Source organism: Scyliorhinus torazame, chromosome 5 (genome assembly GCF_047496885.1).
Source record: "Scyliorhinus torazame isolate Kashiwa2021f chromosome 5, sScyTor2.1, whole genome shotgun sequence".
NCBI classification, from domain to species: Eukaryota; Metazoa; Chordata; class Chondrichthyes; order Carcharhiniformes; family Scyliorhinidae; genus Scyliorhinus; species Scyliorhinus torazame.
Window position 1 is genome coordinate 90,113,975 of NC_092711.1, and position 56,076 is coordinate 90,170,050.

Below are 56,076 nucleotides of genomic sequence, written 5' to 3' on the forward strand. Positions count from 1 at the left end.
GTGTGAATGGGTTGCCAGGTCAGATGGGTAATTGAACGCATTGCCACAGTCCCCACATTTCCATGGTTTCTCCCTGCTGTGACTGCGCATGTGTTTTGACAGGCCAGATGATCGGCTGAAGCTTCGTCCACACACACAACACGTGTACGGTTTCTCCCCACTGTGAACTGTGCTTTTTCCTTCCATGTTCAAAATCTGATGATATTTAGGTTACGATCAGTTACACGACTGTCAGATTTTGATGTGTTTGGTTGGAGTTCCCTAATTGCACATCCTTCCCTGCTGATACCCTGTGAAATTGTGTTAAAACAAACAAAACGGAGTGAGAGAGATCCCACCAAAGCACAAAGGCAGGTTGTGAAATTGAGCTGAATGAATCTGGTAACTTGTGGGGCTGGCACTGGGAAAAAGTGACCACGAAAACTGTTGAAGCTTTTGTGAAAAGTGAACTAGTTTGTTAATGTCCTTCAGGGAAGGGAACTTGCCGCCCGGCCTGAGCCCACACAAGGCTCGGGCCTCGGCACAAACACAAGAAATAGGAGCAGAAGTAGACCATTCGGTCCTTCGAACCTGCTCTGCCATTGAACACATTTGTGGCTGATCTCAGTCTTCAATTCCACTTTCCCGTTAGCTCTCCATGTCCTTTGACTTCCTGAGAGACCAAACATCTCACCATCTCAGCCGTATATATATTCACTGATGGTCACAGTAACGTCATTGCAGTGTTAATGTAAGCATACTTGTGACAATAATGATTATTATTAACATCCACAACCCTCTGGGCTAGAGAATTTAATATGAGAAACAGAGTGAGAGAGAAAGAGAGTGAGTAGTGGGGGAGAGAGAGAATCAAAAAGATTGATGGAAAGGGAGAGAGAGTGAGAACGGAGTGAGGGTAACAGCAAGCAATGGACCAACAACTGAATCACAATTTGACAGAATCTCCTGAACCCTTAACCTCCACCACCTGGATGGAGCAGGACAGCAGATGTATGTGGACATCACCACCTGCAAGTTCCTTTCCAAGACACACACTGTTGAACTTGTCTGACATCCAGGGCTCGATGAGCAGAACTTTCCTCCATTTAAATATTGACAAGACTGAACCCATTCCCTTTCATCCCCGCTACAAACTCCAGTCCCTTGCCACCAATTCCATCCCCGTCCAATGTCTGAGGCTGAAGCGGACTGTTCACAACCATGGTGAAATATTTCACCCCTCGATGAGCTCTTGACCACAGATCCACACTGTCACCAAGATTGCCGATTTTCACCTCAGGAACACAGCTCGACTCCACCTTTGTCTCTGTTCATCTGCTGCAGAAACCATCATCCATTCTTCTGTTACCACTTAACCAAATTATTCCAACGCACTCGCAGCCGGACTGCAACATTAAACAACCCCCTCCATCCCATCCCAAACTCTGCTACCCATGTGCATACTCACACCAGCCCCTGTGCCCACTGATCTACAAATGCTTCCTTTTAAAAGGCACAAAGAAGTTTAAATTTTTCATTCTTTTCCTCCATGATAATGATCATCCGGATCACTGTAATCTCCTCCACACACACCCCTTTGAAATCGCTGCACTCATTTAATTCCAGCCACTTGAGAATTCCTGATTTTAATCTCTCCACCATTACTGAGTTGCCAAGGCCTCAATTTCAGGAATTTCCTCCTTAAAACTCGCCGACTCAATTTCCTCCATTAAGATTCTCCTTAAAATCTAATATCTCATGTGGCTCAGTGTCAATTGTTATTTTGTAACGTTTCTCTGAAAGTCTTAAAAGTTATATTCTGTTCAAGTCACAATATAAATTCGAATTATTGTCACTGCCCTCGGCATATATTCTGCCCCATAAATAAGAATTTGTAACTCAGAGTGAAAGTCTGTCATGAAGACACATTTCAAAAATGTTGCCCCCAACAATGATGGCGACTGAGCCTGCGCTCTGCTGCTCGTGCCCCAATAAATATGGTGAGTGCGCACGCGCACTACTGCCAGTGAGCCAAATCACGAGGGCGCATGCGCACCGCTGCCAGTACCAAATAAAGATGGCGGGTGCACAGGCTCGTCTGTAACAAGGCTGCAGCCTCCGCTCAGATCCCCAGGTACCGGTGGTTTATTTTGTCAGATGTTCAGTTTATATAACATGTTTACGAAGCGTGCCTAACAACCCGCATGATCCAGCTCTCCCTCCGTCCCGCCATTCCCACCTTCACGGATTCTGGATCCGAGAAAGAACTTTTTTCTGCGTCGCCATTAATCACACTGCGCATGCTTCACTCGGCCCAGTCCCGCCCCTGATTCACTCCGATTGGCTGGAGGACCAGCCACTTCCGCCCCCTCCCGGACCCGTCCACTCTTCTCCTATTGGTCGCGTGATGCCGTCAATCATTGTCCGGGAATTATGAGGTGTAAGTGAGAGGTCAGTGTTGGGGGCGGGGTTTACAAATCCCGAGTGCGGCCCCAGAGCTGAACAATGAACATTCTCCACTCTCACTGTCCGCCACTTCCGGCTTCTCTCCATAAACAACCTCACAGAGACCAGGGGGGAGACACTGACCCAGTGACCATGTCACTGCATTAGTCACCCAGAGAGACAGGAGAATGTTCTGGGGACATTAAATTAATAAAATCTGGAATTTAAAGTTCGTTTCAGTGATGGTGACTGAGGGTCACTGAGAAAATTTCCAATGTCACTGGATTAGGTAAAAAAGGCAGAAAGTAGGAAACTAGTTAGTTTAAAGCCTGTTGTTGGGAAACTGTTAGAATCTATTATTGAGGAAGCAGTATCTGGACATTTGGAAAGTCAAACTGCAATCCATCAGAGTCAGCGTGGTTTTGTGAAGGGTATATCGTGTTTGACTCATTTCTTGCAGTTCTTGGAAGATGTCCCAGAATACATTTGATAAGGTGTCACACAAAAGGTAATAAGATAAAATCCCACGGGGTTGAGAGATAATATATTAGCTTGGATAGAGGATTGGCTAACCAACAGACAACAGAGAGTGGGGTTAGATGTATTGACACATGTACTGAAGAAAAATGTTTTTACGCAGAGGGTGGTGAGGGTCTGGAATGCACTGCCTAGGAGGGTGGTAGAGACGGTTGTCTCACATCCTCTAAAAAAGTACCTGGGTGAAGACTGGCACGTCATAACATTGAAGGCTATGAAGGGAATAGATAGGATAGATGCGGGCAGGTTGTTTCCACTGGTCGGGGAAAGCAAAACTAGGGGACATAGCCTCAAAATAAGGGGAGGTAGATTTAGGACGGAGTGTAGGAGGAACTTCTTCACCCAAAGGGTTGTGAATCTCTGGAATTCCTTGCCCAGTGAAGCAGTTGAGGCTCCTTCTTTAAACGTTTTTAAGAAAAAGATAGATGCCTTTCTAAAGAATAAAGTGATTCGGGGATATGGTGTACGGGCCGGAGAGTGGAGCTGAGTCCACAAAGATCAGCCATGATCTCATTAAATAGCGGAGCAGGCTCGAGGGGCCAGATGGCCTACTCCTGCTCCTAGTTCTTATGTTCTTATGTAGTTGGCATCCGGTCCAGGCTGGCAGCGCATGTGCCTGCGGCACCGTGTCCTCTGTAAAGATGGCGGCCGGTAACCCGGGCCTGTCACCGCTCAGCTCTCACTCTGTTTGGTGCTGTTTAAGCTGGGACCATTAACATTTTCCTCGGGAGTTGAAGCCTCCACGGGTTATTTATGAAGCCTCCCGTCTCACTCCGCAGCTTCTATTGCTCCCTGGCCACCCACCGGCTCCAATCCTGAAAGTCGCTCAATTGTTTCTTTCCCGCTCCTCGCACCGTCAGCGCATGCACCAGTCACAGCCGGGCTCTGTGCATGTGCGAGGTCCATCTGTAATGTGGATAGAGCACATTCTCAGCTGCTATGCATGATGAGTAATACCCCAGCCATTGAAATCGATATTGCAGATAGAAACTATGCTTTGCCAACCGATTATGATTGGTACCATTTGGCCAAGGTAAGAAATTTATTACATAAATTAATAAAGCAACTAAATAGTACAGGCCGTCCACCACAGGTCTGTCCTGGGTGTGATTGACAACAGACCAAACATGAACAGGGAGTTGTTAACGTGTTGGGGTCTGAGCAGGTTCAGGTGAACAGTGATTTTTGTTTCCCTGGACAGAATAGTTAAACTGCCCCTCGTCAATAACAATGTGCTGAAATCGGATCAAATGGTTTGGGACTTTTAAAGTTGGAGTGTTAGCCAGTGGGAAAACTGAGGAAATCCCTTTGCACACGTGAAAAGTATGAGTGATCTCCGTCTGAACTGCTCCTGAACTGCACATTCGATTAACTAATGACTAACTCATATTTATTCTTATCCAGTGGAAACATCTTCCAATTGTCGATCATATCAAACCTGTTCATAATCTTACAGGATCAGGTCATCCTTCATTCCCTTTTCCAGTCCAAAAGGTTTTTTTGTAATTTTCTTGAAAATCGCTTATTTGTCACGAGTAGGCTTCAATGAAGTTACTGTGAAAAGCCCCTAGTCGCCACTTCCGGCGCCTGTTCGGGGAGGCTGGTATGGGAATTGAACCGTGCTGCTGGCCTGCCTTGGTCTGCTTTAAAAGCCAGCGATTTAGCCCAGTGAGCTAAACCAGCCCCTTTGAACATTTCTCTTCAGCGGATATAAAAATATTGAAAATGGGATAAAGGTTGTTTGGCTGACGGTCAATCACTGTCCTGCTAGCTCTCTGGAGCAATCCAGTCAGTCCCATTCTCCTGCTCTATCCCTGTATCCTTGTAGGTTTATTTCCCTCAGACGTCTATCCAATTTCCTTTTGAAATCAAATCATTCATTGTATCTATTTTCAAACTCCCTCATAGGCAGCAAGTTTCAGGTCATTCCACACGCTTTGTAAAACCATACATCTCATATCACCTCATCTCCTGTACCTTTTACATACAAACTAGGAACAGGCCACTCGGCCCCTCGAGCCTGCTCCGCATTCAATAAGGTTGCGGCTGATCTCATTCTAACCTCAACTCCACGTTCCTGCCTACCCCTGATGACCTTTCACCTCCTTGCTCATCAAGAATCTATCCCGCTCTGCTTAAAAATATTCAAGGACTCTGCTTCTACTGCCTTTTAAGGGCGTGAGTTCCAAAGTCTTACAACCCTCAAGAGAATAAAAAATCCTCATCTCCATCTGAAATGAGTGATCCCTCACTTTGGAACAGTGATGCCTGCGTTCTCGATTCTCCCATAAGAAGAAACATCCTCTCCACATCCACCTGTCAAGACCCCTCAGGATCTTATATAGTTCAATCCAGGTTTTACCCCAAACTTTAAATCTGTGTCCCTAGTGCTTGTACGATCGGTGAACGGAAGCAGAGTTTCTTTGTCCACCTGATGGAAATCTGGCATAATGTTGTGGCCCTCGATCAAATCTCCCCTCAACCTCCTTTGCAGGAACCATTCTGGTAAATCTCCTCTGCACCTTCTCCAAGAACCTTCACATTCTTCCTGAAGAGTGGTGACCAGAGCTTTATAAAGATTCATAGAATAGAATTAGAACCATAGAGTTCCAACAGTGCAGAAGGAGGCCATTCGCCCCATCAAGTCTGCAACGATTCGCTGAAAGGGCACCTTGCCTAGGCCCACACCCCTACCCTATCCCTGTAGCCCCATAGCCCCACCTAACCTGCCCATCCCGGGACACTAAGCTGCAATTTATCAAGGCCAATCCACCTAACTTGCCTGTCTTTGGACTGTGGGAGGAAACCCATGCAGACACTGGGAGAAAGTGCAAACTCCACACAGCCAGTCACCAAGGCCGGAATTGAACCCAGGTCCCTGGAGTTGTGAGGCAGCAGTGCTAATCCATGTGCCACCAGAAGCATAGTTTCAGTATCAATATTACTCTTGATGATGCTCAGATCGAATTTGCTTTGCCAACTGCTCTCTTAATATGTCTTGTAGATATACAAAATCCCTCTTCACCTCTTTCTCTCTCCTCCCAAAGAGGCCAGTTGGGTTTTATAACAATTCAACCATTTTCATGGTCACTTTTTCCAAGTGTCGGCCCCACAATAACCAGATTCATTCAGCTCAATTTCACAACCTGCCTTTATGTTTTTGTGGGTTCTCTCTCACTCCCTATTTTCTGTTTTTAAATCCGTTTTATAGGGTGTTCGAAGCGGAGGCTTCAAAGTCTGGAAACTCAAACCAAGCACCAGACTCCTCAGTTTATCGTATCCTGAATATCATCGTACTTTGAACATGGAAGGAAAAAGCATCGTTCACAGTGGGGAGAAACCGTACTCGTGTTGTGTGTGTGGACAAGGATTTGCTCGATCATCAGGCCTCACGAGACACAAATGCAGTCACACTGAGGAGAAACTGTGGAAATGTGGGGACTGTGGGAAAGGATTCACTTACCCATCCCAGCTGGAAACTCATCGACGCAGTCACACTGGGGAGAGACCATTCACCTGCTCCAAGTGTGGGAAGGGATTTATTCAGTTAGCGGCCCTGCGGAGTCACCAGCGAGTTCACACTGGGGAGAGACCGTTCACCTGCTCCAAGTGTGGGAAGGGATTTATTCAGTTAGCGGCCCTGCGGAGTCACCAGCGAGTTCACACTGGGGAGAGTCCGTTCACCTGCTCCAAGTGTGGGAAGGGATTTATTCAGTTAGCGGCCCTGCGGAGACACCAGCGGGTTCACACTGGGGAGAGACCATTCACCTGCTCTCAGTGTGGGAAGGGATTCACTCAGTTATCCCACCTGCTGAGACACCAGCGAGTTCACACTGAGGAGAGACCGTTTCAGTGTCCAGACTGCGGGAAGTGCTACAAAAGTTCTGGGAATCTGATGTACCATCAACGTATTCACACTGACGAGAAACCGTTCAGGTGCTCTGATTGCGGGACTGGGTTCAGACACTCATCTCACCTCACTGTACATCAGCGAATTCACACTGGGGAGAGGCCATTCGCCTGCGCCAAGTGTGGGAAGGCATTCACTGAGTCATCCAACCTGCAGAAGCACCAGCGAGTTCACACTGATGAGAGACCGTTTCAATGTCCAGACTGCGGGAAGTGCTATAAAAGTTCTTGGGAACTGATGTACCATCAACGTGTTCACACTGACGAGAGACCGTTCAGGTGCTCTCACTGCGGGACTGGGTTCAGACGATCATCTGACCTCACTGTACATCAGCGAACTCACACTGGGGAGAGACCATTCACCTGCTCCGAGTGTGGGAAGGGATTCACTCAGTCATCTGCTCTGTCCACACACCAGCGAGTTCACACTGGGGAGAGACCGTTCACCTGCTCCGAGTGTGGGAAGGGATTCACTACTTCACCCAACCTGCTGACACACCAACGAGGCCACAAGTAACCACAGTGATTGGATTTTGCTGTTTCTCACATTCAGGACTGAACCGTGTTCATTTGGGTCTCTTTCTGCTGATAACAAACTCCAGCCCATTTACAGGGGCTAATATTCTGGCTAAAAGTCAAATAGATTAGTGTTAAATATGCAGTGTGTTAATGGTAAAAGGTGCGATTTATGAGCATGGGGAGAAGGCCAGTAGAATGCTTGCGCAGCAACTGAGGAAGAGGGAAGCGGCCATGGAAGTAGGGAGGGTTGTGGATGGGGAAGGTAATCTAGTGGGTGACCCGGCAGGGCTGAACAAGGTCTTTAGGGACTTTTATAGGAAGCTGTACACTTCGGAACCACCCGGGGGACCGGGGGGGATGAGGCGATTCCTGGACGGACTGACCTTCCCAAGAGTGGGGAGGGGGTTGGTGGATGGACTGGGGGCCCTGGTCAGGATCGAAGAGGTATTGGGGGGGCCTGAGGGTCATGCAGCCGGGTAAAGCCCCGGTGCTGGACGGGTATCCGGTGGAGTTTTACAAAAGATTTGCCGGGATAGTGGGGCCGGTGCTGGTCAGGGTCTTCAACGAGACAAGAGACAGAGGGAGTTTACCCCCGACGATGTCGCAGGCCACCATCTCGCTCATTCTGAAACGGGATAAGGACCCGGAGGCTTGTGGGTCACACAGGCCGACCTCTCTGATCAACGTAGACGCCAAGTTACTGGCCAAGAGCTTGGCGACCAGAATTGAGGACTGTGTCCCGGATGTAATTCTGGAGACCAAACCGGGTTTGTAAAGGGGAGGCAGCTGGTGGCCAACCTAAGAAAGCTGCTCAACATGATTATGATGCCCCCGGAGACTAGGGAGGTAGAGATAGTGGTAGCCATGAATGCTGAAAAGGCTTTTGACCGGGTCGAGTGGGAGTGGGAGGTACTAGGCACGGTTCGGGTTCGGGGTGGGGTTCATCGACTGGGTTAGGCTATTGTATCAGGCCCCGGAGGCGAGTGTAAGGATGAACAGGACGACATCGGATTACTTTAGGCTGCAACGTGGGACAAGACGGGGCTGCCCTCTCTCCCCACTGCTGTTTGCGCTGGCCATAGAGCCCCTGGCCATTGCACTGAGAGCTTCTAGGGGCTGGAAAGGGCTGGTCCGGGGGAGAGTGGAACCAGATTCTCGTTATACATGGATGATCTGCTGTTATATGTATCGGACCCAATGGTGGGATGAACGGTATTATGGCAACCGTTCAGGGTGGTGTGGGAGAGTTTCCGATATTTGGGGATTCAGTTGGCACGGGACTGGGGTTGGTTGCATAAGCTCAACCTGTCCTGACTGGTTAAACGAGTGAGGGAGGAGGTCCAGAGGTGGGAAGCGCTTCCGCTGTCATTGGCGGGAAGGGTGCAGACTGTTAAAATGACGATTCTCCCATGGTTCTTGTTTGTTTTTCAGTGTCTCCCCATCTTTATCCCGCGGTTCTTCTTTAAGAAGCTGAATAAAATTATTCTGGGATTTGTATGGGCAGGGATGTCCCTGCGGGTGAAGAGGGTGATGCTTGAAAGGAGCAGAGGAGAAGGGGGCTGGCATTGCCGAACTTCAACTATTACTGGGCGGCCAACATAGTGATGATAAGGAAATGGATGGTGGGTGCGGGGCCGGTTTGGGAGCAGATGGAGGCTGCTTCGTGCAGGGGCACTAGCTTAGCAGCCCTGGCCACAGCCCCTCTGCCACTTCCGCCGGCACGGTACTCCACCAGCCTGATAGTGGTGGTGGCTCTTCAGATCTGGGGCCAGTGGAGGAGGCATGTATGGGAGGTAAGAGCATCGGTGTGGACCCCAATCTGCGGCAACCACCGATTTGCCCCAGAGAACATGAACGGGGGGATATCGACTGTGAAGGAGGGCGGGGATTGTGAGGATGGGGATGTGTTCCTGGAAGGGAGCTTTCCGAGCATGAGGGCGCTTGAGGAGAAGTTTGGCCTGGCGAGAGGAAACAACTTTAGATACTTGCAGGTGAGGGATTTTGTACGCAGCCTGGTGCCGTCCTTCCCATGTCTCCCGCCAAACGGAAGGCAGGACAGGGTAGTTTCTAGGGGAGAGGTGGGAGAGGGTGTTGATTTCCAAATTTCTTTCTCCGTCAGTCTGGCCTCAATAAAAGTCGAGATGGATTTGCAAGTAAAAAGAAGTTATTTTATTCAGCTTGCAAGCTACCTAGTCCACAGTGATACAGACAACATGTTGCTGTCTGCAGTCCCGGGAACTAAGTGAAGGTCCCAGACAAAGAGATCAGTACTCATACATTCAAATGGCATCAAGTTTCACATACTCGACACCCATAGGTCATCCTATGTCCCTCCTGACTTGTTTGATCTATTCTGATTGGCTCACTTCCAATCCCTTTCTCCGGCCCCTATCAATGCAGCATCACTCTCATAGACACACCTCTTCCTGCTTTTTCCATGCGGTCTCAAATCCCTCTGTCTCTACCTGCCAGAATCAAAGTGGCTTATTTCTACATTACATTAACTAATATCTCTAAAGTAACTATTTTATATCACATTCGTCATTCCCTCCTTTTATCATTCCATGATAACCGAACTATCCAATCCATAGCTACGGTTCCTCATCTAAAAAGATCAGTCGCTGCATTTCCAATTCCTGTCTTAGCCCCCCTTCATCTGCCTCACCCTCATGGATTTTAACAGTTAAATTTTTTTTTTTGCAGTGATTGGGGCGGTGATCTGATCCAGTGCACCCCGCATTCTACCCATCATACATTTAAGGATGGCCAGGCCCACAAAGGTGCAGCCGATAGCTACCACTAGATACATGGCCATATTTATCAACCAGTCCTTCCATCCTCCAAATCCCCAGTTACCCCAAGAGCCAGGATCCTGCATCCCGTCCAAGTGATCCCGTATGCGATCCATAAATTTACTGATGTTAGCGGTCAAGTCCTGAACTCCCATGATACACTTGCCCTGTACTATGGCGCATACCCCACCCTCACAGGCCATAAGATAGTCAAGAGCATACCGGTTCTGCATTGCAAACAACCGTAGCTGAGACAACTCCTTGGTTATTGCCCCGAGGGCTCCCAAGGTTTCATTTCCCAAGATGGTAAGGCCGCAAATAAAATAATTCCGATCACTGACAGCCAAGGAACCCCCCACACCTCCCAGTGTCAATACGCTCAGAATGCCCCACCCGGCTGAGTGGCCCCGGTTGGGTGCGAGAACCTGAGGTTTTTTCCAGTTCTCGCAAAATTCAGCCGAGACTGCCCGGCGTGCTAACTGATTATGCAGGTTCCACGCCGAAGGGCAGGGGACTGTGGTTGGGACTAGAGTCCCTATAGCAATTCGGCGGGGAAATGGGGGTGACAAAATGTTGGTCGCTGTGCCATTAAATAAAAAGTAGTATCCTTGCTCCGTGTGCAGGCTAGCATCACAATCAGCATATCGGTTGCGTAAGGACCCCCCAGTAGCCCAGTTTATCCAACTTTGAAATGCCCATTCGGGCCGCCCAGCAATGCGGAAAGCCCTAGTCCCAACAGTGATATGCGAGACATTCGCCCAGCCACAGAGGCGCTGGAGGCCGGCATTCAATGGAACGCAAGTGGTGTTGTAACAAACGCATTGGACAGACGCCTGGGTGATATGGCACCTCCTGTCCGTACAGGTGGGAAACAGACATGTTATATTTGTGTCCACCTCTACCAGCAAACGGCCATATCCTTCACTGCTGAAGCAATTCTCGTACGACCGGGAATCCCTATTGGGAGTGAAGTGGCTAGGTATGTACGCCCTCCACCGTCGCAGCCTATCGTACTGTGAATGGGAATTATCCCGAGGAAGGGGAAGGCAAATAGCCGGTGGTGCTGAACCCGGATCGTAAGGAAGAGTGACCTGATCAGGCAGTGGTTCGGAATGCTGACAATGAACCACCGTTTGGGGAGTGCCCCAAAGCGGTGAAACAGAAAATAACCTAGACACCGCTGCGGGGTTTGGGTAGCAGACAACCCGTCCCTGGCCATACAAGCGGTGGTAAATCTGGTAGAAGAGATTCCTACTACCCGGGTTTTCCTCAGTTTGGCCTTTAATTAACTTAAGTGTATCTCCCGGTAACCTACGTTCTAGCTGTACTTCCCTTCTCATACGCCCCGTCCTCTCTCTAGTCCCTTTCTCTTTCTCATAGCCTCTTCCTACACTCTTCTGACAGCCTGATTTTACCTTTATTGTACCACTCTTAACACATCCAAAATCGAATTTACATGTATTCCGAAAACAAGGCAATGTCCATATAATGTTCCCTTCCCATCGCCGGGACCGGTGCAACTGCTTCATGACTCCTGCATTCTCCTTAACTTTGATGACCTTCCATGAGTCGATACCATGTCCTTGTATATGGGGGCACGAAGAACATCACCTTTGCAGAGGTGATGTAACCTTGTAGATTGGTTGGGGCTACACAGATACATAATATTCCCCTTTTCCATGTCCATCGCCAATAACACGCCAAGCGAAGTGAGGCCAAATATCAGACAGACGATGCGTCGCCACTCCATCATGCTCCACACCTGTAAAATAGCACTGGAGAAGTGAGGCAGGTTAGTATCCGACCTTTTACAGTAGTGGAGATGGACTCAATTTACAGTGATGTAGGTGGACCCAAGCACTTCGCCCCTCCACTTTAACTGCTGTGGGGGTGGTAAGGAGAACTTGGAAGGGCCCGTACCATCGCGGCTCCGACCCCTTCCTAGTCCAATTTTTGACCATGACATAACTACCGGGCTGGACTGAAAGTGAGCTAGGTACTGGGGGCAATGGCTGGTGAGCCACGCGGACCTGGCCATGGAGTTCCTTGAGCACTTGCGTGAGGGCTAGAACATAGGTGGTCATTTCTTCAGTCATCTGATGAAACTGAACCAGTCTGGGAACCTGCAGGCTCCAGGGAGTTCTAAGAGGCCTGCCATAAAGAATCTCGGCGGGAGAGAGCCGGGCCGGTCCCGCAGGTGTAACCCGCAGCTGGAAGAGGGCAACGGGGAGCAACTTAAGCCATGTCAGTCCCGTGTCTGCTCTTAATTTAGCCAATTTAGTTTTGAGGGTCTGATTGTGTCTCTCAACCAACCCGGCCGCCTGCGGTCTGTAAGCACAGTGTAACTGCTGGCGTATGCCCAACTGGGAGCAAAACTCCTTGTTAATTTGTCCAATAAAATGAGGCCCATTATCAGAACTTAACTGAGCTGGTATACCGTACCGGGGAATGATTTCCCTCATCAAGACTTTAACCACAGTAGCAGCTTTATTATCGATAGTCGGATACGCCTCAACCCATCTGCTGAACACATCCACAATGACCAAAACATATTTATAACATTGACACCTTTCCAACTCAATGTAATCCATTTGGAGCGTCTCAAAGGGACCACTGGGCAACGGGGTTTGCCCCTTCCCACAAGGGATACCTTTTCCGGTGTTATATTGCTGACAAATCAAACACCGATTACTGATACTTTGGGCCAACCCCTGCATTTTAGGGTGCCACCAAGTGTCCAGCAACAAATCACTAGTCCCTCGAGCCCCACAATGAGTTGCAAAGTGTACACATTCAATGACCCATAAAGCCAGTACATCAGACATACAAGTCTGATGTGCAGGCGTGGTCCATAAAGAGGAAACAGAATCATATGTACAACCTAACTGTTTCCACATTTGTTTATCACTCTCAGGAGCGTCCTCCTGTAACCTTATGACGTCTTGGATGGTTGGCATTGACTTGTCAGAAGCAGACATATTTATAGTAGATCGTTTAGTCTGACTTAACATCTTAGGCACCATCACTTGCTGAATTTGCGCGGCTGTTCGCGCTGCACAATCTGCTCGTTCATTACCAACGTCAACTGGGGTTGTACCATTCGTGTGGGCAGCGCATTTAATAACGGAAATCTGCGCGGGCATAAGGAGGGCCTGCAGTAGGTCATTAACTAAACCCCGGTGGGATATTTGACCACACATAATCATGTCAGGTTGTTCTGACGAAATGTCACTCAAATCGCCCCTTATTGTGGTAGTTTCCTGAATCAAGGCTAAACAGTCGTGGCCAGGTGCGTCTTCATGGACAGGGGGACCACTAAGAAAACAGGCTGGATTGATAGTGGTGCAGTGTTTAAATGTCAGACGTGGATTGTTCAAAAGGTATATCGCATACCTATTCTGACGAGCTGCGGTAAGATGCTGAGTCTGCAGTTGCCTCAGTAGTGCGATGACCGAGTGGGAGCTATACACCGTAATATCCTGTTGGAGGGTGAGAGCATGTAACGGCTATGCAATGGCATTGATTGAACGTAAATCCTGTACTAATCGGTACTGGTCTGATTTGGCTGGTTTAGGCACAGCAAGTATGGGGGTGTTACATTCTGATTGGCAAGGGACCAAAATACCCTGTTTCAACAGCTCTTGAATTAATTTATCTATTGATGGAGCAGCTTGAGATTTCAGGGGATATTGTCGAATGGAAGGTAGCTTTACATGATCCTTAATCATCACCTTAATAGGTGATGACAATACATTTGTCTTTCCCACTTGTGATGGGTATTCCGCCCAGACCTGTGGATTGACATATTCCAACACATCATGTCCCCTGTGATGCTGCAGTCGAGTGTTAATCGTTTCAGGGACCTCAAAATATTTTATGGTAGTGCCGTCCGGCATGACTTGAAGTGCGTAGTCTGTTGGATCCGAATGATCCACTGCCCTCCTGACCATTCGCCCCATATCCCTGGCATGGTACTGGTCATGGACCTGACGTGTAATATGAGGGCTTACCGAAGCTGACTGTGGCCATAAATGTGGTGATATTGTAACAAAATCGGCTGTACCTTCTTTTCCCGTGACTGTGGCTGTAACCTTGACTGGCCATTCGGACTCAAGTAATGGCCGGTATTTGTCCTCCAACTCCCTGTTTCGTCCAGTTCTGTCATAGGCCAGGGTAACGTGATGCAGTGACTGTTCAACGTCTAACGTCCACCACTGGGGGGGTGATAGAAATATAGCACTGTTGTCTCATCCTCCATGATGTAACCGTTACCCCCTCATCTCCGCATTCTAGCTGTAGCTGGAAGATACACAGTAAATCTCGGGCCAACAAGTTACAGTCCAATCCAGTAGTCACTACAAACTGATGATCTGCAGACTTATTCTCGTAAGTGACTGTCACAGGTTCAGAAATAGGATACTCACACACCTGTCCTTGGAACCCTGACAATTGCTGCGTGTGGTCGGATAATGGTACTTTAAGTGCTGATTGCACAGAAGACATGGCTGCCCCGTCCTCTTCTTCCAGTAGACCAATGGCCCCTCAGAGGGGGCTGCGGTTGTAGAGCTATTGATTCGTTCGGTGGGCCATAAAAAGGGGGTGAGGGTCCCTTTGGGTGGGTTTGGTATCCTCCTCTTCGCTGATCCACCCACCCAAAGTCACTATATTGGGGCTCCTGCTGGCAAACTACCATTTCTGCCGCTTGTTGGGGTCGCAGATCATCCTTTTTCATTACATACTCAGTCTTAACCTTTGTAACTGAGCCTCCTTCTTGGCCTACACCCTCCTTCCAGTAAAATCTGACTGCCCTTGCCATCTGGGAAGGGTCGTTCTCTGTCCACTTCATGTTATTACATTTCACAGCAGTAACCACAGAAGGTGGTAGGCAATGCATTAACATAGCACAGTATTGAGGGGAATTCTGACCATTTTGATACAGCAAATCGCCTGACTGTCCCCGGTAGATTTCATTAAAACGCTCCAGAAATTCCTCTGGCTCTTCAGTCTTCTTAGGTTTTAGGTCTAAGATAGCAGAAAGATTTATGGGCCTTTGAAATGTGCTATTCAACGCATTCAAGATCTGTGTCCTTCTATCGTCGTCTAACGCATAGGCCTGCTGGAGTGCGGCATGACTAGCATAATTCAGGTGGTTAAGATAATTGCGGTACTCTGCTGGGGTTAAAATCTGCTGGACTAGGGCCCAGAGGTCCCTTGAATCAGCTTGATAAATTGAGATGGCAGTTCTCAAGGAATCCATGAAGGCAGCAGGAGATTTTTTTCTATCTGGGATTGTAGACATAATAGCCATCATCTCACTGGGTGTCCATGGGAAGTAAACGTCTATCGTGGGGTTCGCTCCCGCAGTCACTGGGTCGGGGTTTCGCATCTTCCTAATCGGTAACTGTCTCCGAATGTCACCAGGGGGCACTCTAGCTATTTCCCCTGGTTGTTCCAAGACTTCAACGTCTCTCCCTGTCACTAGGGGGAGTTCTTTCTCTTCAAAAGAAGTTGTTTCAGCTTCCTTTGTTCCCGAACCTTGTGGTTTCTGCTTAGTTTGGAGAGACTTAGGTGATATGCTTACTTTTCCAAATTATTGAATTTTTCTTTTTCTGTCAATTCAAGGCCAGCCATTGAACTACGTAGCTCCTCTCTTGTTTGACCCGCGCCTTTCCTCTACTTGCGCTTTTTTTTTAAACTTAAAAATGTTTGAAAATTCAAATTGAATTACTGCAACTTGCAAGCTTAGCTCTGATCTCAACTCAGAACTAAATTTACAATTTGCTTAACACAAACTTGTATAACATTTACAACTTAATTATTTCTTTATCTTAACAATTTTTCTTTTATCAAGTTTTTTTTTTACATACACATAAGTATTAGCAAAATCAACTATCATCTCCAGATTGACACTTTTTAAAATGGTGTCCATGATCTCCTTTAAGTTTCTATTAATCTCCAGATAAAATGAGATAAACCTTATTTCAAGTAAGTAAAACTTAAGATTCTGGCAATTTCAATCAATTGCTTTCGAAAATAATAACTTTTATCAAAGAGGTGGAGAAACCCACTGGTTTCCTTTAATTAATTCAAAACGTAACTTTGCTGGTGTTCACTGACTCAAAGGAAAGGTATCCGATTACACTACAGACTGGTGCTGTTATCTCAAGGCCTGAGTGAGAAGCACTGTCTGTCTTTAACTTTGCCTGCTGCTGTTAACCCTTTGAGAGACTTCTGCTTCAACCAATATGCAGCAGTCCCCACAATCTCAACTAGTCCTCGGAACTGCGTTTTTCGCCAATACAGTCCAAGGAGACAATTTTAGCTTAATCAACTATATATTTAAAACACTCACACATAGAGTTGAACCATCTTCAGATTTAAAAACAGTTATACTGGACTGAACCTTCAGTACTGAAGTCCCATCAGCCCCTGAACCCATATAATAGACTGAACCTTCATTACTGACGTCCCATCAGCCCCTGAACCCATATAATAGACTGAACCTTCATTACTGAAGTCCGATCAGCCCCTGAACCCATATAATAGACTGAACCTTCATTACTGAAGTCCCATCAGCCTCTGAACCCTTATACTTGGAATTCAATCATCATTTGAGATGTCACATCAACCCAAAACCCTAACCCAAGCCGAAACAACAATATGAAATCCCATCAATTAAATTGCTAATCCCCAGACTGACCTGTGATTTCGTCGAGGTGGTCTTTCTGTGCCAACCGCGAGTGACCAGACTAATCAGACGATAAGAAGAGGGGAACAATCAATGCGCGGTCGTTTTCCAGTTCTACATTGAGGGCCCTTTGTTCCCCATCCTCCTGTTCATAATCAGTCTAATTCTGATTTCGCAGTTGGATCAGGATCGCCCTGAGAAATCCCGGGTTTCGGCACCAAATGTTGATTTCCAAATTTCTTTCTCCGTCAGTCTGGCCTCAATAAAAGTCGAGATGGATTTGCAAGTAAAAAGAAGTTATTTTATTCAGCTTGCAAGCTACCTAGTCCACAGTGATACAGACAACATGTTGCTGTCTGCAGTCCCGGGAACTAAGTGAAGGTCCCAGACAAAGAGATCAGTACTCATACATTCAAATGGCATCAAGTTTCACATACTCGACACCCATAGGTCATCCTATGTCCCCCCTGACTTGTTTGATCTATTCTGATTGGCTCACTTCCAATCCCTTTCTCCGGCCCCTATCAATGCAGCATCACTCTCATAGACACACCTCTTCCTGCTTTTTCCATGCGGTCTCAAATCCCTTTGTCTCTACCTGCCAGAATCAAAGTGGCTTATTTCTACATTACATTAACTAATATCTCTAAAGTAACTATTTTATATCACATTCGTCAAGGGTAGAGTTTCAGACGTCTGCAAGGAACTAATGGGAGCTGAGGATACGCAGACCGAGGACCTGAAACTTAAGTGGGAGGAGGAGCTCGGGGAGGGAGCTGGAGGACGGTATTTGGGCAGATGCCCTGAGCAGAGTAAACACGACCGCAACATGCGCCATGCTCAGCCTGATCCGGTTTAAGGTCGTGCACCGGGCCCACATGATGGTGGCCCGGATGAGCAGATTCTTTGGGCTGGAGGACAAGTGTGCTAGATGCGCCGGAGGGCCGGCTAACCATGTACACATGTTCTGGTCGTGCCCTAAACTCAGGGGGTATTGGCAGGGATTCGCAGATGTCATGTCCCAGGTATTGAAAACTGGGGTGGTAATGAGCCCTGAGGTGGCAATCTTTGGGGTTTCGGAGGACCCGGGAGTCCAGGAAGAGAGGGAGGCCGACATTCTGGCCTTTGCTTCCCTGGTAGCCCGGCGACGAATACTGTTAGCATGGAGGGACTCAAGGCCCCCGAGGACTGAGGTATGGTTATCGGACATGAATAGCTTTCTTCGCCGAGAGAAAGTCAAGTTCGCCTTGAGAGGTTCGCTATTAGGGTTCGCCCGAAGGTGGCAGCCATTTATTGACTTCTTTGCAGAGGAGTAAGCGTCAGCAGGAGAGGGTGGCGGGGGGTGGCTAGGGTAGAGTAGAGTAGAGTAGGGGGATATTGAGGCAGGCCCGTGCGTGAACAGAGCCGTGGTTTGCACTATGTTTAATTTGTAATTTGTGACTTGACTTTTTTTTTGTACTGTACAATGTCACTTTTTCTATATGCCTAAAATACCTTAATAAAAATTGTTTGTTTAAAAAAAAATAAGCAGTGTGTTGAAACATTGTTTTTAACGAACAATTTTAATGAGGTATTTTTCGGCCTTGCAAACAGAGGAATTCCAGCACGAGAAAACAAAAGGGCTGTACAGTAAACAAAGTACATAGTGCAATTGCTGTAGCCCACCCCACCCAGAGCTGCCGAAATGACCCCCTATACCACATTCCCCTAACCCCAACTCCGCCCCTGCTGATGATTAATTCTCCGCAAAGAAATCAATGAATGGTTGCCACCTCCGGGCGAACCCTAACAACGACCCTCTCAAGGCGAACTTGATTTTCTCCAAGCCCAGGAAACTCGCCATGTCTGACAGCCAGGCTTCCGACTTCAGGGGCTTCGAGTTCCTCCAAGCTAGAAGTATCCGTCTCCGGGCGACCAGGGAAGCAAAGGCCAAGACGTCAGCCTCTTTCTCCCCCTGGACTTCCTGGGCCACTGAAACCCCAAAAATCACCACCTCTGGACTAATTGCCACCCTCGTGTTCAATACTCTAGACATGACGTCCTCGAACCCCTGATATTATCTCCTAAGTTTTGGACACGCCCAAAGCATGTGGACATTGTCTGCCGGTCCTCTCAGACACTTTACACACCTGTCCTCCACGCCGAAGAATCTGCTCATCCGGGACACTGTCATGTGGGCCCGGTGGACGACCTGAAATTGAATGAGGCCAAGCCTGGCACATGTTGCAGTCCCATTAACCCTGCTCAGCGCGTCCACCACAGGCCTTCCTCAATCTCCCCTCCCAACTCCTCCTCCCATTTATGCCTCAGCTCCTCGGTCTGCGTCTCCTCTGCTCCCATGAGCTCCTTGTAAATTATCCGAGACACTTCCCTCCCCCATTAGACACTACCCTATCTTGGATCCCGCTTAGTGGCAAGAGTGGAAAAGATGGATCTGGCTGTGACAATATTGAATTCTTTACCCGTCAGTCTGGCCTCAATAAAACTCGAGATGGATTTGTAGGCATAGTATTATTTATTTTTAACCAACTTGCAAGTCTGACTCGCTTCATAATGAGCCTCAGAACACAAGGTTTCTTCTGAAACCCTAGGAGCCGAGTGCTATCCGAGACAAAGGAATCTCTACAAATACATTCAAATGGCATCAAGTTTCACATACAAGATTCCTATAGGCCATCCTATACACCTCCTGACCTGGCCATATATTCTGATTGGCTCACTTCTCATTCCTTAACCCTGGGCTCTTGTTACCCAGCATCCTTTTCCCATCCTCCACCAGACACTCCTCCCTCCTTCCTTGCCATGCTTTCTGAAATCCTTTGTCTGTGAACTCAGTACTATTAGACTGATCACATCCACATTACTGTAACTAATATTTGAACTATCTATTTTATATCCCATTCGTTTGTTCAATTCCTCAATTCCTCCTTGTATCATTTCATGATGACCTATCTGTCCAACCCGTAGCTATGGCCCCTCATCTAAGAAGATTCGTCGCTGCATTTCCAATTCCTGTTGCAGCACTCCGTCATCCGCTGCACCCTCGTGGATCCTAACAGCCAAGACTCTAGGGGTGTTTGTCCGTTCCAGTGCACCCTGCATTTTACCCATCACGCATTTAAGGATGGCCAGGCCCACAAAGATGCAGCCGAGTGCCACTGCTAAATACATGGCCATATTTATCAACCAGTCCTTCCAACCTCCGAATCCCCAGTTACCCCAAGAGCCAGGGTCCTGCATTCCGTCCAGGCGATCCCGTATGCGATCCATAAACTTAGTGATGTTAGCGGTTAGGTCTTGAACTCCCATGATACACTTGCCCTGCACTTATGGCGCATACCCCACCCTCACGGGCCAGAAGATAGTCAAGTGCATACCGGTTCTCTTTTGGGAAGTCTCATTCCAGGTGTGATTCTGGTGTACCCCATCCATACCTTTATCCAGGACTTGACATTTACTTTTTCAGCTTGCTTTGCCAACTGCTCGGCCCAAGATCGCAAGAAAGTGCAAAGTATGATGAACTCAGCTCAACGCATTACACAAGCTTGCCACATGCATATTGATTTTGTATACAACTCCCGCTGCCTCAGGAAGGCAGACAGCATTATCAGAGACTCCTCCCACCCAGGCAGTGCCTTCTTCCAGATCCTTCCATCAGGCAGAAGGTACAGAAGTCTGAAGACCCGAACATCCAGACATATGAACAGCTTCTTCCCCACAGCTACTAGACTCCTCAACGACTCCCTCTCGGACTGATCTGTTCCCTGTAAGAACACTATTCACGATGTCCTGTGCTGCTCTTGCTCATGTATTTGCTTTGTTTGGCCCCATGTTCCACACTGTAACCAATCACTGTTTGTCAATATACCATTTGTCAATGTTCTCTGTCGATTATTCACTTTGTCTACTCTGTACGGACTGTGTACGTTCCCTCGGCCGCAGAAAAATACTTTTCACTGTACTTCAGAACATGTGACAAGAAATCAAATCAATCAATTATTGTTTTCCTGATGTATAACCGCTGACGTATTAACATCGTTTTCCAGGATAAATGTCAAGAAAAAACAAGATTGCGTTTGTCACCTTCAATTTAGGTTTCTGGGAGAGAATATTTAACATTGGTGTTTCGATGTGTATTTCAATAAACCCACTCAGTAGTTCTAAATTGGAGTGAACAGAATCCGTCAGCAGGGGGCGGCAAGCAGCAGTTTGCTAATTAGAAAGTCACGTGAGATCAATGCCACAGCCAATAGGGATGGTATCCTGAGTGATGTCACAATGGGCCTGGCCCCTGCAGTGTGTGGGTGGAACAATGAGCGGAACAGAGCCCGGGTTCCCCCTCTCCTCTCAATCTCTGCCTCATTCCATTCACATTCACTGAGAGATTCAGTCAGACATGTCTCTGTTAATACTGGCGACGCTGTGGGACAGTAAGTATACGATTAGGTTCATCATGACAGTTTAGCATATTGATTGCAAAGTGTTTGCACTAAACTTTAATATCGTTAACGATAAGATATATACATATTATGTGCAGCTTGGCAAAATTTACACACTCAGGTCTCGATAGACACACGTTTCGCTTTATTCTCTTTAATCTTGTGCTCTTTTGTTCATCTACTTTCACAGGCGGATTATGTGCATTGACTCAGTCTCCAGTGACATTAACTGTATTAGAAGGGCGTTCAGCGCAGTTAATTTGCGAGTTTACAGATCAGGTTATAAGCACTATGCAATGGTATCGGCAGAAACAGGCACAGCCTCCAATTTGCATAATTTACAAAGTAGCAGGACTGAAGAAAGATGAAATCTTAGGACGATATCTGGCGACTGATGATGAGTCGACAAAGTCTGGTTACCTGAATATAAGCGCCCTGAATGTGGAGGGCGGAGAGGTTTATTACTATACAGGGAGGCACAGTGTCAGATAAAAGACAAAAACTCGTACAACAACCTCCGCGACTATTTTTTTCTCGGCTGAGTGTTTTTGATGCCTCTCACTGTGAAATGAGTTCGTTACCGTGCTCTCAGTGAACAAAACTAACAGGTTTATATAAGACACATTTGAATTCTGTCTTTATCCTTGGCCACATGAACAGAAAGCCGGTATAGGACACGCTGAGAATTATCTCCATGATCCGAGTTATATCACCTCGGTAATTATTTCGGAGCTTACCTTGAATATTGATGTTCCAACAGAGGCGATCCAGGAGTAGTGAGTCTATTACTTGTTGCGGCAACAGAACACAGGCTGTGTCAAAGTCTGGGATGGATTCTAACACATGGAAAGACAATGTCCCTTTGAACATAGACTTACCATTATCAGAAACGGCCGTGGAGAGAACACGGTGTCTAATGTAGACTTAAGTAGAAAAAGAACCCTTGTTAATAAACGGAGATCAGAAACAGATTTCACTTCGGGCGACTGAGGGACGTTTTCCAGCGACAGTGTTACAAAAAGGTCCGTCTCAGCAGCTTTTTGCAGAGCTAACCGTTGTTCCACCGCAGCCCAATGGTGTTTTAGCATCTGAACCTGGGGAACTGGCTGTCAGTGAATCTAAACAACCCGAACAGAGATCTAGTCAGTATCCTGATAAGAATACAGGTTTCATTGTTAGGCACGGGGTAGGAATGGCCCCGGTCATCTGGTTATTGTCAGGGGGAAGAATTGGACTGTGAATTGTGTCAGAAAACATTCAACCAGAAGGTAAATAAACATTGAGGTAATTCTGAGCTCCCGGCTTGTTACCAGCAAAATACTCTAGCCAAATAGACACCATGTGTCGGCTGTGGTCTGAGAGACCTAGAAACTGAGAGTGTAAATGGAGAAAGGATTTCATCTTGCTTTCGAAAGACATGACAAGATCACAAAACGGCAAAACGTGAGTGAAAGCACCATAAATTGATTTGTGAAATTGATTTACGGTATAGCTGCAAGTTAAAAAAAACTAACAAATAACATTCCTCAGCTGCTGCTCACCTGTTATTGTTGGGTGTTGTGTTTTTGGATTGGATTGGATTTGTTTCTTGTCACGTGTACCGAGGTACAGTGAAAAGTATTTTTCTGCAAGCAGCTCAACAGATCATTGTGGTGGTATGTATTAGGGGTCATGTGGGACCTGTGAAGCCGAGATGCTATTGGCTGACAGATCCCGGGTCCTGGTTGGATCTGCCGACTTCTGGCTCCGCCCTGAAGGCGGAGTATAAGAACCCGAGCTTCTCCCCGCAGCTTCATTCTGTTGCTGAGCTGCTGGGAACAAGCATCGCTTAATAAAGCCTGGATCGACTTCATCACTTCTCGTCTCTCGTAAGTCATTGTGCGCTACAATTTATTAAGCGAGCTTAAAACACTATGGAGCTCCGGATCGCCCCGGAATGCCTGCGGATCAGCCCCCACGCAGCGAACTCGGCAGCAGTATTCAAACACTGGCAAGCATGCTTTGAAGGCTACCTCCGAACGGACCCCGGCCGGATCACAGAAGACCAGAAAATGCAGGTCCTGCATTCGAGGGTAAGCCTGGAAATTTACCCTCTCATAGAAGACGCAGAGGATTTCCCGACGGCGCTCGCATTGTTGAAGGGCATCTACTTTCGGCCCGTTAACCAGGTCTACGCGCGCCACCAACTCGCGACGAGACGGCAAAGTCCCGGAGAATCGCTAGAGGAATTCTACGCCGCGCTGCTAATTTTGGGACGAGGCTGCAGCTGCCCGCCGGTGAACGCGATGGAACACACGGACCTGCTAATTCGTGATGCATTTGTGGCAGGTATGAACTCTCCCCAAATCCACCAAAGACTTTTGGAAAGAGAGTTGCTAGGACTCTCAGAGGCACGGGCCCATGCAGCCTCCCTTGATGTGGCCTCGCAAAACGCCCGCGCCTACGGCCCCGACCGCGCGGCAGCCCCTTGGGCTCCGTGGACCCCCGTCACGACAAACCCCCCCCCCTCATAAGCTTGCGCGGTTAAAGTGCCAGACCATCCCGGGGGGGCCCGCTGCTATTTCTGTGGACAAGCGAAACACCCCCGGCAGCGCTGCCCGGCCCGCGCAGCTATTTGTAAAAGCTGCGGCAAAAAGGGCCATTACGCGGCAGTGTGCCGGTCCCGGGGGGTCGCCGCAATCCCCGGCGAAGAACGAGCCCAGCACATCCCAAACACCCCCCAACCCCCCCCCAGCGCCCCATGTGCGACCCGCGGGCACCGCCATTTTGGGTCCCGGGCACCACGAGGGGAGGATGGGCGCCGCCATCTTGTGACCCCCCCAGCCACGTGCGATCCATGGGGGCGACCATTTTGTCCGCCCCCGGCCGCGTGCGATTCATGGACACCACCATCTTGGTTGACATAAAAGGACCCCAGCATCGACGGTTCCACGGGGTCCGAAGAAGACGCCGCGACACTACTACCACGACTGGCTTCGGTGACACTGGATCAATCGCGGCCCCGGACGCTCCAGACGACGACAACAACGGTGTTGGTCAACGGATACGAGACGCCATGCCTGATCGACTCCGGGAGCACTGAAAGTTTTATTCACCCAGACACGGTAAGACGCTGTTTTCTGACCATCCATCCAAGCACGCAAAAGATTTCCCTAGCTGCAGGATCCCACTCCGTAGAGATCAAAGGGCTCTGCATCGCAAACCTAACGGTGCAAGGGAGGGAGTTTAAGAACTATAGGCTCTACATCCTTCCCCAAATCTGCGCGCCCACATTACTGGGATTAGATTTCCAGTGTAACCTGCAGAGCCTAACATTCCAATTTGGCGGGCCTATACCCCCACTCACTATCTGCGGCCTCGCAACCCTCAAGGTTGAAACGCCGTCCTTGTTTGCAAACCTCACCCCGGATTGCAAACCCGTCGCCACTAGGAGAAGACGGTACAGCGCCCAGGACCGGATGTTTATTCGGTCTGAAGTCCAGCGGTTGCTGAAGGAAGGCATAATCCAGGCCAGCAATAGTCCCTGGAGAGCCCAGGTGGTAGTAGTAAAGACCGGGGAGAAGCAAAGGATGGTCGTAGACTATAGGCAGACCATCAACAGGTACACGCAGCTAGATGCGTGCCCTCTCCTCCGCATATCCGACATGGTCAATCGGATTGCCCAGTATAAGGTCTTTTCCACCGTGGACCTCAAGTCCGCCTACCACCAGCTCCCCATCCACCCAGGTGACCGCAGGTACACCGCCTTCGAGGCAGACGGGCGTCTATACCACTTCCTAAGGGTCCCATTTGGCGTCACGAACGGGGTCTCGGTCTTCCAACGGGAGATGGACCGAATGGTTCACCAGCACGGGTTGCAGGCCACGTTCCCATATCTCAACAACGTAACCATCTGCGGCCACGATCAGCAGGACCATGACGCCAACCTACAAATGTTCCTCCAGACCGCTAACGCCCTGAACCTCACATATAACGAGGAAAAATGAGTCTTTAGCACAAACCGGTTGGCCATCCTGGGATACGTAGTGCGCAATGGGATAATAGGACCCGACCCCGTACGCATGCGCCCCCTCATGGAATTCCCCCTCCCCCCACTGCTCCAAAGCCCTGAAACGTTGCCTGGGTTTCTTTTCATATTACTCCCAGTGGGTCCCCCAGTACGCAGACAAAGCCCGCCCGCTAATACAGTCCACTACCTTCCCCCTGTCGACAGAGGCTCGCCAGGCCTTCCGCCGCATCAAAGCGGATATCGCAAAGGCCACGATGCACGCCATCGACGAGTCCCTCCCCTTCCAGGTCGAGAGCGACGCATCCGACGTAGCTCTGGTGGCCTCCCTTAGCCAAGTGGGTAGACCCGTGGCCTTTTTCTCCCGGACCCTCCAAGCCTCAGAAATCCGCCACTCCTCAGTGGAAAAGGAAGCCCAAGCCATAGTGGAAGCTGTGCGACATTGGAGGCATTACCTGGCCGGCAGGAGATTCACTCTCCTCACCGACCAACGGTCGGTAGCCTTCATGTTCGATAATGCACAGCGGGGCAAAATTAAGAATTACAAGATCCTAAGGTGGAGGATCGAGCTCTCCACCTTAAACTATGAGATCTTGTATCATCCCGGAAAGCTGAACGAGCCGTCCGATGCCCTATCCCTCGGCACGTGCCAACGCACAAATAGACCGCCTCCAAGCCCTCCACGAGGACCTCTGCCGCCCGGGGGTCACTCGATTCTACCATTTCGTAAAGTCCTGCAACCTCCCCTACTCTGTGGAGGAGGTCCGTACAGTCACCAGGAACTGCCACATCTGCGCAGAGTGCAAACCGCACTTTTTCAGGCCGGATAGAGCTCACCTGATCAAGGCTTCCCGCCCCTTTGAACGCCTCAGTTTGGATTTCCCCTCCCCTCCACCGACCGCAACGCCTACTTCCTGAACGTGGTGGACGAGTACTCTCGTTTCCCCTTCGCCATCCCCTGCCCCGACATGACAGCGGCCACAGTCATTAAAGCCCTTGGCACCATATTCACACTGTTCGGTTGCCCCACGTATATCCATAGCGACAGGGGGTCCTCCTTCATGAGTGACGAGCTGCGCCAGTTCCTGCTCAGCAAGGGCATAGCCTCGAGCAGGACGACCAGCTACAACCCCCGGGGCAACGGGCAAGTAGAGAGGGAGAACGGCACGGTCTGGAAAACCGTCCTACTGGCCCTACGGTCCAGGGATCTCCCAGTTTCCCAGTGGCAGGAGGTCCTCCCGGACGCTCTCCACTCCATCCGGTCGCTGCTGTGTACCACCACTAACCAAACGCCTCATGAGCGCCTCCTTGTCTTCCCCAGGAAGTCCTCCTCCGGAACGTCGCTGCCGACCTGGCTGGCGGCCCAAGGACCCATCTTGCTTGGAAACATGTGCGGGTGCACAAATCGGACCCGTTGGTCGAGAGAGGTTCAGCTTCTCCACGCGGGTCCTGGTTGGATCTGCCAACTTCTGGCTCCGCCCTGAAGGCGGAGTATAAGAAGCCGAGCTTCTCCCCGCAGCTTCATTCTGTTGCTGAGCTGCTGGGGACAAGCATCGCTTAATAAAGCCTGGATCGACTTCATCACTTCTCGTCTCTCGTAAGTCATTGTGCGCTACAATCATTATTTTAAAATATATATTTTATTAAAGTTTTTCGATCAAAAAGAATTTTCCATTTTTACAACTTTGTAACAAATGTACATTGACCGTTATTTAAACAATATATCAAACTAACAACAAGTGCAGAAAAAGAACAAGAAAAGAGAAATAATAATACTGAAAAAATAAATATAAACAAGTAGCATGGAAAGAAAGAAAAGAACAAAAAACCCAAACACTGAATACTCTCTCCCCCCCCCCGCCCCCACCCCCCCCCCCCCACCCTCCCTGGGTTGCTGCTGCTGTCTTTCCTGTTTTCCCTTATCGCTCTGCGAGATAGTCAAGGAACGGTTGCCACCGCCTGGTGAACCCTTGAGCCGAACCTCTTAGTGCGTATTTTATTCGCTCCAATTTTATAAACCCTGCCATGTCGTTTATCCAGGCCTCCACGCCCGGGGGTCTGGCTTCTTTCCACATAAGTAGAATCCTTCGCCGGGCTACTAGGGACGCAAAGGCCAAAACATCGGCCTCTCTCGCCTCCTGCACTCCCGGCTCTTCTGCAACCCCAAATATAGCTAACCCCCAGCTCGGTTCGACCCGGACCCCCACCACCTTTGAGATCACTCTTGCCACACCCACCCAGAACCCATGCAATACCGGACATGACCAAAACATGTGTGTGTGGTTCGCCACCACTACTGGGTTTGTGGTGTATTTTTTCGGGAGGAACGGTAACGGCGCCGTCGCCAGTGCTTTTAAACTTGTTCCCTTACAGGACGCCATCTCCAGCCTTTTCCACGCCGCCCCTTTTTCTTCCCTCATCCACTTACATATCTTAGACACATTGGCGGCCCAATAATAGTCACTCAGACTCGGCAGTGCCAGTCCCCCTCTGTCCCTACTGCGCTGCAGGAACCCCCTCTTTACCCTCGGGGTCTTTCCAGCCCACACAAAGCTCATAATACTCCTGTCCACTTTCTTGAAAAAGGCCTTTGTAATCAGTGTGGGGAGGCACTGAAACACGAAAAGAAACCTTGGGAGGACCAACATTTTAACCGCCTGTCCTCTGCCCGCCAGTGACAGGGGCACCATGTCCCACCTCTTAAAGTCCTCCTCCATCTGCTCTACCAGTCGCGTCAAGTTAAGTTTATGCAAGGTTCCCCAGTTCCTGGCCACCTGGATCCCTAGATATCGAAAATCCCTTGCTGCTCTCCTCAGCGGCAGATCGTATATCCCCCTGCCCTGTTCCCCGGGGTGCATCACAAAAAGTTCACTCTTTCCCATATTCAATTTATATCCCGAGAACTCTCCAAACTCCCTGAGTGTCTGCATTATCTCTGGCATCCCCTCCACTGGGTCCGCCACATATAGCAGCAAGTCATCCGCATATAATGACACCTGATGTTCCTCTCCTCCTCTGAGCACCCCCCCTCCACTTCTTAGAGCCCCTCAGTGCTATGGCCAATGGCTCGATTGCCAACGCGAACAGTAACGGGGACAAGGGACACCCCTGTCTTGTGCCCCTATGTAATCGGAAATAGTCGGATCGTTGCCTGTTTGTAACCACGCTTGCCACCGGGGCCCCGTACAGGAGCTGAACCCATCTGATGAACCCCTCTCCAAATCCAAATCTCTTCAGTACCTCCCACAGGTAGTTCCACTCCACTCTATCAAATGCCTTCTCTGCATCCATCGCCACCACTATCTCCACCTCCCCCTCCGGTGGGGGCATCAGCATCATCCCCAGTAACCTTCGCATATTGGTATTCAATTGCCTCCCTTTAACAAACCCTGTCTGGTCGTCATGTACCACCCCTGGGACACAGTCCTCTATCCTTGTCGCCATCACTTTGGCCAGTAACTTGGCATCTACATTTAGGAGGGAGATGGGCCTGTATGACCCGCACTGCAGCGGGTCTTTGTCTCATTTCAGGATCAACGATATCGTCGCCTCCGACATTGTCGGGGGTAGTGTCCCCCTCATTGAAGGTTCTCGTCAGGAGTGGGGCCAGTAGGTCCACATATTTCCTGTAAAATTCCACCGGGAACCCATCTGGTCCCAGGGCCTTTCCTGCCTGCATGTTCCCAATTCCTTTAATCACCTCCTCCACATCAATCTGCGCTCCCAAACCTGCCACCTCCTCCTCCTCAACCCTCGGGAACTCCAGCTGTTTCAGGAAGTGTATCATTCCCTCTTTCCCCTCCGGGGGTTGGGACTTATACAGCCTCTCATAAAATGACTTAAACACCCCGTTCACCCTCCCCGCTCTCTGCTCCATCCTTCCCTCCCCGTCCCTAACTCCTCCGATCTCTCTCGCCGCCCCCCTCTTCCTAAGTTGTTGGGCCAGCAGTCGGCTCGCCTTTTCCCCATATTCGTATTGTATTCCCTGTGCCTTCCTCCACTGCGTCTCTGCCTTACCCGTGGTCAGCAGGCCAAACTCCGTCTGTAGTCTCCGTCTTTCCCTGTATAGCCCTTCATCCGGGGCCTCCGCATATTGCCTATCCACCCTCAGAGTCTCCCCAATCAGTCTCTCCCTTTCTTTACCCTCTTGTTTCCCCCTGTGGGCTCTTATGGAAATCAACTCCCCCCTAACCACCGCCTTCAGCGCCTCCCATACTACTCCCACATGGACCGCTCCATCATCATTGACCTCTAGGTATCTTTCAATACATCCCCTCACCCTTCCACATAACTCCTCGTCCGCCAACAGTCCCATGTCTAATCTCCAAAGTGGGCGCTGCTCCTTCTCCTCTCCTAGATCCAGATCCACCCAATGTGGGGCATGATCTGAAATGGCTGTAGCGCACAAAGACTTACGAGAGACGAATAGAGATGAAGTTGATGAGGCTTTATTAAGCGTGACTTGTTCTCCGCAGTTCAGCAACAGACTGGAGCTGCGGGGAGAACTCCTGGTTCTCCAGCCAGGACCCGGGATCTGTCAGCCAATGACATCACGGCTTCACAGTCCCACATGACCCCTAATGCATACTACCACATTCACCCCTTGTTAAAAATGAACCCGGCGGGGTGGTGCTTCGCATGGTGGTAGGGGTTTACAAGGCTGGTCCTGGGAGGAGAAAAAATTTTTTTTGCATGTCGTTACAGTGCCCTACACTGGGCTATGTACAAGGTTTGTGAACTATTTATAATATTCGTAAGAGGAACAGAACATTCTCGTTATAGTCCCACAACATTCTTGTGTTATACCGATGCCAGGAGTCGAGCGGGCGGTCTGGTCTTCCTTGTCGATCGCCTCAGCCCCGGTGGTGGTGCAGGTGCTTGTTCCAGCGTTGTCGTCTCTGGGAGCTTTTCGGTGTCTGCTTCTGTTTCACTCCTGGTTGGACATGGGAGGAGGACCGATCCTCCCGGGAAGGGGGCGGTCGCGGGGTGCGCCGGTGGCAGGGAGGGGATGATCGGTGTCGGGGGGGTGTGCGTGTTGCCGGCGGGCGCCAGGTCTCGCAGGGAGACCGTGTCCTGTCGGCCGTCGGGGTACGCCACGTAGGCATACTGCGGGTTTGCGTGGAGGAGGTGAACCCTCTCGACCAACGGGTCCGACTTGTGCGCCCGCACATGTTTCCGGAGCAAGATGGGTCCTGGGGCCGCCAGCCAGGTCGGCAGCGACGTTCCGGAGGAGGACTTCCTGGGGAAGACAAGGAGGCGCTCATGAGGCGTTTGGTTAGTGGTGGTACACAGCAGCGACCGGATGGAGTGGAGAGCGTCCAGGAGGACCTCCTGCCACCGTGAAACTGGGAGATCCCTGGACCGTAGGGCCAGTAGGACGGTCTTCCCGACCGTGCCATTCTCCCTCTCTACTTGCCCGTTGCCCCGGGGGTTGTAGCTGGTCGTCCTGCTCGAGGCTATACCCTTGCTGAGCAGGAACTGGCGCAGCTCGTCACTCATGAAGGAGGACCCCCTGTCGCTATGGATATATGCGGGGCAACCGAACAGTGTGAATATGGTGCTAAGGGCTTTAATAACTGTGGCCGCTGTCATGTCGGGGCAGGGGATGGCGAAAGGGAAACGAGAGTACTCGTCCACCACGTTCAGGAAGTATGTGTTGCGGTCGGTGGAGTGGAGGGGCCCTTTGAAATCCAGACTGAGGCGTTCAAAGGGGCGGGAAGCCTTGATCAGGTGCGCTCTATCCGGCCTGAAAAAGTGCGGTTTGCACTCTGCGCAGATGTGGCAGTTCCTGGTGACTGTACGGACCTCCTCCATGGAGTAAGGGAGGTTGCGGGACTTTATAAAATGGTAGAACCGAGTGACCCCCGGGTGGCAGAGGTCCTCGTGGAGGGTTTGGAGACGGTCTATTTGTGCATTGGCACATGTGCCGCGGGATAGGGCATCGGACGGCTCGTTCAGCTTTCCGGGACGGTACAAGATCTCGTAGTTGAAGGTGGAGAGCTCGATCCTCCACCTTAAGATCTTGTCATTTTTAATGTTGCCCCGCTGTGCATTATCGAACATGAAAGCTACCGACCGTTGGTCAGTGAGGAGAGTGAATCTCCTGCCGGCCAGGTAATGCCTCCAATGTCGCACAGCTTCCACTATGGCTTGGGCTTCCTTTTCCACTGAGGAGTGGCGGATTTCTGAGGCGTGGTGGGTTCGGGAGAAAAAGGCCACGGGTCTGCCCGCTTGGTAAGGGTGGTCGCCAGAGCTACGTCGGAGGCGTCGCTCTCGACCTGGAAGGGGAGGGGCTCGTCGATGGCGCGCATCGTGGCCTTTGCGATATCCGCTTTGATGCGGCTGAAGGCCTGGCGAGCCTCTGTCGACAAGGGGAAGGCAGTGGTCTGTATTAGGGGGCGGGCCTTGTCTGTGTACTGGGGGACCCACTGGGCGTAATATGAAAAGAACCCCAGGCGGCGTTTCAGGGCTTTGGAGCAGTGGGGGAGGGGGAATTCCATGAGGGGGCGCATGCGTTCGGGGTCGGGGCCTATTATCCCATTGCGCACTACATACCCCAAGATGGCTAGCCGGTTTGTGCTAAACACGCTCTTGTCCTCGTTGTATGTGAGGTTCAAGGCTTTAGCGGTCTGGAGGAATTTTTGGAGGTTGGCGTCGTGGTCCTGCTGATCGTGGCCGCAGATGGTTACGTTGTCAAGATACGGGAACGTGGCCTGCAACCTGTGTTGATCAACCATTCGGTCCATCTCCCGTTGGAAGACCGAGACCCCGTTTGTGACGCCAAATGGGACCCTTAGGAAGTGGTATAGTCGCCCGTCTGCCTCGAAGGCTGTGTACTTGCGGTCACTTGGGCGGATGGGGAGCTGGTGGTAGGCGGACTTGAGGTCCACGGTGGAGAAGACATTATATTGGGCAATCCGATTGACCATGTCGGATATGCGTGGGAGAGGGTACGCATCTAGCTGTGTGTACCTGTTGATGGTCTGGCTATAGTCTATGACCATCCTTTGCTTCTCCCCTGTCTTTACTACTACCACCTGTGCTCTCCAGGGACTATTGCTGGCCTGGATTATGCCTTCCTTCAGCAACCGCTGGACCTCGGACCGAATAAATGTCCGGTCCTGGGCGCTGTACCGTCTGCTCCTAGTGGCGACGGGTTTGCAATCCGGGGTGAGGTTTGCAAACAAGGATGGGGGTTCAACTTTGAGGGTTGCGAGGCCGCAGATAGTGAGTGGGGGTATTGGGCCGCCGAATTGGAATGTTAGGCTCTGCAGGTTGTACTGGAAGTCTAATCCCAGTAATGTGGGCGCGCAGAGTTGGGGAAGGACGTAGAGCCTGTAGTTTTTAAACTCCCTCCCTTGCACCGTTAGGGTCACTATGCAGAACCCTTTGATCTGTACGGAGTGGGATCCTGCAGCTAGGGAAATCTTTTCCATACTTGGGCGGATGGTCAAGAAACAGCGTCTTACCGTGTCGGGGTGGATGAAACTTTCGGTGCTCCCGGAGTCGATCAGGCATGGTGTCTCGTGTCCGTTGATCAGCACCGTTGTTGTCGTCGTCTGGAGCGTCCGGGGCCATGCTTGGTCCAGCGTCACCGAGGCCAGATGTGGTCGCAGTGTCTCAGCGTCTTCTTCGAACCCCGTGGACCCGTCGATGCTGGGGTCCTTTGTTGTCGTCCAAGATGGCGGCAGGGGTGGACAAAATGGCCGCCCCCATGCATCGCACATGGTTGGGGGTCCCAGGATGGCGGCGGGGGTGGACAAAATGGCCGCCCCCATGCATTGCACATGGTTGGGGGGTCACATGATGGTGGCGCCCCTCCTCCCCTCGTGGTGGCCGGGACCCAAAATGGCGGCGCCTGCGGGTCGCACATGGGGCGCTGGGGGGGGAGGGGTTGGGGCGCGTTTGGGATGCGCTGGACTCTTTCTTCTCCGGGGACAGCGGCGACCCCCCGGGACCGGCACACAGCCGCGAAATGGCCCTTTTTCCCGCAGCTCTTGCAAGTTGCTGCGCGGGCCGGGCAGCGCTGCCGGGGGTGTTTCGCCTGCCCGCAGAAATAGCAGCGGGCCCCCCCGGGATGACCTGGTGTCTGAACCGTGCAAGCCTGTGAGGGGGGGGGGGTTTGTCGCGTCAAGGGTCCACGGAGCCCAAGGGGCTGCCGCGCGGACGGGGCCGTACGCGCGGGCGTTTTGCGCGGCCACATCTAGGGAAACTGCAAGGGCCCGTGCCTCTGAGAGTCCTAGCGACTCTTTTTCTAACAGTCTTTGGCGGATTTGGTGAGAGTTCATACCTGCCACAAATGCATCGCGAATTAACATGTCCGTGTGTTCAGCCGTGTTTATGGGCGGGCAGCTGCAGGCCGGTCCCAAAATTAGCAGCGCGGCGTAGAATTCGTCTAGCGATTCTCCGGGACTTTGCCGTCTCGTTGCGAGTTGGTGGCGTGCGTAGACCTGGTTCACTGGGCGAACGTAGACGCTCTTTAGTGCTGCGAACGCCGTCGGGAAATCCTCTGCGTCTTCTATGAGAGGGTAAATTTCCGGGCTTACCCTCGAATGCAGGACCTGCAGTTTCTGGTCTTCTGTGATCCGGCCGGGGGCCGTTCGGAGGTAGCCTTCGAAACAAGCTTGCCAGTGTTTAAAAACTGCTGCTGAGTTCACTGCGTGGGGGCTGATCCGCAGGCATTCCGGTGCGATCCTGAGCTCCATAGTCCTTTAATCACGCTTAATAAATTGTAGCGCACAAAGACTTACGAGAGACGAATAGAGATGAAGTTGATGAGGCTTTATTAAGCGTGACTTGTTCCCCGCAGTTCAGCAACAGACTGGAGCTGCGGGGAGAACTCCTGGTTCTTATACTCCGCCTTCAGGGCGGAGCTAGAGATCAACAGCCAACCAGGACCCGGGATCTGTCAGCCAATGACATCACGGCTTCACAGTCCCACATGACCCCTAATGCATACTACCACAATGGCTATAGCCGAATATTCCGTTCCTACCACTTTCGGGATCAGCGCCCTTCCTCAGACAAAATAGTCTAGCCGGGAGTATACTTTATGGACGTGGGAGAAGAAGGAAAACTCTTTACTCCTTGGTCTAGCAAATCTCCAGGGATCTACTCCTCCCATCTGCTCCATAAACCCCTTAAGCACCTTGGCCGCTGCCGGCCTCCTCCCGGTCCTAGATCTGGAGCGGTCCAGTCCTGGGTCCAGCACCGTGTTGAAGTCCCCCCCCCCCCCCCCCCATTACCAAATTTCCCATCTCTAGGTCCGGGATGCGCCCCAACATACACTTCATAAAACCCGCGTCATCCCAGTTCGGGGCATATACGTTCACCAGCACCACCGCCTCACCTTGCAATCTGCCACCCACCATCACGTACCTGCCCCCACTGTCCACCACGATGGTCTTAGCCTCAAACGATACCCGTTTCCCCACCAGTATTGCCACCCCTCTATTTTTTGTATCTAAGCCTGAGTGGAATACCTGTCCCACCCATCCTTTCCTTAATACGACCTGATCCGCCAATTTCAGGTGCGTCTCCTGAAGCATAACCACATCCGCCTTCAGCCTCTTCAGGTGCGCAAATACCCTTGCCCTCTTAATCGGCCCATTCAGCCCTCTCACGTTCCACGTGATCAACCGGGTTGGGGGGCCCTTTACCCCCACTCTCCCCATCGTCGACTAGCCATCCCCTTTTTTAAACCAGCTCCTCACCCGGGTCCCACGCACCCGTTTGTCCCCCAGACGGCGCCCTCCCGTCCCGACCATCCCATCCCGTATCAGCTCCCCCTTACCCTCAGCAGCAGCAAACCAGTTAATCTACCCCCCCCCCCCCCCCGATAAATTCCCTTCTAGCTTGATTGCTCCCCCCATATTGCTTCCTGGAATCAGAAAACTCTGGCTGACCTTGGCTTCCCCCGTTTACCCTTGGCCTCCCTGCGTGTGAGGCCCCCTTCCTTCCTGCGCCCACTTTTCCCGCCGCAATTTCCATAGCGCGGGAAAAAAAAACGCGCTTCCCTCTCGGCCCCGCCCCTAGTGGCGCAGCTCCCTCTCCCCCTCCCTGTCCCCTTCCCCACCGGCGCCCCCATGTCTTTGTGTGCCCCCCCTCGGGGGGGGGAGGGGGGCAGAAAAATTCTCCCGTCTAACATTTTTCCAGATAAACCCTCCTCCTCTCCCCCCTTTGCATTTTTTTGCTACCTCCTTGCTACTTCTTTCCAAACATCAATTCCTCAAATCTAGTCCAACTTGTCTTCTTGAATAAATGTCCACGCCTCCTCTGCCGTCTCGAAGTAGTGGTGTTTGCCCTGGTGTGTAACCCACAGTCTTGCCGGCTGCAGCATTCCAAATTTTACTTTCTTCCTGTGGAGCACCGCCTTGGCCCGATTGAAACTCGCCCTCCTTCTCGCCACCTCCGCACTCCAATCTTGATACACGCGGATCACCGCATTCTCACACCTGCTACTCCGTGTCTTCTTAGCCCATCTCAGGACCATCTCACTGTCCTTGTAGCGGTGGAACCTCACCACTATTGCTCGCGGTATTTCCCCTGCCTTTGGTCTTCTCACGAGGACCTGGTATGCTCCCTCCACTTCCAGGGGGCCCGTAGGGGCCTCAGCTCCCATTAAAGTATGGAGCATCGTACTCACATACGCCCCAACATCAGTTCCCTCTGTCCCTTCGGGAAGACCCAAAATCCTTAGATTCTTCCTCCTCCAGCTATTTTCCAGGGCTTCCAGCCTTTCTATGCACCTCTTATGTAGTGCCTCGTGCGTCTCTGTCTTCACCACCAAGCCCTGTATCTTGTCTTTGTTCTCGGCTGCCTTTGCCTTCACTCCACAGAGCTCCATCGCCTGGGTCTTTTGCGTCTCCTTCAATCCCTCAATCGCCAGCAACATCGGCGCCAGCACCTCCTTCTTGAGCTCCTCCACACATCGTCGGAGGAACTTCTGCTGTTCCGGGCCCCATACCATCTGGGCTCCCTCAGCCGCCATCTTGCTTCTCCCTTCTCTTCTCTGCCACTGCTCCAGAGGATTCTCCGCAATCTGGCCACTACTATCGCTTCTTTCCATCCACACCCAGGGGGACTCCTTCCTTTGTCGCCTCACACTGGGTTTGGCCGTAAAAAATTTCCGTTGGGGCTCCCGATAAGAGCCCAAAAGTCTGTTGAAATGGGAGGTGCCGAAACGTGCGGCTTAGCTGGTCATCGCCGCAACCGGAAGTCAGCTCAACAGATCATTAAGTGCATGAGAAGAAAAGGGAATAAAAGAAAATACATAATAGGGCAACATAAGCACTGGCATCGGATGAAGCATACAGGGTGCAGTGTTAATGAGGTCAGTCCATAAGAGGGTCATTTAGGAGTCTGGTGACAGTGGGTAAGAAGCTGTTTTTGAGTCTGTTCGTGCGTGTTCTCAGACTTCTGTATCTCCTGCCCGATGGAAGAAGTTGGAAGTGTGAGTAAGCCGGGTGGGAGGGATCTTTGATTATGCTGCCCGCTTTCCCCAGGCAGCGGGAGGTGTAGATGGAGTCAATGGATGGGAGGCAGGTTCGTGTGATGGACTGGGCGGTGTTCACGACTCTCTGAAGTTTCTTGCGGTCCTGGGCCGAGCAGTTGCCATACCAGGCTGTGATGCAGCTCGATAGGATGCTTTCTATGGTGCATCTGTAAAAATTGGTAAGGGTCAATGTGGACATGCTGAATTTCCTTAGTTTCCTGAGGAAGTATAGGCGCTGTTGTGCTTTCTTGGTGGTAGCGTCGACGTGGGTGGACCAGGACAGATTTTTGGAGATGTGCACCCCTAGGAATTTGAAACTGCTAACCATCTCTGCCTCGGCCCCGTTGACGCTGACAGGGGTGTGTACAGTACATTGCTTCCTGCAGTCAATTACCAGCTCTTTAGTTTTGCTGGCTTTGAGGAAGAGATTGTTCTCACATCTTAATAATGATCCTCACAGGCTCAGTTATAGTTTATGTTTTCAGTGCGAGTGCCCCCTCTGCTGACAATAACTGGAACTGGTTTTTGTACGGGCTCCACTCTATCTCTGCAGCAGTGTGGGCTCCATGGCACAGAAATACACAGCGGTGTCGGAGAGAAGCGCCGCGGCGATATTTAAAGGAACCGTTTTGTTTTCTTTGTTCAAAACAGCCGAGAACCTGGTTGGCAAATCTTGAGACGTAGCTCCTGAGCTATATATCTTGAATAAATATTTAGGAGCTTCCCCAGGAGACTGGATGTACCAGAACAGAGTTGGAGCACCAGTTGTCGAGTAGCTGCAGTCCAGTATTATTGTCTGTCCTTCCAGAACTGTTAATTCAGAGGAATCCTGGGACACTTCATCTTTGCCATTGGTTCCTGCAACAAATTACAGAATCTATTAAATACCTGGGAGTGAATGCTGGGAACAGACAGTGACCATTTGAACATAGACTCACAGGGCATCAAGACCAACAGTATTAGTAAAGAACATTGAGAGAACATGGTTGCTGCGTTAGGATTTCACAGAAGTCACAGAATTCTAAAAACATGATAACTCTTATAGTCTCACATGAAAAAGGGTAGTGGGTGCCTGGAACTCGCTACCGGAGGAGGTGGTGGAAGCAGGGGCGATAGTGACATTTAAGGGGCATCTTGACAAATACATGAATAGGATGGGAATAGAGAGATACGGACCCAGGAAGTGTAGAAGATTGTAGTTTAGTCGGGCAGCATGGTCGGCACGGGCTTGGAGGGCCGAAGGGCCTGTTCCTGTGCTGTACATTTATTTGTTCTTTGTTCTCACTCACTTTCCCTCACCCACCCTGAGTCATTCACCCTCAGTGACACACCCTCACCCATTCACCCTCACTCAGTCATTCAACCTTTCTCTCTCACTCATCCATACTCTTGTATCCTCAGTCATCCAATTCAATGACCTGCACTCACTCTCCTACTCTCACTCCGTTACTCACTCATTCTCTCATGCACGGTCCCTAAATCAGCGTCGGAATGTCTGCAATGAGAGAGAAAGAGAGAACTGGAGCAAGGCATGAACACGACTGGCGCCCGAATGTATTGTGTGGCCCGGGATTGGGGCGAGCTGGAGGATAGTTCAGAGAGCCGGGAGAAAGCGCCGAAGCCGGGCGAAAACGCCAGAGCCGGGAGAAAGCGCCGGAGCCGGGAGTAACTTCCAGGGCCAGGGAAAGAATAAGGAGGCGGGGAACAGGGCAGGAATGGGGAGGGGAATGTGGGGGAAAGGGCAGAGGTGCTGGGGAGAGCACAGGGAGCCGCAGCAAAGGGCAGAGAGCTGGTAGAAAGCATAGGAAAGGGACAGAGAGCCGGGGGTAGTACACAGAGCCAGTTGAAGGCGCAGAGAGCTGAGAGAATTGCAGCTATCCGGAATAAAGTCCATGGAGTGGGCGATCAGCGATAAGAATCAGGGCAAAGCCAAAATACTGGCGAGAAGTTCAAACAACCCATGGAAAGTGCCAGGAAACGGGAAACATTCAAAGAACTGGAGAAAGAGACGAGCAGTGGACAAAGCACAACGAGATGTGAAAGAAAGCGAAGGGGGCAGGCGAACGGTGTCGAGATCCAGCGGGAACCGCAGAGAGATGGGGAACGCACAGAGAGCGCGGGGCGGGGGGGTTGCTGACAGCCCGGAATCAGTGACAGGCGGAATGTGGAGTTAACACCACAATCAGCACAGCCAGGAGCTTATTGAATGGGGGAGGAGGCTCGACGGCAGAATGGCCGCCTCCCGCTGTTAATGTGCAAGATCCTAAAATTAGAGATTGTTGCAACTACTCAAATTTAGAGTTTTGTTGTAATTACATAAGTGTGCATTCCGAAGTGGGATGTTTTATGGATTGGGGGTAGTGAGGTGGAGAGAGGAGGAGGCATCAGTCAGTTTGAATAAAGGCAAATTCCAAAACTGCAATGATATAAATGAAGAGACAATTTCTTTATCACAAAATGTTGTTGACTGTGAAATACACAGCTCAGTGAGCTGGATTGTGACGTACACAGCTCAGTTCGCTGGATTGTGACGTACACAGCTCAGTGAGCTGGATTGTGACGTACACAGCTCAGTTAGCTGGATTGTGACGTACACAGCTCAGTTCGCTGGATTGTGACGTACACAGCTCAGTTCGCTGGATTGTGACGTGCACCGCTCAGTTAGCTGGATTGTGACGCACACAGCTCAGTTAGCTGGATTGTGACGTACACAGCTCAGTTCGCTGGATTGTGACGTGCACAGCTCAGTTCGCTGGATTGTGACGTGCACAGCTCAGTTCGCTGGATTGTGACGTGCACAGCTCAGTTAGCTGGATTGTGACGCACACTGCTCAGTTAGCTGGATAGTGACGTACACAGCTCAGTTAGCTGGATTGTGACGTGTACAGCTCAGTTCGCTGGATTGTGACGCACACAGCTCAGTTAGTTGGATTGTGACGTACACAGCTCCAGTTCACTGGATTGTGACGTATTAAACTCAGTTAGTTGGATTGTGACGTGCACAGCTCACTTAGCTGGATGTCACTTACACAGCTCAGTTTGCTGGATTGTCACGTGCACAGCTCAGTGAGCAGGATTGGGACGTACACAGCTCAGTTAGCTGGATTGTGACGTACACAGCTCAGTTAGCTGTATTGTGACGTACACAGCTCAGTTAGCTGGATTGTGACGTACACAGCTCAGTTAGCTGGACGGCTGGTTTGTGATGAAGAGCGATCCCAACAGCATGGGTTCAATTGCTGGACCAGCTGAGGTTATTCATAAAGACCCCCATTCTCAACCTTGCCCCTCGCCTGAGGTGTGGTGACCCTCAGGTTAAATCACCACCAGTCAGCTCTCAAAAAGAGGGAGACTCAGGAACTATGGGACATTTCCATTTTGTATAACATGGTGGCTGAAAAAATGGGGAAAACCCCACTGCTCCTCTCTTTGCAAATTACACCATTCAGATGGTATCCAAATGTTCTTTTCTGCCAGGAGATGTGAGTTTATAATGAGGGGGCAAACAGGTGATGATTCTCAAATGATAGATCAAATAAACGCTGAAATGTGGATGTTGCATTTAATAGGAAAATGTTAGAATAAACTCATAGTTCTAGTCGAATTTTGAAAGGTTTGGTTACTGAATAAATACAATCCCACAGTCTAACTTGTTGACTGGACCATTCTCTCCCAGCAACACCGTCTCCGCCCACTCTCTACAGCCTGGTCTCCTCCTGTCAGCAACACAACAGCGACGGCTCCGTGACCGACGACTGTTTGGCGATGGACTACTCCCCAGAAATCACCAGCCTGACTTGGAAGAAAGATGGGCAGCTGATCACCACTGGAGTTAAGAAATACCCGTCAGTGAGAAACAAGAAGGGAACCTACACCCTGAGCAGTCAGTTAACCATCACCGAGTCAGAGGGGGGATGCAGCGAAATCAGCTGCGAGGTTCGACACAGCGGCTCAGACAAGAGCATTGGAATGGAATGTAAGTGTTGTGGAACCTGTGAGAAATAGAAAATATGTGATTCCTTTATTTACAACTTTGGTTATTTATGATACATTTATGGTGCACTGCATAGTTCTGATTCCTGGCGAAAAATATTGACTGCAGATAAAGAGTTAAACATAATAAGTCATTTTATTTGTTACAAGATCTTCTGTAAGAAATGTTAACTTGTGTTTTTGAAGCTGGTGGAAATGACATCCCTCCAAATGTTCTCACCGTGAGTTCCAATGAAGAAATCTCAAGACAGAAATTTGCAACCATCGTCTGTTCAATCTACAATTTCTGTCCAAACTCAATTAACGTGAAGTGGCTGAAGAATGGACAACCCATGGGTTCAGGATTTGCCACCTCGCCCCCCTGTGAAGTGAACGGGAACTTCTCGGCGAGCAGTCGGCTGACAGTCTCCGCTGGGAAATGGTTCAGCAAAGCGGTCTATACCTGCCAGGTCACTCATCAAGACGTCACCCAAAGTCAAACCATCACCGCGTCTGGTAAGAGACACAAACAGAGGAAACAATGAATCATCCTGCACTCTGATGTTAATCCAAATCAGGAATTTGCTGGAGTTCGTACAAAGCAGAGAATAACTTCTAATTTACTGCCATGTGGTTTGTGTTTCATTCTGATGTAAGAGCTGCATGAGGATTGCTCGCCATTCAGGATTTTATCAGAACAGCAAAGAATGTTTCCCTCTACTTTGAAATCATTTAGTGAGTGAGGTGGCCTTGATATCAGCTTTATTCCGAAACAACTGATTATATTTGAGAAGCAATGGGTGTCTTGAAACCTTTATTGATACAGCTCCGGGGGAAAGTGTTGAAAGGTTCATCCAACCTATTTATAAATTAGCGTTCATGACTGTATTCCAGAGATCAGGAATTATGTATCGCATTGGGAATGCTGCAATACTGATTCCTTAAAATGATACCGGGGCTAAACGACTTTCACAATAGTAGTTAGCACTGAGGCCTCACAATGCCTGGGACCGGGCTCAATATTGACCTTGTGTGACTGTGTGAAGTTTACACCTTCACCCTGTCTCTGCACGGGTTTCCTCTAGGTGCTCCGATTTCCTCCCACAGAGGAAATATGAGCAGGTTAGGTGAATTGCTGATGCTAAATTGTCGCTGAATGTCCAAAGATTAGGTGGGGTTGTGAGGTGACAGTGATAGGGTGGGGGAATTATTTTATGTAGAGTGCTCTTTCGGAGGGTCGGTGCAGTCTCGATGGGCCGAATGGTCCTCTTCTGCATGTGAGTGACTCTATGATTCTATAATAGTTTTCACAGAACACGCTGGTTTTCTATTGTATATCGAATATTAAAGGCGGTCTTCAGAGATTGGTATTTCGAAGTTGATTTATTCCCATTGAGTGATTGAAGGCTGAATACTGTTGTCCTGATTCTGAAGATGAAACTTGGGTTAATTTACATGTTTTCATTCACAGATCCTTCCCTTTGCGCTGATGCCTCAGTAACAATACTGCCACCACCAATAGAACAGGTCTTACTGGAGGCGACTGTAACCTTAACCTGCGTCATTTCGAATGCTCCTTATGGGGTCAACGTGTCCTGGAGTGAAGCGAAGAAGCCGCTGAAATCAGAGATTGCCGACCAGCCTGGGGCAGATACTGAGAGCGTGGTCAGCAAATTAAACATCTCGACACAAGCCTGGCTGAGTGGGGCTGTGTTTGACTGTGTGGCGAGCCATCAGGACCTGCCAACTCCTTTAAGAATTTCAATCCACAAAAAAATAGGTGAGCGGTGAGACTGAAGCAGGAAGTGAGTCATTGTGTCTATTTCTAGTGTCAGTGCAGCGGTATGTCTTTAGCATTCAGTGTATTTATGGTCCATTCTGATTGGTAATTCCACTAACTAAATACTCTGGGCGTTTAGAGTTTAAGGGGGAAATTGATATGCAGATGAATGAACAATTAATTAAAAACAGTGACATTGGGTTTAGATGGAGCGAGACCATAGACCACAAGACTTAGGAGCAGACGTTGGCCATTGGGCCCATCAACAGCGGTCCAGCCTGCAGTGAGGTCATCACTGATCTGATGTGATAATCTTCACCTCCTCTTTCCTGCCTTATCCCCATATCCCTTGCCGGCTTTACTGATTTAAAATATGTCTCTCTCAACCTTGAACATACTGGGCAACCCAGAATCTACAGCCACCGGGTTAAATAATTCCACAGCTTCACTACTCTCGGAGAGAGGAAATTCCACCTCATCTCTGTCTGAAATGGGCGAACCCTCACTTTGTGATCCTGCACGCTGCTCCCAGACGCTCCCACAGGGGAAAACAACCCCTCAGCGTCTATCCTAAGAAGCTCCCTGAGAATCTTTCATGTCTCAATTAGGCCTCCTTTATTCCTCTAAACTCCAATAAGTACAGCCCAACCTACTTACCCTCTCCCCATAAGAAAATCCCTCCATACTCGCGATCAACCTCGTGATCCTTCTCTACACTGCCTTCAAAACCAATCTGTCTTCCTTAGATAAGGGCAACAAAACGATTCAAAGTATATCAGGTGCAGTCTAACTAATGCCTTGTATTGTTTTCGCTAGACTTCCCCATGTTTACATTCTATCCCCTTTGAAATAAATCGCAACATTAAATTTGTCTCCATATTACCTGCAGAACTTGCTTTGTGTGGTTTCTGCACGAGGACCCCCAATTCCCCCGTTACTTCAGCTTTCTCCAGTCTTTCTCCATCTAAATAATATTCCGTTATGTTCTTCCTCCGACCAAAGTGTCTAACCTCACATCTTCGAACATTATGTTCCATCTGCCAAGTTTTTACTCAGTAAGTTACGCTGTCTCTGTCCCTCTGTGGATATTCTGTCATCCTCACCACTTGCCTTTCTATTTTTGTATCTGCAGCCATGGCAATAGTACATTCGCTTATTAAACACAGTTTTGAAATTCATGTATATTAAATCTACTGGTCCCCCTCTCTCCAGCCTTCTCGTTATCACCTCAAAGAATTGCAATAAATTTGTCAGGCATGATTTACCCTTCACGAAGCCGGGCAGACCCAGCTTGATTACACTCTGTATGCTTAAATGCTCAGCTATTAATGTCCCTGGCCTATAGTTACCTATTTTTGATTCCCTCCCTTTTCAATAAGGGTGTTACATTGGCAGTTTCCCAATCATCTTGGGGTAAGGTGGGATGAGCCTGGAGTGAAGTTTATACACCATCACAGAGCAGTTGGGCCGAATGGCCTGTTTCCCTGCTGTACACTTTCTGAAACTGTCATATCCAACATCCGTAAATTCTCAGGGTAAAGGCTTGTGTCCACCTCAGCTCCGAGCTGGGAAACCGGACAGATCCCAAAGTGGAAAATGGAAACCTTTAAAATCCAACAAAAAACACATTTCTCTCACATCTAACCCGCGGTTCCAATGTCTCCGGAATTCCCCATTTTACTGACATTTATTGTACATTTTCTGCAGATCCCAACCCGCGGGAACCGTCCGTCTCTGTCCTACTGCCCTCGGCTGAAGACGTCTCCGCTCAGAGATTCGTCTCCCTCAGCTGCTTAGTGAGAGGTTTCTCCCCCCGAGAGATCTTCGTCAAGTGGACCGTCAATGACAAGCCGGTGAATCCCGGGAACTACAAGAACACCGAGGTGATGGCGGAGAACGGCAATAACTCCTTCTTCATGTACAGCCTGTTATCCATTGCAGCGGAGGAGTGGGCCAGCGGCGCTTCTTACTTCTGTGTGGTGGGACATGAAGCCATCCCCTTGAAGATCATCAACAGAACGGTTGATAAATCCAGCGGTAAACCCAGTTTTGTAAACATTTCCCTCGCTCTGATGGACACCGTTAATTCATGTCAATGAGAATCTATCTATTGCATTTCGAACTAAAATAAAAATAATAAAGGTTTTTTCCTCTAATTGTGATTTAATTGCACAGCCGCTTAATTAATGGAGCTTCCACTTTGCTGATATTAGATCTGTTCAATGAGACCCGGATTTCTACAGGTCTCGGCCCCAAGTCTGATACAACCAGTGCTCCCATCTCAAATACACCCTGGGTTAGAGACAGAGTAAAACTCATTAATTCCAGGATTCAACAAAATATTGACTTTCCTCCCGCTGAGAAGAAATCTGTCAATTTCCCATTTCAGACAAACAAACCCATCACATTTAAATCTCGGTGTTCCTGCTTCTCCCATTATCCATCCGTTTAAAGATGATGTCAGATACAAGTTGCTGCATCACCCCCAGTGGGAACTGAATTGAGGGTCACACAGAAACATGGACCAACAATCCCCCATCAAAGAGAGGGGAAAGGGAAATTGTTACTCCACTGTACCCCACTTCCCCAACAGAGAGAGGGGAGGGGAATTAGTTAACTCACTGTCGCCCACTTCCCCAACGAAGAGAGGGGAGGGGCATTAGTTAATCCCTGTACCCCCACTTCCCCAATAAAGAGCGAGGGGGAGGGGTATTAGTTAACCTACTGTCACCCACTTCCCCAACGAAGAGAGGGGAGGGGCATTAGTTAATCCACCGTTCCCCCACTTCCCCAACAAAGAGAAGGTGGGGGCTTTAGGTAACACACTGTACTCCCACTTCCCCAACAAAGAGAAGGTGGGGGCTGAGTTAATCCACTGTACACCCGTTTCCAACAATGATTGGAGCGGCATTATTTAATCCACTTTACCCACACTTCCCCAGCAAAGGGGCAATACTAATTCATTTTACCTCCACTTTCTCGACCAAAAGAGAGGAAGGTGATGAGTGAATTCTCTGTCTTTCCACCTCCAGCAGGGAGAACCCAAAGGCAATTTGCTGAGCTGACCAGAGAGAGGGAGATTATTAACTCAATATCTTCCCAGTCTGCAATGGCGGCACAGTGGCATAATGGTTAGCACTGATGCCTCACGCCACCATGGACCTGGGGTTCATCCCGATCCTGGGTCTCTGTCCCAGTGGAGTTTCCTCATGACCTGTGGGTCTCACCCCACAACCCAAAGATGTGCAGGGTAGGTGGATTGGCCATGCTCACTTAATTGGAAGAAAAAAGTTAAGGAGATCGATTTCTGAGTGTCATGAACTCAACAATAGATATGCAATGGAAATATATTAAAGAATGAATTAGCAGCGGGAGAAAATGAAGCGAGAATATTAAAAACATATCCTGGATTAATAAACAATCTAATTATATTTATTTGCTCTATCCCCGTAGATACCACAGAGCGCATCTGGACTGAAGACAATGAGGATGATAACGGCAACATCTGGACAACCGCTTCCACATTCATCACCCTGTTCATCCTGAGCATTTCCTACAGCGCTGCAGTCACTCTGGTGAAGGTGAGAAGATTCAATCCACTCACACTTCAAACTGACAGAAGGCGTTAAAAAAATCTCTAAATGTTTGATTGATTAAAAACTCTAACATCAATGTCCCCGATCATAAACATCTGCTTCATCGTTTTCTCTCTCTTTTACAGATCAAGTGATCGGTTGACGTTCGGACGCTGTAGATTTTCCTCAGCTGTTCATTATGATGTGTGTGTGACACAAATACAATATCTCCTCTTGGTGACTAACAGTAAAATCCTCTCAGTTTATTATTCTGCATCTGCAACTGAGACAATCATGGGCAGTATTTCTGTTTTCAGTTTAAAATGTACAAGATAATTTTGGCTGTAATGTAATTGTAGCTAGTAATTTCACTCAATCTCATGTCTAAGTAAAGAACTTATCTCGTACCTTATTTACAACAGTTGCCTTCCCTTTATGTTGAGCTCCTGTTCTCTCTTTCTTGTGTCTGTTACAGTTGTACATACATTTGGCAGCTCAGAGGGCATGTGTTCTGTTCTCACTGTGACCCTCAATCATTATGTTCCCTTTTGTTAACTTCAAAATTAACTTTTGTGTAATATTTTCTCTGAATTTTTAATAAATATTGAATGAAAAATGAAGAAATAAAGACTTTGCTGAACTCCTTTCTCTCAGGTCCATCGGCACCGCACCATTTTCCCGATTATACAGTTGTGTCCCCTTTCCCAGACAGATATTTCTCACCAGTCCTGCCTGGGATGTGTCTGAACTCAAGGCCCCTCAGCCACCAAGCGGCCCATCCGGGTTACGCCACCTTCACTTTTGCCTTATTTTGTTAAACTCCCGAGCCAGCTAAAGAATTCCACAGATTCACTACCCTCTGAGAGAAGAAATGTCTCCTCATCTCTGTCCTAAATTTGAGATCCCTTACTCTGAGATTATGCCCTTTGGTCCTAGACTCTCCCACAAGAGGAAACACGATGATTTTTCAGGCTGTGTAACTGGTTAAAGCTCTTTCCACAGTCAGTTCACTGGAACACACTCACTCAGGTGTGTGTGTGTCTCGGGGCTTTTCCAGTCACACTGATGTTTGAAATCTCTTCCCACAGTCAGAACAGACAAGCACATTGACAGTTTGTGATATTTAGATCCTAATGAATTGAGTGACTGTCAGATCTCGATGTTATATTTGGCTCGAGTTGCCCAGCTGCCAATCCTCCCGTTCTAATGCGTGAAAAAGGTTACAAAACTGATCACTGGAAGCATAGGATAGAAATTCACAACAGATCATTCTAGTTTCTAGCGAACCTTCTTTCCTCTCTTGCTTTCCCCAAACATGTGGTCCAGTCAAATTAAAAGACCAAAATCAGCTAGAAGTTCCAACAAAAGTGTCACTGCCTGTGCAGAGACTGCCCGTTCTCCCAGTGTCTGCGTGGGTTTCCTCCGGGTGCTCCGGTTTCCTCCCACAGTCCAAAGATGCGCAAGGTAGGTGGATTGGCCATGCTAAATTGCCCTTTTGTTAGATGGGGTTGCTGGGTTACAGGGACAGGGTGGAGGTGTGGGCTTAGGTAGGGTGTGCTTTCCAAGAGCCGGTGTAGACTCGATGGGCCGAATGGCCTCCTCCTGCACTGTAAATTCTATGATTGTACCTCTATGATTATTGAACAATCAGCGAGTCAGCCTGAGCCTGTGTCCGATCTCACCAACTGTAGCCGTCACAATGCCCGGGTGATTGACGGCAGATCCGGACCAATACGAAATGGAGGGGCGGGGCTGGAGGACCGACCGGGAGCAGCTCGTCCTCCAACCAATCAGAGTGAATGAGGGGCGGGCCCGTTGTGATTTAAGCATGCGCAGTGTGGGTAATGGCGATGTAGAAGGATGTTTTTCTCAGATCAGAAATTGGTGAGAGGCGTTTAACAATATGGAGGGAGCGAGAGATCGCGGGGGTGGGCGGAAATGTTGTGTAAAGCTGTTGAAATCGCAAACCTCGGAAAGGTTTACGGCACCATATTTGTACCGAGCGGAGCTGCAGCTCCTCATCTTCGGCTCGCGTTAACGGCCGCCATCTTTATTGGATGTGCATCAGGGCGCATGCGCGTTTGTTGTCTTTGTCGGGGCGATGATTCAACGAGTGGGAGGAGCTTGTTCCCCATTGGTCAGATTGGAGACAACTTGTCCATCAAACTGGATTAGTCTTTGAGTCCCAATGTCTTATTGATGATACAAACTTTCAGAATTGGAGCCAGTGGGTGGCCGGGGAGCGATAGAAGCTGCGGAGTGAGATGGGAGGCTTCATAAATACCCCGTGGAGGCTTCAACTCCCAAGTAAAATGTTAACGGTCCCGTTTTAAACAGCACCAAACAGAGAGCTGAGCGGTGACAGGCCCGGGTTACCGGCCGCCATCTTTACAGAGGACAATGCGCCGCAGGGAAGGGGCTGGTTTAGCACAGTGGGCTAAGACAGCTGGCTTGTAATGCAGAACAAGACCAGCAGCGTGGGTTCAATTCCCGTTCCAGCCTCCCCGAACAGGTGCCGGAATGTGGCAACTAGGGGCTTTTGACAGGAACTTCATTGAAGCCTCCTTGTGACAATAAGGGATTATTATTATTATTTTGCGCTGCATGTCTGCACCGGATGCCAACTCTTCCAGATTGACTGACTTGAGTCGCCAGGATTTTATTTTAATCATTTGTGGGATTCACTGACTGGGCCAACATTTATTGCCCATCCCTAATGTTCCTTAAACCGAGTGGCTTGCTCGGCTATCTCGGAGGGCATTTAAAGAATCAACCATATTGCTGTGGTTTGGAATCGTGTCAGCCAGACCAGGTAAGGATGGCAGATTTTCTTTTCTATTCATTCACGGGATGTGGGTGTCGCTGGCTGGGCCAGCATTCACTGCCCAGCACTAATTGCCCTTGAACTGAAGGCATCTCAGAGAGCATTTTAAGGGTCAACCAGCTGACTGTGGATCTGGAATCACATGTAGGCCAGACCAGGTAAGGATAGAAGATTTCCTTTACTGAAGGACATGAGTGAACCAGTTGGGTCTTTGCAACAATTGACAATGGTTTCATGGTCATCAGTAAACTTTCAATGAGGGCAGCACGGTGGCGCAGTGGTAGCCCTGCAGCCTCACGGCGCCGAGGTCCCAGGTTCGATCCCGGCTCTGGGTCACTGTCCGTGTGGAGTTTGCACATTCACCCTGTGTTTGCGTGGGTTTCGCCGCCACAACCCAAAAGATGTGTAGGGTAGGTAGATTGGCCATGCTAAATTGCCCCTTAATTGGAAAGAATGAATTGGGTACACAAAATTTATTTTTTTAAAAGTAAACTTTCAACAAATTCAAATTTTATCTTCTGCCTTGGTGAGATTCATGTCTGGGTGTCTGGAAAATCATTGGGACAGTACAAAATATTTTTGTGACACAACGTGATTAGGACAGTAAAAATATTAATTTTGTGTCTCTGGAAAATCATTAGGGCAGTAAAAAATATTTTTGAACATTTCTCTTCAGCGGATATAAAAATATTGAAAATGGGATGAAGGTTGTTTGGCTGACAGTCAATCAGTGTCCTTTTTAAAAATAAATTTGGAGTGCCCAATTAATTTTTTCCAAATAAGGGGCAATTTAGCCTGTCCAATCCACCTAATCTGCACATCTTTGGGTTGTGGGGGTGAAACCCACGCAAACAATGTGCAAACTCCACATGGACAGTGACCCAGAGCCCGGATCGAACCTGTGACCTCAGGGCCGTGAGACAGGAGTGCTAACCACTGTGCCACTGTGCTGCCCTAATCAAACACTGTCCTGTAAGGTAATGAGTCCTTTTGCTTCCCAATTGGCCGAGGAAGGCAGTGTGTCACAAGGATGGATGTGTTGACCGATTAATGGCTGGAGGATGGGGGCAGGTCATGTGATCGAACCTCCAGGAATACATTTAATCAAATTTGGCGAGGAGAGAATGTTGTGAATTTCTATCCTAATCTGACAATGAGGTTTCTGTAAATTTACAGGATACTGGCAGAGGACATTTAACAGAAGGGAAACGCAAACCAAACGCCACATTGCAATCTGTGAGTCACTCGGTTCATTAGAAGCTGAATTTCAGCAGCATCTGGGTGTGGAAGGTAAAAGAAGGTTTGTCTGTTCTGTCTGTGAGGGATGATTTCTGGTCTCAGTGTGACTGGAAAAGCCCCGAGATTCACAAACCCTCGTTCGGCCAAACCTGGAGAACTGTGTTCAGTTCTGGGCAACAAACCTGAGGAAGGATAGAATGGAGTGTAGCACAGATTTACCTGAGTGATATCTGAACCCTCCGGGGTTAAAATACAAGGCGAGATTAGACAAAAATGTCAGTGTCAGCTGGCAGCACGGTGACGCAGTGAGCAGCACTGCTGCCTCACAGAGCCGGGGTCCCAGGTTCGATCCCGGCTCTGGGTCACTGTCCATGTGAAGGTTTCACATTCTCCCCGTGTTTGTGTGGGTTTCGCCCCCGCAACCCAAAGATAAAAGATGTGCAGGGTAGGTGGATTGACCACGCTAAATTGTCCCTTAATTGGAAATAATGAATTGGGTACTCTAAATTTATTATAAAATATATATATTTTAAATTATGGGCAGAGAAGGGCATTGAGTCCATGCTAGCTCTCTAATCGGCACGGTGGTTAGCACTGTTGCTTCCCAGCGGCAGGGACCCGGGTTTGATTCCCGGCTTGGGTCACTGTCTGTGCGGAGTCTGCACGTTCTCCCCGTGTCTGCGTGGGTTTCCTCCAGGTGCTGCGGTTTCCTCCCACAAGTCCCGAAAGACGTGGATGTTAGGTGAATTGGACATTCTGAATTCTCGCTCAGTGCACCCGAACAGGCCCCGGTGTGTGACGAACTGGGATTTTCACAGTAATTTCATTGCAGTGTTAATGTAAGCCTACTTGTGACACTAATAAGGATTATTATTATCTGGAGCAATCCAGTCAGAGTCACTCTCCTGCTCTGTCTCTGTATCCTCACAGCTTTATTTGTCTCAGGTTTCTCCCCAATTAAAAAAAAAAATCATTTATTGTGTCTATTTCCAAACTCCATCATAGGCAGCAGGTTTACGGTCATTGCCACTGGCTGTGTAAAAACATTCTTCCTCATACCTCCTGGACCATTTACATGCATAGATACGGAGCAACGTAGAAAATAGGAGCAGGGGGCTATTTGGCCCTTCGAGCCTGCACCACCATCCATTGGTCAGAGCTGATTAGGCTCAATAGCCTAATCCCGCTTTCCCCCATATCCTTTGATCCCATTCACCCTAAGTGCTGTATCTAACTACTTCTTGAAAACATGCAATGTTTTGGCCTTTATTAGTTCCTGTGGCGATGAATTCCATCGGCTCACCACTCTCTGGGTGAAGAAATTTCTCCTCATCGCCGTCCTAAATGGTCTACTCAGTATCCTCAGATTGTGATCCCTATTCCTGGACACACGCACTATCGGGAACATCCTTCCTGAATCTACTCTGTCTCGTTTTTTTTTTTTTCAACATTAATTTCGAGTGCCCAGTTCTTTTTTTGCAATTAAGGGGCCTATTTAGAGTGGCCAATCTACCTACCCTGCACATCTTTGGATTTATGGGGTTGAGACCCACACAACCACAGGGAGAATGTGCAAACTCCACACAGACAGTGACCCGGAGCTGTGATCGAACCCGGGTCCTCGGCGACAGGAGGTAGCTGTGCTAGCCACTGTGCCGCCCACTTTTTATAGGTTTCTGTGAGAACCCCCCTCATTCGTCTGAACTCCAGCGAATATGGGCAGCATGGTAGCAAAGTGGTTAGCACAATTGCTTCATAGCTCCAGGGTCCAAGGTTCGATTCCCGGCTTGGGTCACTGTCTGTGCAGAGTCTGCACGTTCTCCCCGTGTGTGCGTGGGTTTCCTCTGGGTGCTCCTGTTTCCTCCCACAGTCCAAAGATGTGCAGGTTAGGTGGACTGGCAATGCTAAATTGCCCTTGATGTCCAAAATTTCCCTTAGTGTCGGGTGGGGTTACTGGTTTATGGGGATAGGGTGGAGGTGTGGGCTTGGGTAGGGTGTTCTTTCAAAGAGCCGGTGCAGACTCGATGGGCCGAATGGCCTCCTTCTACACTGTAAATTTTATGATATATGAATACAATCCTAACCAATTCAATCTAATCTGTACATCTTTGAACTGTGGGAGGAAACCGGAGCACCCGGAGGAAACCCATACAGACACGGGGAGAAAGTGCAAACTCCACACAGTCAGGGTGGGAATTGAACCCTGGTGCTGTGAGGCAGCAGTGCGAAGCACTATGCCACCCCCTGTCTTGCAACCCTCAAGAGAAAAATATATCCTTATCCCCATCTGAATTGGGTGACCCCCTTGTTCCAGATTCTCCCACAAGAGGAAACATCCTCTCCACATCCACCCTGTCAAGACCCCTCAGGATCTTATATAGAGTTCAATCCAGGTTTTACCCCAAACTTTAAATCTGTGTCCCGACTGCTTGTACGATCACTGAATGGAAACAGAGTTTCTTTGTCCACCCGATGGAAATCTGGTATAATCTTGTGTTCCTGAATCAAATCTCCCCTCAACCTCCTTTGCTGGAACCATTCTGGTAAATCTCCTCTGCACCTTCTTCAAGAACCTTCACATTCTTCCTGAAGAGTGGTGACCAGAGCTTTATAAAGATTCATAGAATAGAATTAGAGCCATAGAATTCCTACAGTGCAGAAGGAGGCCATTCGGCCTCTCAAGTCTGCACTGATTCTCTGAAATGGCACCCCGCCTAGGCCCACACCCCCACCCTGTCCATGTAACCCCATAGCCCCACCGAACCTGCACATCCCGGGACACTAAGGACAATTTATCAAGGTCAATCCACCTAACTGTCCCTTCTTTGGAGTGTTGGAGGAAACCCGAGCACAGGGTGGAAACCCACGCAGACATGGGGAGAAAGTGGTGTAACCTCCACACACACAGTCACCAAGACCAGAATTGAACCTGGGTCACGGCACTGTGAGGCAGCAGTGCTAACCACCGTGCCACCAGAAGCATAGTTTTGGTATCAATATTGCTGTTTATGAAGCTCAAGATCGAATTTGCTTTGCCAACTACTCTTTCGATATGTTTTGTGAGTATACAAAGTCCGTCTTCACCTCTTTCTCTCTCCTCCCAAAGAGGCCAGTTGGGTTTTTACAACAAACGAGACGTTTTCATGGTCACTTTTTTCCCCAGTGCCAGCCCCACAAATGACCAGATTCATTCAGCTCAATTTCACAACCTGCCTTTGTGTTTTTGTGGGTTCTCACTCACTCCCTTTTCAATCAGTTTCACAGGGTGTGCAAAGGGGAGGCTTCAAAGTCCGGATACTCAAACCAAGCATCACATCAGGATCTGACAGAGTCGTCAATTTATCATATCCTGAATATCAGCAGATTTTGAACATGGAAGGAAAAAGCACCGTTCACAGTGAGGAGAAATCGTGCACGTGTTGTGTGTGTGGACGAGGAATCAGTCGATCATCAGGCCTCACAAGCAACAAATGCAGTCACACTGAGGAGAAACCGTGGAAATGTGCGGACTGTGGGAAAGGATTCACATCCCCATCCCAACTGGAAACTCACCGACGCAGTCACACTGGGGAGAGACCATTCACCTGCTCCAAGTGTGGGAAGGGATTCACTCAGGTATCCAACCTGATGAAACACAAGCGAGTTCACACTGGGGAGAGGCCGTTCACCTGCTCTCAGTGTGGGAAGGGATTCATCAATTCAACCAATCTGCTGACACACCAGAGAATTCACACTGGGGAGAGGCCATTCAGTTGCTCCGAGTGTGGGAAGGGTTTCACTCAGGTATCCAACCTGCTGAGACACCAGCGAATTCACACTGGGGAGAGACCATTCACCTGCTCCAAGTGTGGGAAAGGATTTACTCAAACATCTGACCTGCAGAAGCACCAGCGAATTCACACTGGGGAGAGACCATTCCAATGTCCAGACTGCGGGAAGTGCTTTAAAAGTTCTGGGGAACTGATGCTCCATCAACGTGTTCACACTGACGAGAGACCATTTAGATGCTCTCACTGTGGGACTGGGTTTAGAGAATCAACTCAGCTCACTGTACATCAGCGAATTCACACTGGGGAGAGGCTATTCACCTGTTCAGAGTGTGGGAAGGGATTCACTCAGTCATCCTCCCTACTGAGACACCAACGAGGCCACAAGTAACCATAGTGAATGGATTTTGCTGTTAACTCACATTCAGGACTGAACTACGTTCATTTGGATCTCTTTCTGCTGATAACAAACTTCAGCCTACTTACAGGGGCTAATATTCTGGCTAAAAGTCAAATAAATTAGATGTGTGTTAAATACGCAGTGTGTTGAAACTTTTTAATATCTCTGACACAAGTTAGTTCCTTTTGAAGTACTCTCGCTCTCCCCTGTCTCTTCCATCCTCACCTCCAACAAGAAGTGTGAGGAGCTTGTGGAGCTTCTTTGTGACTGAGATTGAGTAAATCCGATCAGCTGCCTCTGCTGCTTCCCTCCCTTCCACGAGCCCACCGGACCAAACTGTCTCTAAATGCCATCCTTTCCCGAGCACTGAACCCACATCTTTCTCTAGTTTCTCTCCCATCTCCACTCATGCCCTCTCAGAGCTCATCTTGTCCATGAGACTCAGCTCCTGCTCCATCGACCATAGTCCCACTCAGCTGATCAGCCAACTACCCTATGTCCAATCATCTTGTCAACATTTCTCTCTTCGGGTACTGTCCCTCTGTCCTTCAAATCTGCCATCATCACCCCCTCAATAAAACAAACCCTTGACCCTGCCATCCTTACAAATTACTGCCCCATCTTCAACCTCCCTCTCCTCTCCAAACTCTTTCAATATGTTGACACCTCCCAAATCTTTGTCCGTCTTTGCCCGAACGCCCATGTTTGAATCCCTTCAATCAGGTCTCTGCCCTGTCACAGTGAAATACAAGAAACAAACAGAATCTTACCCGGAGAGAAGACAGACAATCCTGGAGCTTGGATACAAGGGCAGCACAGTGGTTAGCACTGTTGATTCACAGCACCAGGGACCCGGGTTCGATTCCTGGCTTGGGTCACTGTCTGTGCGAAGTCTGCAAGTTCTCACCGTGTCTGTGTGGGTTTCCTCCGGGTGCTCCGCTTTCCTCCCACATCCAAAGATGTGCAGGTTAGGTGGATTGACTATGCTAAATTGCCCTTCGTGTCCAAAAAGGTTAGGTGAGGTTACGGGGTTAGGGTGGAGGTGTGGGCTTAAGTAGGATGCTCTTTCCCAGGGCTGGTACAGACTCAATGGGCCGAATGGCCTCCTGCACTGTAAATTCTCTGATTCTATGAGGTGAGATTGTCCTTTCTGAGCTCCAGCCAGGTGATGTTAAACACTCAGGCGGGAAAGACAAAAATCTACAATGTGTTTAAAACAGCTGATTTATTTCGCCAATATCTAGAATGTTAAACTCCAGTCCCTTCAAGGTTATTATCATCAGAAACAAACTCCAACTAACAGAGTAAGAACCTCAAAAGTTTCGGTACAGATAGAGGCCATTTGGCCCATCGTGTGAGTGCTGGCTGAAGTAGAGCTATTCAGCTTAATCCCATTTTGCAGATCTCCGTTGATTGCCCTGTATGTTCCAGTCCTTCAATTGGATATCCAAAACATTTATTTTAAAGTGATCGGGATTTCTGCTTCTATGACCCTATCAGACAGCGAGTTCTAGACTCCCACCACTGAAATGATTGCCCTGATTGAAATTGGCTTTTCTAGTTAGCTATCGATGATCCCGAGCCACGTGCCAATTGGCATAGGGTTGAGAAAATTAGAGAAGTTAACACGTGGCTAAAGGAGTGGTGCGGGAAAGCGGGATTCCATTTCATGGGGCATTGGCATCAGTACTGGGGCAGGAGGGACCTGTAC

The 56,076-nt window shown here is 49.3% G+C and overlaps 2 protein-coding genes and 1 gene segment (V, D, J or C); all 3 read left to right on the plus strand.

Moving 5' to 3' along the window:
* The first annotated feature begins 2,047 nt into the window (after positions 1–2,047).
* On the plus strand, positions 2,048–9,785 carry LOC140418893 (uncharacterized). Its single transcript, XM_072502546.1, has 2 exons — positions 2,048–2,113; positions 6,173–9,785. Exon 2 carries the CDS (start codon positions 6,266–6,268, stop codon positions 7,385–7,387), a length of 1,122 nt encoding a protein of 373 aa, XP_072358647.1. The 5' UTR covers positions 2,048–2,113; positions 6,173–6,265; the 3' UTR covers positions 7,388–9,785.
* Positions 9,786–21,250: 11,465 nt separating this feature from the next.
* LOC140417785 (Ig heavy chain C region-like) lies at positions 21,251–46,189 on the plus strand. The segment is given in 6 exon segments: positions 21,251–21,299; positions 40,485–40,784; positions 40,988–41,296; positions 42,252–42,560; positions 44,268–44,597; positions 46,014–46,189. Coding segments are annotated over 6 exon segments (1,458 nt in total).
* Positions 46,190–48,881: 2,692 nt separating this feature from the next.
* On the plus strand, positions 48,882–54,500 carry LOC140418900 (uncharacterized). The gene is made up of 3 exons (XM_072502566.1): positions 48,882–48,947; positions 50,136–50,249; positions 53,455–54,500. The coding sequence occupies exon 3, from the start codon at positions 53,571–53,573 to the stop codon at positions 54,354–54,356; it is 786 nt and encodes a 261-aa protein (XP_072358667.1). The 5' UTR covers positions 48,882–48,947; positions 50,136–50,249; positions 53,455–53,570; the 3' UTR covers positions 54,357–54,500.
* The last annotated feature ends 1,576 nt before the right edge of the window (positions 54,501–56,076 follow it).

Coding starts and splice junctions, on each gene's coding strand:
- LOC140418893 (XM_072502546.1), top strand. CDS start 6,266: ATGGAAGGAAAAAGCATCGTTCACAGTGGGGAGAAACCGTACTCGTGT.
- LOC140418900 (XM_072502566.1), top strand. CDS start 53,571: ATGGAAGGAAAAAGCACCGTTCACAGTGAGGAGAAATCGTGCACGTGT.